The 68,471-nt window shown below is 35.3% G+C and overlaps 12 protein-coding genes, 1 long non-coding RNA gene and 1 pseudogene across 16 annotated transcripts; 10 read left to right on the top strand and 4 right to left on the bottom strand.

Annotated features, from left to right (window-relative positions):
• Positions 1–3,513: 3,513 nt before the first annotated feature.
• On the top strand, positions 3,514–6,776 carry LOC104706810 (cytochrome P450 714A1). Of its 2 annotated transcripts, none has more exons than XM_010423038.3 (4): positions 3,514–4,392; positions 5,195–5,675; positions 5,759–6,149; positions 6,237–6,776. In XM_010423038.3, the coding sequence occupies exons 1-4, from the start codon at positions 4,089–4,091 to the stop codon at positions 6,660–6,662; spliced, it is 1,602 nt and encodes a 533-aa protein (XP_010421340.2). In that variant the 5' UTR covers positions 3,514–4,088; the 3' UTR covers positions 6,663–6,776. The 2 variants fall into 2 exon arrangements, with proteins under 2 accessions (XP_010421340.2, XP_019084714.2); XM_019229169.2 differs by lacking the exon at positions 3,514–4,392 and adding an exon at positions 4,905–5,028.
• Positions 6,777–8,340: 1,564 nt separating this feature from the next.
• LOC104706809 (cytochrome P450 714A2) lies at positions 8,341–11,046 on the top strand. The gene is made up of 5 exons (XM_010423036.3): positions 8,341–8,688; positions 9,349–9,575; positions 9,666–9,916; positions 10,007–10,394; positions 10,506–11,046. Exons 1-5 carry the CDS (start codon positions 8,397–8,399, stop codon positions 10,923–10,925), a joined length of 1,578 nt encoding a protein of 525 aa, XP_010421338.1. The 5' UTR covers positions 8,341–8,396; the 3' UTR covers positions 10,926–11,046.
• Positions 11,047–11,421: 375 nt separating this feature from the next.
• On the top strand, positions 11,422–15,286 carry LOC104709362 (putative E3 ubiquitin ligase SUD1). Its single transcript, XM_087463306.1, has 9 exons — positions 11,422–11,837; positions 11,948–12,490; positions 12,604–13,137; positions 13,222–13,409; positions 13,510–13,821; positions 13,905–14,053; positions 14,173–14,324; positions 14,439–14,585; positions 14,676–15,286. Exons 1-8 carry the CDS (start codon positions 11,598–11,600, stop codon positions 14,526–14,528), a joined length of 2,208 nt encoding a protein of 735 aa, XP_087319432.1. The 5' UTR covers positions 11,422–11,597; the 3' UTR covers positions 14,529–14,585; positions 14,676–15,286.
• A 2,442-nt stretch (positions 15,287–17,728) lies between these two features.
• Positions 17,729–20,962, top strand: LOC147939818 (uncharacterized). The gene is made up of 7 exons (XM_087461044.1): positions 17,729–18,619; positions 18,698–19,208; positions 19,335–19,387; positions 19,481–19,612; positions 19,696–20,114; positions 20,196–20,280; positions 20,370–20,962. The coding sequence occupies exons 1-7, from the start codon at positions 17,735–17,737 to the stop codon at positions 20,895–20,897; spliced, it is 2,613 nt and encodes an 870-aa protein (XP_087317170.1). The 5' UTR covers positions 17,729–17,734; the 3' UTR covers positions 20,898–20,962.
• Positions 20,963–22,361: 1,399 nt separating this feature from the next.
• On the bottom strand, positions 22,362–23,353 carry LOC104709360 (uncharacterized; annotated as a pseudogene).
• Positions 23,354–23,643: 290 nt separating this feature from the next.
• On the bottom strand, positions 23,644–24,613 carry LOC147939817 (uncharacterized). Its single transcript, XM_087461043.1, has 2 exons — positions 24,502–24,613; positions 23,644–24,392 (listed from the first exon to the last, which is right to left on the bottom strand). The coding sequence occupies exons 1-2, from the start codon at positions 24,611–24,613 to the stop codon at positions 23,644–23,646; spliced, it is 861 nt and encodes a 286-aa protein (XP_087317169.1).
• Positions 24,614–34,431: 9,818 nt separating this feature from the next.
• LOC104706807 (protein OXIDATIVE STRESS 3 LIKE 4) lies at positions 34,432–35,799 on the top strand. Its single transcript, XM_010423035.3, has 2 exons — positions 34,432–35,135; positions 35,222–35,799. Exons 1-2 carry the CDS (start codon positions 34,789–34,791, stop codon positions 35,631–35,633), a joined length of 759 nt encoding a protein of 252 aa, XP_010421337.1. The 5' UTR covers positions 34,432–34,788; the 3' UTR covers positions 35,634–35,799.
• Positions 35,800–39,076: 3,277 nt separating this feature from the next.
• LOC104706806 (uncharacterized) lies at positions 39,077–40,844 on the bottom strand. The gene has a single exon (XM_010423034.2). The coding sequence runs from the start codon at positions 40,596–40,598 to the stop codon at positions 39,306–39,308; it is 1,293 nt and encodes a 430-aa protein (XP_010421336.1). The 5' UTR covers positions 40,599–40,844; the 3' UTR covers positions 39,077–39,305.
• A 3,058-nt stretch (positions 40,845–43,902) lies between these two features.
• LOC104706805 (uncharacterized) lies at positions 43,903–47,037 on the top strand. The gene is made up of 6 exons (XM_087463309.1): positions 43,903–44,242; positions 44,833–45,991; positions 46,070–46,120; positions 46,221–46,322; positions 46,417–46,575; positions 46,660–47,037. Exons 2-6 carry the CDS (start codon positions 44,843–44,845, stop codon positions 46,807–46,809), a joined length of 1,611 nt encoding a protein of 536 aa, XP_087319435.1. The 5' UTR covers positions 43,903–44,242; positions 44,833–44,842; the 3' UTR covers positions 46,810–47,037.
• A 3,620-nt stretch (positions 47,038–50,657) lies between these two features.
• Positions 50,658–51,425, bottom strand: LOC104706804 (flowering-promoting factor 1). The gene has a single exon (XM_010423032.2). It carries the CDS (start codon positions 51,337–51,339, stop codon positions 51,007–51,009), a length of 333 nt encoding a protein of 110 aa, XP_010421334.1. The 5' UTR covers positions 51,340–51,425; the 3' UTR covers positions 50,658–51,006.
• A 2,879-nt stretch (positions 51,426–54,304) lies between these two features.
• LOC104706803 (uncharacterized) lies at positions 54,305–56,493 on the top strand. 2 transcript variants are annotated; one of them, XM_010423031.3, is made up of 6 exons: positions 54,305–54,491; positions 54,634–54,777; positions 55,155–55,333; positions 55,462–55,714; positions 55,806–55,969; positions 56,084–56,493. In XM_010423031.3, the coding sequence occupies exons 2-6, from the start codon at positions 54,635–54,637 to the stop codon at positions 56,233–56,235; spliced, it is 891 nt and encodes a 296-aa protein (XP_010421333.1). In that variant the 5' UTR covers positions 54,305–54,491; position 54,634; the 3' UTR covers positions 56,236–56,493. The 2 variants fall into 2 exon arrangements, with proteins under 2 accessions (XP_010421333.1, XP_087319446.1); XM_087463320.1 differs by having other exon boundaries at positions 54,402–54,545.
• Positions 56,494–56,695: 202 nt separating this feature from the next.
• Positions 56,696–61,210, top strand: LOC104706802 (cryptochrome DASH, chloroplastic/mitochondrial). The gene is made up of 13 exons (XM_010423030.3): positions 56,696–57,131; positions 57,209–57,348; positions 57,452–57,634; positions 58,006–58,131; positions 58,224–58,298; positions 58,396–58,512; positions 58,595–58,641; positions 58,725–58,801; positions 58,877–58,952; positions 59,053–59,246; positions 59,334–59,383; positions 59,474–60,058; positions 60,365–61,210. Exons 1-12 carry the CDS (start codon positions 56,741–56,743, stop codon positions 59,693–59,695), a joined length of 1,698 nt encoding a protein of 565 aa, XP_010421332.2. The 5' UTR covers positions 56,696–56,740; the 3' UTR covers positions 59,696–60,058; positions 60,365–61,210.
• On the top strand, positions 60,370–61,210 carry LOC104706801 (tRNA (guanine-N(7)-)-methyltransferase). The gene has a single exon (XM_087463322.1). It carries the CDS (start codon positions 60,370–60,372, stop codon positions 61,123–61,125), a length of 756 nt encoding a protein of 251 aa, XP_087319448.1. The 3' UTR covers positions 61,126–61,210.
• Positions 61,211–63,484: 2,274 nt separating this feature from the next.
• LOC104706800 (uncharacterized) lies at positions 63,485–65,101 on the top strand. 2 transcript variants are annotated; one of them, XR_754492.2, is made up of 5 exons: positions 63,485–63,655; positions 64,001–64,242; positions 64,351–64,434; positions 64,685–64,769; positions 64,854–65,101. It is a non-coding gene; the product is annotated as an uncharacterized LOC104706800 (long non-coding RNA). The 2 variants fall into 2 exon arrangements; XR_015564634.1 differs by having other exon boundaries at positions 63,500–63,667.
• Positions 65,102–68,471: the final 3,370 nt, after the last annotated feature.

The raw sequence follows: 68,471 nt of genomic DNA, 5'->3' as shown, positions 1-68,471 counted from the left end.
TTTTCTAAGTAATGTCCTAGTCCTCGTCAAATTGGATCACCAATGCTTTATCATGTGTTTTTTTTTCTTTTTTTTTTCACAGAAATAATCGTTGACTACAAAATGTCACAAAAAGTCAACATCCCTTGGCTCCTCCTCGTAATAAACTAAAGTATTCACTCATGCAACTTCGTAGGAAAAGGCATCTTATATGTTATAATTTGGACATAAGTTTTCTTTTTATTGATCAGATCTTAGATCGAAATCTATATATAAACTAAACATACATATATTATATATATATAGGTTCTAAATAATTGAAGATTTTGTGTTATTCTTTAACCTCGACCATAAGTATTTTAATTAGGTTGACTATCAAAAGAATTTTAGTCAAACTGTATTATGTGGATTTTGAATATGGGTATACTGTATACATACGAATGAATAACACTAATGGTATTGACTGGTATATCAATTGCAATTACGACCACGTTCGATCGAGATCCAAGAGAGTTTGTCATAAATTCGAGTTTGTACTTTCCGATATTTACATAAAGTTCCAAATACGTGACGCTGGACTGTCCCTAGGTGATGATATCTTCAACTAGTGTAATCTGTATCTAGTCGCACCACGCACGTTATATATAATTCCATAATTATTCGTCAGACCCCAAATAATATACTTCAAATTGCGATTAAAGAAGCATTATCATGTACGTATACATATTATTTTCCAAAGTCTTACATTTAAAACTATTTGTAAACATTTACTGATTACTTAAAGAGCGTAGCTAAGAATTAGATATCTCTCGAAAGAAAATCATATTTTCAGTTATTATCTTATATATGGTTGTGTCTAAGCTAAGAAAATAATTTGTATAAGTAATTTATAACATCTCTACTTTTGTGCACATGTAACTAATTATAGTTGTAAGTTCTAACCATAGCTGCATCACAATTGACCAAAAATATGTGATTCTCTTAGTTACAAATATAGTGTTGATGAAAGAACTTAATAGTTAATACAAATCATACTCTTCACTTAGAAATATATTAGGCACAAGATAAACAAAAAATAAAGTGATCTGATTTTTCTCGAGAGATACCCAAATCTACAAGTTAAAACATTATCCCAACTTCTTTTTTTCATTTTTAGAAAAAACAATTGTACCCCTCCGGCATTAAACAGAACAGACACACAATAAGAGGGACCGAAAGATAGAAATACAGTACATACACGAGATTCCATATTTTTTCATGTTTTTATTACGTACGTAACTGTATATATATGTGTAGTACCATATATAGATAAGGGACCATTAATTATTTGAACATTTACCTCAAAAAGCAAAGTACTCTCTACTTCATTCCAACTCTATGCGTATGTATGTTAGTGTATGGACCGATACGCAAATTAAATGTATAGGTAGACACATGGCCTACAATTATGAATATTACAATTATTTCTATCAAAAGAAAAGTACTCTCCATCTTAACATACAATAAAAAGAGATATTTTGACCCTTTTTCTATGTTATTTTTTAAAAATACTATTTTACGTATAAAAATAATAAATTTTACCTGTCCAAATCGAATCAGTATAAAAATTGACAAAAATTGATAATATAATAAAATATTTTTTAAAAAAATATTCAATATAAAATATGGTCTAATGATATCATAAATTAATAATTATATAAATTTATATGTCTATATATATATAAGTTGATATACAAGAATTATTTTTAGTTTCTTTTTTAATGGAACTTTGTTAGACCTTATTTCTATAAAACAATTGTTACGTTTTGTTTTTTTAAAATATAGTGTTGTAATATAATTTATAACTATATCATAAAAATATCTTAAAATTTCTGTAAGTTTTCAATTTTTAAATAGGCATCATTTTTATTTTGATACTATTGTAGTTGTTAATTAATGTAACTGAAGTCATTAATCATAAATTTGAATATATATATATATATATATATATATATAAGTGTATAAGTGTATGTATTTGTAGTCATTGTAATTTATTTTCTAAATTATTGTTGAATCCATTTTCTATATATTAAAATTTCAAGTCTAAAACTTTACAATATATAACATCCAAATCACTATTTTTTTTAAAAAAATAAAATTGTATCATTTCATATCTTCTAAAGTTTTAACAATTAAAAAAAATCTCTCTATAAACTAATAATTAATTTATACTATAAAATAATAAATATTAATTTATTTATAAATTAATATCACTATAGCTTAATAATTTTCATGGTCTCAACCTTATTAATTTATAGAGGTTTTACTATATGCATAAATACATTTTTATTATTTAAAAACCTCTTTGGTCAAAAAGGAAATGGTCGACTATATATATAGCCAAAGAAGAGCAAGAGAATCAAAGTCGTGAGTTCAGAACTATAACCAATTTTTTTCTTAAAGAAAAAATAAGAAAATGGAGAGTTTTTTTTTTTTTTTTTTTTTTTTTTTTTTTTTTTTTAATAATAATACCTTTATTCATCTTCTTTCTCCAAGGAACAACATTTAAAATACAATATCGATCTAAAAGATGAACTGAAGAGAAAAAAAACCCAGTAGGTGAAAGAGTTAAAGTAGAAATTGAAGAGAAGACAGAGCAAGTTACGGCTAAAAACCAAACCCAAACCCAAGAAGAAGGACAAGCTTCATGCTAAGGTTGTATGAACTGAAACCATGCGGAGAGATAAGTATCATGAAGTTGCTGAGGTGGTGCTGCCACTGAAGAATGCAAAAACACATTTTTTCGATCCAGACCAAGTAACTTAGCACGAATGATGAGCTGTATCTCTTTGACCAAAATAGCTGCCGATTTTGCATTGCTAGTGTGAAGTCTTGAATTTCTCTCTTTCCAAATGAAGTAAATAGCGGCTTGGAAAATCAGTTTATAGATTACATTGAGCCTGGCATTAGACGTAGGAGATCTAACCCATGGCACAATATCATCAAAAAGAGACGGGGGAGAGAGATTATGATGCACGAAGAAAGCAGTCCACACTTCCTTGCTAAAAACACAGTCAAAGAAAAGGTGTTGTTTCGATTCCATAGCTGAGGAACAAAGGAGACACTGACCCGGCACACTTAGACCCCAACTCCTAAGTCGATCCCTTGTTGTTAGTCTATCCCGAAGAATCACCCAGAGAATAAATGTGTGCTTAGGAATTCTTTGGCTAAACCAAACAGACTTAAACCACGGAACTTGAACTGTTGAACGAGGATGCAGGCTGGCCCAAGTTTTAGAAGATGAGAAAAATCCTGGCGTATCATTATGTGAGTTACGCCACAAAAAATAATCTGAATCTGTTGGAGAAAGTTCTGGTGGAGTTGGTGGTAAACAAGCCCGCAAAAGAAGTAAAAGTGGATGTCTTCCACGAGGCAAAAGCCAAGAGCCATTTGAAATGGCCTGAGAGACAGAATTTGTTGAAGGAATTCCAGTAACCATGGGACCATTTACACCTGTTAAATCAATTAAAGGGCCAAGACCAGTCCAATCATCATGCCAGAACAATGCTAAAGAACCTGATTGCACATGACAAGAAATGTGAGGTCTAGCTAGAGAGCGTAGCTTGACCAACCTCTTCCAAATCCAGCTTCCTGAATTCTGAAAATCTGTATCCCAGAATAGTCTTCCTCTAATTATGACCTTGTGAATCCATGAAACCCAAAGAGAACCTCCACCAGCAAACAATAACCATATCAACTTTAGACCAAACACAACATTAGAATCTTGCAGCTTTCGAAGACCCAAGCCTCCTTCTCTCTTTGGAGTGCAGACTGAATCCCAAGAAACTTTGGCACCTCTAGCAGAGTTAGGAGCACCTGTCCACAAAAAAGCACTGCAGATTTGCTCAAGTTTATCCAAGCAACCTTTGGGAAGTGGAAAAACCGCAGCCCAAAAATTGATGATGCTGTACAAAACTGATTGTATTAACTGGAGTCTTCCAGCAAAAGATAGATGCCTGACTTTCCATGAGAAAATTCTAGCTTTGATCCTGTCAATAAGAGGCTGATAATCAAGCGGTTTCAGTTTGTGTGGTAATAGAGGTAGACCGAGATACCTTACTGGAAAGAAAATGGAGAGTTTGATAGTAGAGATTGCCAAAACCATTTGGTGGATACTAGTTATTGGAGTGTTAGGTTTAGGGATTCAGGTGTACGGTAAAGCGATGGCCGAGCAATGGAGGGTGCGGAGGAAGCTGACGATGCAGGGCGTGAAAGGTCCATCGCCGTCGCTTTTTCGTGGAAACGTGCCGGAGATGCAAAAAATCCAATCACAAACGGTGATTAACTCTAAACACTACTCTGGCCATAATATCATCGCCCATGACTACACTTCTTCTCTCTTTCCTTATCTCGACCTTTGGCGAAAACAATACGGTATGCTCTCTAGTCTCATAATTTCAACAATTTCTAGGAATCCGAAATCTACATATAATTTTGGTATGTGAGGAGTTTTTTTTTATTTCTTCTTGTTAACTAAGTAGATAGGCATATCTGATTTTGAAGAATGATAACATACGAGGCGGATGAGTCCGTTTTGGTCGTTTTGAATTAGACGATTCCATATTTTGGAGGATGATAGCAGATAAAACAAGCTCATGTCTCTTCATAAAATCTTGTAAATCTTGTAAATCTTGTAAATCTTGTAAATAGATAGTGATTGAAAGGGCCATATATATTAGCCACAATTTTTACATGCATACGTGAATCTTTATTCATACATTTGTTCATACTGATTGACAGCTAAGGCTTATATAATAATATATGTGTGTATTATGTGTATGTAACGTATGCATGGATTGACATGACAACTAACTCCGCAGAATTTAAATATTATCAAACGCTGTCTTATCGATTAGTTTATATAGCCAATAAGGTCTTGTACGATCGGGTCTACTTGATCAAAAAGTTAGCAGTTCTATTATTTTGATTCCCTTTTTTCTAGTAATAATAGTAAGATAAAAATATTAAAAATACCAAAGTAGTTGTCGCTTCGCTAGCACGCGTGGAGCGGTAATAGTTAATCATCAGTCTTTTGTTTTCTTTTGTACAAAGTATATCATCAGTTATGTTGATTAAGATTAAGAGGAACTAAATTTTGATTCTCACCGCTTTCTAAGTTGGTTTTGAGCATTTATTTTATCTGAGTAATTTATTGGAATAAAAATTTGATGTTTAGGGAGGGTGTACATGTACTCGACGGGGGTGAAGCAACACTTGTACATGAACCACCCGGAGTTGGTGAAAGAACTTAACCAAGCCAACACTCTTAACCTTGGTAAAGTCTCTTACGTCATCAAGCGCCTTAAATCCATACTTGGCCGTGGTGTCATCACCTCTAATGGGCCTCATTGGGCTCATCAACGTCGTATCATCGCCCCCGAGTTCTTCCTCGACAAAGTCAAGGGAATGGTGGGATTGGTGGTGGAATCGGCGATGCCAATGCTCAGAAAATGGGAAGAGATGGTCAAAAGTGGAAAAGGAGAAATTGTGTGTGACATAAGAGTGGACGAAGACCTAAGAGCTGTCTCTGCTGATGTCATCTCTAGAGCTTGCTTTGGGAGCTCTTTCTCCAAAGGAAAAGAGATCTTCTCTAAGCTTAGATGTCTTCAAAAGGCCATCACTCACAACAACATCCTCTTCAGCCTCAATGGCTTCACGTAAGTGGAATTCAAAATCATTTCTGTCTATGTGTATTAGTTAAGGGAATGTAATGTTGATAAATATATATTATGGTTGCAAGTGATGTTTTGTTCGGTACCAAGAAGCATGGGAACGGTAAGATTGATGAGTTGGAGAGGCATGTTGAGTCTTTGATATGGGAAACCGTTAAGGAGAGGGAAAGAGAATGTGTGGGAGATCACAAGAAGGATCTAATGCAGTTGATACTAGAAGGGGCTATGAGTAGTTGTGATGGTAGCTTGAAGGACAAGACACAATCTTACAAAAGTTTCGTGGTGGACAATTGCAAGAGCATATACTTTGCCGGCCATGAGACCAGCGCGGTTGCTGTCTCTTGGTGTCTTATGCTCCTCGCTCTCAACACTTCCTGGCAAACTCGGATCCGCGATGAAGTCTTTCGTTTCTGCAAGAATGGTATTCCTGACGCTGACTCTCTTCCCAACCTCAAAACGGTAATTTTACAACCTTGCCTATCAATAAATATTTCTTGAACTCCAAGTATGTCAATTTTCAGAAACCTAACATCACTATATATATAGGTGACAATGGTTATCCAAGAAACGTTGAGGCTATACCCACCAGCGGCATTCGTGTCAAGAGAAGCCCTTGCGGACACAAAACTCGGAAGCCTCGTGGTGCCAAAAGGAGTGTACATCTGGACGTTGATCCCTACATTGCACAGAGACCCTGAGATATGGGGAGCTGACGCGAATGAATTCAAGCCAGAAAGATTTAGCGAAGGAGTCTCTAAAGCCTGCAAACACCCTCAGTCCTTCGTCCCTTTTGGCTTAGGGACAAGGTTGTGTTTAGGGAAAAACTTTGGGATGATGGAGCTCAAGGTTCTCGTGTCACTTCTTGTGTCAAGGTTTAGTTTTACCCTCTCTCCCACATATCAACACTCTCCAGTGTTCAGAATGCTTGTAGAGCCTCAGCATGGTGTTATCATTAGAGTTCTAAGACAATAATATCTTATAGCTCATCATAATATCGTATAACACTATAGACTCTACTAGTGTATTATATTATCTGATATCTTTTTTTTCGCAAATAAAGGTTTACCAATATTTATCGAAAGAAAATAATGATGAGCACTTGTGAAAAAATACTATCATAGTAACTAGCATGTAACAAAGACAAATAAGTAAAATTGACAAATCGTTGTAATTTCTTTTCCAACAATCAAACATATTGATATCAATATATACGAGTTAACAAGTATAAACATTTCAAAACAAACGTTATTCGATAATACAAGAAATTGAAATAATTTCGATGAGGAATATAATCTAGGTATCCGTACATTAAACTCACATATCATTTTTGTAATTTACTAGTAATGGTACAAAATATAAACTGTGTACAATTATAGTGTTTTATGGGTGTTTTTTACTCCTTCCTCAATAATTGTAGTGATGAGTTCCTATGTGTTAACACTTAATATATAGATTATAGTGTGTATTTTTTAGTACACATTGAAAAAAAAAAAAAATGTGTTCGCTTTACACTATTAGAGATTTCGAGTGAATAACTTGGATTTACATAAATCCTACAGTATGTGTTAATATATAGTAGTTATGTTTCTTGAATCTACTTAGATTATAGTGTTTTTTTTAACTACATAATACTACATATTATTTTTATTTAAATGTTACATGTGTTCGCTTTACACTATTGAAAGATTTCGAGTGATTGGATTTGCTTAAATCATATTTGATTGATGAATGTTTGATTTACACTATAATGTTGTTTTTTGAAAACGGAGATGATTCTATAGCTTTGTTTGGGTCGTGTTTTTCAAATATAATAAGCCCAAAAATAATTTGGACATGCTAAAACTATATGGACCGGGCGTCCCTAGATTGTTCCCTACTGTGATATACTTATTTGTTCAAAGTAGAAATGATTTAATAAAAGGCTGACTGTATTAGGCCGGGTTTCAACTCGTGTACCTTGTACTTTTAGACTCTACATATTTCTCTCTAAACAACATTTGTTCTTTTCAATTGCACCTAGATTAATTGATTTCTATTTAATTAATCAAAATAAATTAAGCTCATAAAAATCAACTTTTTGCGTTTTAAAATCGATAATTCGCGATTACTGTACCAAATCGAATTGATTCTACTTCGTTGTTTGCTTTATCAAGAAAATCGAGAGCAAGCAATTGGAGAAGAAGAAGAAGAAATTAAATCGAGAAAACAGAACTCGATTTTCTTGCTCTCAAGGAAGAAGAAGAAGAGAATAGGAGAAGAAGAACGAACAAACCCTAATTTTTGTTTTTCCCCAATTCGATTTGGTTTTATTAGATAGCATAACGAATATAAAAAAAATTGTCGAATCTGGTATTTTTAGTCAGATTAAGGCAATCGTGCTACAGTAATCGCGAATTATCGATTTTAAAACGCAAAAAGTTGATTTTTATGAGCTTAATTTATTTTGGTTAATTACATAGAACTCAATTAATTTATGTGAAATTGAAAAGAACAAATGTTGTTTAGGGAGAAATATGTAGAGCATAAAAGTACAAGGGTACACAAGTTGAAACCCTATATGGCCGCCCTTTAATAAAATAAGAATTTGTACTTATATGTTCAAAAGGAATCTGGTTTGACTATATATGGGTCAAGAAGAGAAGAGTAAAGCATATATAAAACACAAAAGTAAAAAAAAAAAAATCTTGAATAGACAAAAGAGTGAAAATGGAGAGTTTGGCTGTTCCTTCGGTAAATGCAATCTGGTTCATAGTTATTGTCGGAATCGTCAGCGTATGTTATCATGTGTATGGAAGAGCGGTAGTGGAGCTGTGGAGGATGCGGAGGAGTCTAAAGATGCAAGGCGTGAAAGGTCCTCCACCGTCGATCTTTAACGGCAATGTGTCGGAGATGCAACGAATCCAGTCGGAGGCTAAACACTGTTCCGGCGGTAACATCATTTCTCATGACTATTCCTCTTCTCTCTTTCCTCATTTTGCTCACTGGCGAAAACAATACGGTTTGTTTTTTTTTTCTCGAATCTCGTATCTCGTATCTCGTAAACTTTGTTTTATACAAATACATAGTATCTAGATAGTCTTTGGTAAAAGGATAGTTTTACCACTTTGCATTTGGGTCTATTGAACATTTTTTTTGTAACATTGTCAAAAACAAATAATTCAACAATTGGTGAAAAATAAAAAAATGTCGGGATTAAAATTTGCAAGAACTATTTCTAACATGTTTCCATTAAAATAACTTATGTTGTTAGAACAAGAATCAGTGGTTTTTAATAGTTTCGTCCATTCCAATGAAAAGGCATACACAAAAAGACAGCTTTGCACGTTTTTTCTCAGTTAACGTTACAGGAAGAAAATCCATAACCAGATAGAAATAAATACCCCATAAAAGACACCAGATAGAATCCAAAAAAAGAATTACGTCTTTGCAATATCTAAATAAATTAGAGAAATCTGTAAAAAAAAAAAAAGAAATAAGAGAAATACACGTACATACTTAGTTTATTTAATTTATAATAACCCAAAAAAAATGATTGTGATTTGGGTAGCTAAAGCTGAACTAAGTTTAATACTATTGGTTTGGGTTATTAGTTAATAATTATTTATTTATCTTTATTTCTGTGTAATTTTTTGTTTTTATATACAAAACGGTAATGAAGGGAGGATTTACACATACTCAACGGGGTTAAAACAACACCTTTACATAAACGACCCGGAAATGGTGAAGGAGCTTAGCCAAACCAATACACTTAACCTTGGAAGAATCACTCACGTCACCAAACGCCTTAATCCCATTCTTGGCAGTGGCATCATCACCTCTAACGGGTCTCATTGGGCTCATCAACGACGTATCATTGCCCATGAGTTTACCCATGACAAAATCAAGGTTTTAGTCTTATGTCTTTTAGATTTAGCACCATATATATAGCCGGATTGTTAGTTTTGTCTTCATCGATTGATTATTGGAAATGTGAAGGGAATGGTTGGTTTAATGGCGGAATCGGCTATGCCAATGTTGAACAAATGGGAAGAGATGGTGAAAAGAGGAGGAGAAATGGGGTGTGACATAAGAGTAGACGAAGACCTTAAGGATGTCTCGGCTGATGTTATCGCTAGGGCTTGCTTTGGGAGCTCTTTTTCAAAAGGCAAAGCAATATTCTCTATGATTAGAGATCTTTTAACGGCCATTACTAAACAGAGCGTCCTCTTCAGATTCAATGGCTTCACGTAAGTCGTCACGGTATCGTTAAAACGTTTTATTCTTCTTCATTCCATGCAAAACATATAATTAATTAAGTATATATATATGGTGGCAAGTGATATGGTGTTTGGGAGTAAGAAGCAAGGTGATGTAAATATTGATGCGCTTAAGAGGGAACTGGAATCTTCGATATGGGAAACGGTGAAGGAGAGGGAGACTGAATGTGTCGAACCTCACAAGAAGGATCTAATGCAGTTGATACTCGAGGGAGCAATGCGTAGCTGCGATGGTAACTTGTGGGACAAGTCAGCTTATAGACGTTTTGTGGTGGACAATTGCAAGAGCATCTATTTTGCTGGCCATGACTCAACGGCAGTCTCCGTGTCTTGGTGCCTTATGCTCCTTGCTCTCAATCCTAGTTGGCAGATTCGAATTCGTGATGAAATCTTGAGTTCTTGCAAGAATGGCATTCCCGACGCAGAATCCATTCACAACCTTAAAACGGTAATCTCTTATATACGAATATTACATTGAGAAATAAGTTGTGACATAATAGACTATGTACAAGAAACGTAACAATATTTTTTTTTTTTTGTATATATAAATAAAAAATAGGTGACAATGGTAATACAAGAAACAATGAGACTATATCCACCAGCACCAATCGTGGGAAGAGAAGCATTCACAGAGATAAGACTCGGAGACCTTGTAGTACCAAAAGGAATGTGCATCTGGACACTCATTTCTGCTTTACACCGAGACCCCGAGATCTGGGGACCAGACGCAAACGACTTCAAGCCAGAGAGGTTCAGTGAAGGGATCTCTAAAGCTTGCAAATACCCTCAGTCATACATCCCATTTGGCCTCGGACCAAGAATATGCTTAGGCAAAAACTTTGCTATGATGGAAGTCAAAGTGCTCGTTTCACTTATTGTCTCTAAGTTTAGTTTTACTCTGTCTCCGACTTATCAACACTCTCCAGGCCATAAACTCCTAGTAGAGCCTCAACATGGTGTTGTGATTAGGGTTGTTTGACAATGAGATGTATCATTATGTGATGAGTAGATCTTTAATTTCTTTTACTCTCTCTTTTGTAACTGAAACTATAAAAATGCGGGAATTTGGAATCTACACTTAATTGGTCTACACACTTATTTTTTCTTGGGAAACAAGTAATTGCTCTCTTCTTCTCGTAGACTATGCTCACATCGCGACTTTGGCGTGGCTAGAGTAGCTTCAAAGACTCAGAAGCGTCGCGTCGGGATCAATCGGCTTTCCCTTTAAGTGGCTCGACCATAAACACGCTTTTAGTCAATATTTGAGACTTGAGTACCAATTTAGTCGTAAAAAATATTACCAAAGGTTTAAGATTTGAATCAAATTTAAGTACGAATTAACAAATAAATAAATAAAAATAAGGTTAGCTAGCTCCACTGGATAATGCCAAAAGTTAAAAAAGATAAAGTGTGATTTATTAATTTACTGTGGTATAGTAGTAAATAAGAAGCAACAAAAAACAAAAAAAAAAGGTGACTTTCTCTATTTTTCTTCAAGGGGTCTTCTAGTCAAAGTCTAAGGCTGTCAACAATAACAAACAAAATACAGTACAAGTCTGTCACAACGGCAAAGTGAAGAAGACGACACCACACCAGAGAGAGAAGCGAGAGAGAGAGAGAAGAGAAGAGAAGCGAGTGAAACTCTCTGAATATGGACGCGTTTCCTGCAGAGAACCAAGTGATCGGTGGCAACGACGAAGCTTTTCCGACGACGGGAGACGAAACTGATGACAAAGACGACGACGGAGTCGATTTGTGCCGGATTTGCCGATCGCCGGAGCTACCAGACAACCCTTTGAGGTATCTATGTGCGTGTAGAGGCTCCATCAAGTATGTTCATCAGCAATGTCTCCTTCTCTGGCTCACCGGCCGTGGACACAAGCACTGCGAGGTGACTCAAACTTCGTTTTCTTGCTTTAGGGTTTCAGTGTTCAATAACGTTTAAAATCGATTTCGATTTTCTTGACCTTGATTTTTATGAATCTGTACGGATGTTGTTAGGTTTGTGGGCGTAGCTACTCATTTGTCCCTGTTTACTCTGAGAACGCACCAAAGAGGCTCTCATGGCATGAGTTTCTCATCAGAGGACTGTTTCTCAGAGCATTACGCGTCGTTTCTTGGGTTTTTGTGTTTCTCTTCAACGCCTATTGCTATTCTTTGCATCCTTGGGGGAGAGACGCTGCGATTGAAACCCAGAGATTTTTCCCTGTGTCAGATATAGTTGCTTCTCTCTGGGCTAGCAAGAACTACAATGGTTTCATCGCTTTTAGTTTGACAAAAATGGTACTTGTCAAGTTTATGGTTGAAGTTGTCCATGGGCGGCGTCACGTCGTAGTGAATGAACATGGAGCTGTAGGTCTTGTTTTGCTTAAATATTTGTTGATTGTGTGTGACTGGTGGCATGACCTTCTCGGACGTGTTCCAATCTTCCACGGTCTCATGGTTGAACCTCATGGAGGAGCGTTTCTTTTTGGAAACGCACAGCTTCATGAGTTCGGAGCAATCAGAACGTTTCTCTTCTTTCTTGATGACAACTCATTTGCTGTAAGTCCCCAATTTCTCGTTTTACGGGTTTCAAATATCCGGATTTTGAAATGTTATACTACGTGAAACATGTTAACAGTATTTGTTTTTCCTTTGTTTTAAACTCTGTCCAGGTTCTTACCGTCAGCTTATCTGTCTCATTCTTCTTTGTTCTTCTTCCATTGTTCATGGGGAAACTTGTCTTTGCGCTCCTACCTACGGAGGTAGCTACGCAGCTTCTTTCAGGATACTCACTTAGCCAGGAACCTGTCATTGTTGGATATATGAGTATTCTCTCGCTTTCTTTAGCTTATCTTGGAAGTTGTGTTACTCTGAGTCGAGACTCCATTAAAGCCATTGCCAGAAACGTATTATTGTGGATCCTCTTCGTAGCATTGGCACCCCCATTCTTGCTGTGGATATTTTCGGTCAAATTATGGAAAAATCTATATGTAGTTAAGGATGGTTTCATCTTTTGTTTGAAATTTGGTGTTTTACCTTTAGCACTTGGCTGCTGGTTAGATTTTTGCACCCTCCCTATAATCGGAACGCCAATTTCCCGGAGGCTTGAGATGATTTCAAACTATCCCATAGTCATGATCGTACATTGGTTCTTCGGACAAATTTGCTTGCTATTGGCTCTCAATTCCATGGAGCTTATCCAGAGGGTAAAACATTTATTTTGTTTTATCATTAGCACGACATGACCATATTTTCATTAGACTTGCTGCATTTTTTTTTTTTTTTGACAGATCTTTCACAAACGACCCTTTTGGTTTCTTCTAGATGTTACTGATCCCAACTACAAGGTCACTAAACTACACATTGGCCAATTTCTATTTGCGTTGGCTTTCCACGGGTCAATGATGGTGACTGTGATTCACTTACCAATAATGACCATCTCCCTCGTCAGCCCCTCATTTTTCCCACTCCAATTCTGGTAATTAAGCTCCTCTATCTTACCTTGTATCATTTGTAGTTTCATGCTGTTTGATATTTTTCTAATCTAACAAAAAACAAACGCCTTGAATATGATGCAGGATCTATGACGAAAGGGTTATGTTTGGCTCAATGGCTGCTTATTCGTTCTTAATGAGTCTGGGATCCCCCGAGTGGTTAGCCGAGCTTATTAAACAGGCTGTAGAACCCATAGTTCGCAAGTGGATAATCACTGTCAGTTCTTGGCTTGAGTTGAGCGAGTTCTTGCTTGAAAACCATGCAGATCAGAATGTGAGACCATTTCAGAACCTTGATGAATGGTCTCTAGTGTATATACTAGCTGAGGGCTCTGTAGTCAGGTTATACGGATCTCAGAGTGATACCACTTTTGAAGAGGATATTGGCGACGATAGGTAAGAGATAGCTTGAGTTTTGACTTTTGAATAAAAACTTATTCATGTATAAAATTTTGAATCCTGATATGTTGAAGTTGCAGGATTATACTAAAGATCGGACTGATGTTTGTTCTAGCTGCTTTGAGCATGTTTCTCATTGGCACAATCTCCATGGTTTTGCCACTTCTGATAGGAAGGGTGTTCTTCCACTCTTTCTCTTTCATCATACCTTCCGGACTCAAACACGATGGTATGTAACTTTCATCATCTTGCTTCATAACTTTTCTACTTATGGTTTCATTGCAAATGACGGTTTTATTTTTAAGCTTCTAATCTTAAAGTGTGACATTTCAAATTTTATCATTATAGATCTGTGTGGTTTCTGGATTGGATGTTATACCCTGCGAGAAACCTACAAGGGAACTTGCTTCGTATATTATCATATCATGACTGGAAGAACTGATTTGCTTCTCAACCACTTTGTCTTCTCGATACGGAATACTTTACTGTTCTCCATCTGGGTAAGCAAACTCAAAACTTCAGGTCCCATTCTTCCAACTTAAGTGAAAAAATGCCTGAAACTTTTCTCTTTTGCTGCGGAAATGTTTGAATAACTTGCAAAATCCAATAAACAGATCTCTGGCATACCAGCAATGGTTGGTCGCCTTATCAACCTTATGATCATCATCCCATTACAAGTGCCGCTAAACGAATCACCGGTTTAATCATCGCTCCAAGAATGGTTGATTGGATTATTCGTCCTTAACATCTGGACCTATCTGGTAAGAAATTCCATCTCAAGTGTCTTTCTAAAATAAAAAACTTGCTTTCTTGGGCAACAAGTCATCTCTTTCTTTCTTTCTTTCTCGCAGACTATGTTTACGCGTATCACCTGTTTCGCAACAGTGGCTTGGCGGGAGAAATTAGTGAGACTCAGAAATGTCCGAATCAACTGTCTTCCCACTTCGTGGCTGCTTCTAGATATCATTTATACCATCATGTTCACTCTTATAGCCACTCTCGTCTTTCCTTTCTTGGTGGCCTACTCTCTATTCCCATGTCTTGGATTTTCTGGTGAAGTCAACATAGCCGTGCAGAGGTTCATATGGCCGGTGCTATTAGCCATCATCATCTTAGGGTTCGTAGCCAAGCTCATCCTTGATCTCTTCGTTTATATTCACCCGAGTGGAATACAATGATCGATATCTGGTGGGAGACAGAGTGGCTGATTTCAGTGAAGATCTTAAGTAAGGGATCAACTCAGGACGGATATTGCATAGAAACTTTTCTCAGATTTCTTTTTTTTCAATCTTTTAATCTCTTGAATCGTGTTTAAAGGTCATCCATCTTTAGCAATGATCAGGTTAAAAAAAACTCAGTTTGATTTTAGGATTACAAAACTCAGTCAACGATCTTTGAAACATATTTTGACGAGTTTTTTTTTATGAATTGTGTCTTGGGGCAACATAAGTTGCATTGATATATTAATGGATCTTGTACTAGTGAAGGTTGCTTGTTATAAGGTCGATTCGTATCAATATGTGGTCTGATTTTGTTTTAGGCTCGACTACACAATGTATTTACAACAGAGGTAGTTCTCCAGATTCCAGAATAAATGTAGAACTTGAAACTGGAATTGGAGTACTCTAGTTTGGTGCTAATGAGGAATGGAGCTTTAGAATCTAACAATAAAAACTTGATTGTAAGTAAAATTCTACATTTTATGGTGCTCATTGCTAATTCTGCAGACACACTTGCCTCACCTCTGTTTTTGCTTTTTCTCAACATGAGCTCTTAAAGAAAGAATGGTCAAGAGGTTCTTCGTCAGCTGTGACACGCTTGGACGAATTATATTTTTCAGCAAACCATACAACAGATCTGCAAATCCAGATCATGTGTTATCTAAATGTTTTGATACCATTATCCTGTAAGATATTGTGAGAAAGTTTCTACTTCAGATTATATGGCATATCAAACGAAACATATCACTAGACACAAACAAAGAAGAATCTATGGACGCTTAACCTTGAGACGATCAAGTCTTTTTTTACATCCATAATACTATCTCTAGAGTTGGCTCCTACATTCCAATTCAGCCTGTTTCCCTCTCCTGTAATGCAACAAGCGCTGAGCATTTAATTATATATATTTGTATGAAGAAGTTTTGTGTATCCAAAAGTTTAAACAGAAAAAGTGACCTGGCTTTACGGGTCATATGGTCAGGCAAAGGTCCCAATGCCCTCTCCATCATAGTCGATGTTCATGGTTATCATGCGTCTGAAATAGAGCCTCACCCTACTAGTATACAGTATTAAAAATAGTTGAAAATAGTAGTAAGCAAAACAACTCAAAATGCAGAGATATTTAGAGTTAATATAACAAGATAAGGAGAAAAACTATACCGTGCATGTCAAATAGTATACAACCTACACTCCATAAGTCACATTTGTAAAAGTCTAAAAAAAAGCCCTACATAATTTCTAAAAAAAAAGGGAAACTAGTTAAAACATCAAGCCCCCCTCCTCAAAAGTCTAAAAAACCTATATAGTTTCCAAAAGAAATATATAACTAAATATTTTTCTTTGCATAAGGCCCCAAAGAAAGTATATTGTTTTTTGGGAATTTGGCAAAAATAACATAAAAAAAATCAATATTTAACTAAGTAACTATTCTAATCATTTATGGGTTTGAATGGTAACTATGGTCAGGACGGCCAAATCCGTCTGCGGTCTGTACCACTCTACTTTTGGGGCGGACTACAGACCGATGCGGACAAACTCTATTTATATGTAAAAGCGGTCCGCAGTTGGTCCGCAGCGGTTTTATTTCTGCTTTATTTGGACCGCACCACTGCGGATTACATTTGTTGAATGGTAAATAAAAAGCGGTCCAGTTCGCAGATGGATTTGTCCGCCCAAACCGCTGCAACCATTCACACTCTATATATTATATACCATGTATTATGTATAATAATGACAAATTTGTCCTCTATGCCATGAGAATATATAGACATCCTTCTCCCTCGCTCCTCTCTATACACACGTCACCTACATCACATACTCACATGTGTTTTTTTTTCTTTATTTTATTATCTTTTTAGGGAATTTGGCAGCAATGACGCAAAAAAAACTATATTTAACTTAATAGCTACTATGACCACAGGAAGATGATATTCCCTATATTTTCTATATTATTTACCTTTATAGCTTTCGTGCATGACCAACAATTGCCTACCTGTCCCTATCTGAAGTCGAAAGGTTGCTATCCCCACAACACACTTTACAATCCCGCCCAACAAAAAAACATAACTGCTAGGTTACGAAGAAAAATAGATTAATCATCTTCTCTGACTCTTCCTCTCACCGGCGATTACAAGCTATATTCTCCGATACGATCTCATCCAGTAAGGAGAACAAAGCGAATTAGGGGGTTTCTATAATACAATCGGCAATCATTTAACTGGTTTGGGTGTTTGTTGTCGTCTACAAGTCGCTTCCAGGGATTCATGTTCGAATTAGAGTCAGTATTTCTGGGTTTCTCGATCTACAAATTCTTCTTCTTCACCCCCGCTAATCTTAGCCAATTATAGGTCTACTTAGCCGCTTATTATTACTCTACGTTGTTAGCTCGGCTGCTATAAATGGTGTGGATGCGGTGATAGTGTCCCATAGAAATTAACGGCAGATGAATTTTTGCGACATAGTTGAATTTTATGATTTGTATTGCCTAGTTAACATGTAGACAATTTTTAGACAGGAGTGAATATTGAACTTATTTCTGTTTTTAGATTTGTGAGAACATCTGATAACAAAATCATATCTATTTAACTGGTATTGGCAAGGCTCACAACACAGTTAGCCACTCTTGCCTGGATGGATTTGTTTACGCACCAACTAACCCTAGGTTGACTGTTTTCCAGGGGCTGACCGAAATGGAAGAATGTCGCCTGCCTCAGCGTCTGTTCTGCAGTGGTTTTGAGCCGGCTGGAAGAAACCGCGTAAACAACTACTTCAATTTGCGGTGGATTGAAAACATAAAAAAGGCATTAGACGCTGATCATCTAGAACAGCTGGCTTCTTCACAGTTTGGTCGTTTACTTGGAATGGGCAAGCACACTTTCTATGTCATGTTTGTGCATTACCTCTTGTCAAGGCAGCTTGTTACGAAGAGAAAGTATGAATTGTGGTGGGTGTTGGCGGGGAAACCAATAAGGTATGCAATTGAAGATTTCTCACTTGTAACGGGTTTGAAATGTTCGAAGGATGGATTCAAGTTGGACAAAAGGAAAGGAAAAGTTGTGAAGAAAGGATGCAGTTCTGCTTCACCAATGTGGAAATCTTTGTTTGGCAGCGAGCCTAAACCAACTGTCACATGGATTTTGCAGAAACTGCTGCTGGGGAAGAAATACAAAGATGCGGATACTCGCTTCCGACTTGCTCTGCTGCTGCTGGTAGATGGTATCTTATGTCCTACGTGTGGGAATACCAACATAAGTCCAATACATGTTGAAACGGTTGGGGATACCGACACGTTCCTGAAGTATCCTTGGGGTCGAGACTCGTTCTTGAAAACTGTTATGAGTGCAAAAGCGAGGACCGTCAAACAGTTAGCGAAAGACACATGTGCAATTCAAGGGTTCTCACACGCACTAGTTCTAGTTAAAGTTGCGAGTTGTCCATCGATCATTCAAGGACCTCCTGTTGGAATTAACGTTCACGACCCAACCACTACAATCGAAGATATTGTGCAGACTGTTGTTGAGAGGAGTTTAACTATCAACGTCCAATCGGCCCGTCTACTTGACCAAACAGGCCAGGTTAGATCCTTCTATGTACCTAACAACACCTCTCAACCTCTGTTTTAATATATCTAACCAAAGCATCTCTTTTCGTAGGCGTCCGTTTGTTCGATGCTGAGTAACTCTATGTCAGACAATGTTGGCCTCTCTTTCTCTGACGAAGAGGATGATGAAGAAGTTTCCTGTCTTGTGGAACTTGTATTAGATGATCATCCATTCGAACACAACAGCTGGAGTGGTGGTGTAGATGTTGCTGCTGTCATTGATGTTGGAGATGAGTCAGCATCAAAAGATGATGATAGCGATGGAGACAATGTCTGCACAGTTGAAGTGCCAAGCAAAGAGGCTGGCATCAAAACTAAAGGGTGCACCGAGCTTTGTAGATGTCATTCTGGTGATGTGGCTAAACTGATCGAGGTTGCAGCAGGCGCGTTTGAAGCACGCATTCTGCGGCTACATGAGGCAAACAATGTAGAACTGAAGACATACATTGCTGCTGAAATATCAAAGCTTGAGAAAAGGTTCCCCTCCATCAGCAAAGAAAGGACCGAATGGGCACCTAGTGCAGCTAATTTATCAGGTGGAGCGGGTGAGGAGAAAAATATAAGTATATTGACACCAAAATGTTGTTGTTGTCTTCAATGCTCTAGTTTTCATTGAATCCTGTCTATGTACTTATGAAATACACTTATGGTCTAAGTTACTAGTGTGAAGTGTAAATGTACGTGTATAGGAAACTACCTAACCAATAGGCGGTTCAAGCTACGTGAATGCTACAGAGAATGGGTCACGATATGTATGTTTCCTAACACTTAGCAACATCATCGTTTTCGCGTATATACCGATAGAGTTCTAATCTCATTAGCCATTTTGTCTCAGGCTGAAAACGAAAGTGAGGATCAGTCCACACCTCCGAAGGTGCCTGCAACCACCATCTCCGACGTTGAACCTCCCACATTCTCCATAAGACTAACTCAACTAGAGAACGAATTACGGTTGCCTGCTTCCAATGTAAGCACCTAACTTTGTGTAGGTGGTTTTTTTAGTTTCACTCACCGTTAATTACAGTGGTAATCTGGGCCAACGTCATGTAGGAACCTAGTACAACGAAGTCCTGCGACGCAGTGGAAAGAAATGCTCCAATCTTCATTGTTGATCTAACGCAGGAAGGCTTCACAGTTGGTCGCAGAAGGTCGGCGAGGAAGGGTAAAAATGCTGTTAAAAATTTGAGACGACCAACCCGGATAGGATTGCATTCCCGTAGTAGTGTTCCCATTGCCCCTGTCGGGGAGACGAAGCCTAAAAATCATGAAAGTGACTCCCCTGAAGTACCAGCCTACAGTAAAAAAAATGGCAGGAAACGGACGAGGAGTTCACAACAGTCATCAAATGATATGCCTTCAAAGGTATCGAAGTTGTCATCACCCATGCTTTTAGTAGGTGGTTTTGATGCTTTCACCCCACCGAATGAGCAAAAGGATCAGGGATTTTTAAAAATAATGGAGAGGGCCAGGTAAAACATCAGTGTGTTTTCCGTGAATTGCCATTTGAAGGTGTCTTCTTCTCTGAGATATCTTGGTTTAAACTCCCACAGGTCATATGAACTATCGTGTGGGATATTGGTGAACAACACCGAGTTTCTTAACATATATGACTCCTCGGCGTTCCTTGATGAGTTGGTGAGTAATTTGCTCTATCATATTTGACAATATAGTTGGTTTCTTCCCTATCTGACGTTTTAACAAAGTCCTCATCGTTTGACAAACAGGGAGCAGATTTGTTGATTAGGTTCATCCAATCCCTTCGCGATGTTTCTCCTAATCAGCATTGTGATTTTTTACCAGCTTCGTTTCTGTCTACGCTATACCGGCAGTACAGTCGTTTTGTAATAGCGCCAAACAAAGTAAACTTTAGCTTCTCAAGCTACTCGGCAGAACCTTTCTTAATGCGGCCTAAATGGCTTAAGGATGTGGATATCCTATACAGCCCCATGCAGATAGAGCGACAACATTGGATAGGTCTGGTTATTGATTTGAAAGCATGGCAGGTTCTAGTCCTCAACTGCAATAGATCTTGTTTGAGTGACCAGCAAATCAATACCTATGTGGAACACATTGCTGTCATGCTCCCTTATCTAATCCGGAAATTTGTGGTGAATGCGGAGGCATCAAATTTAGGACTGGATCGCATGGCTGTTCTACGGCCTTCATTACCATTCCAGTGTTCCTCCAAGGGTAATGCTATTTTCCAAGCCCCACAATCTTGCAAAGTATTACTTTGTGCACACTTACCATAACAACGGTTTGTTTTTTTTTCCAGCGTTAGTTGGGATTGCATTGTTGCTTCTACTCGAGCTGCACATTGTATCTTCCCTAGCCACCTACTACAGGCAACTTGATGTCGAGAAGGTTCAAATAGCTGCGAAGCAATATGCTCTTGGCGCCTTTGAAGCTTTTTCGCCATCGCTTGTACACCTTTAGTAAATTACGCGTTTAAACCACGCATTGTTGTTTTCCTCTATGGTTGAACTAAAATTGATTTGTTGAAATTGTCGGAGTATTTACAATTGATATACTTGGTTGCAGACGATGTACCTCTTACATCATTGGTGTCCTTTTTTAGGTCCACTTGTAATGTTTCTATTTTCCAACTTCTAATTTCTATTCTATTTACATTAATTCCATTCCTTTTAGTTGTCCTTCTACCATTTGTATTTGGCACTAACAAAGGGGATGTGTTCGATCTGAAAATCCTTCCGTTCATGTGGCTTCTGCGGCCATGTCCTGGTTCATGTACAACATTATCTGTTATCCACATCGTTTTGTTGTAAGGAAACCCTCTCGTCCTTGTTGGATAAGTCAAATGTCACTTCTGTTTGGGTTCGCAAAATGTTATCTAGGGTATAGCTATCAACAGTTGCAACACGCAAATAAGGACCCCTGTACATTATCCACATTGTACCGTTATAAAGAGACCCTCTATTTTTTTTGGTTGCCTCGTTTGTCAACTTTGTTTGGGTTCCCTATTTTTTATCTAGTGTATAGTTACAATCAGACAAAATACGCAATCAATATCGGGCGTACTTTGACTTTGGATGACGATATCACCCAATACATCATATACGATCATTTTAATAGAATTGGCCTATAAGTGGTGTGCTACACAACTCTATTTGAGCCATTATTATATGTCCTTGTAACATGTCTGAACTAGCTAACACAACATGTTTTCCCTGCTTGCCTAGTAACTGAATATGGAACTTGTATTGGTAGATCTTTTTTATCCATATTTGAGCCTTATATAAGGTTCATAATGAAACTTAGATATACAAAAAAATACAGTTCATTAAAACACCCTGGGGATTTCATTTATATTACAAAGGGAACATACATTGGTGTTCTTGGGCATGCCATCACTATCTACACCTTCACAACTTCATAACCACAGACAGTACTATTAAACGTACGTTGGGGTCTATATACTTCATAATACAATGGTATAAACAAGACTTGGATATACCATGATATTATGAGTGAAAAAATAGCCACCAGTCACCGATACAATACTAGGTTGGGGTGCATATAATTCAAAATACTAGGGTATACCCTAGAGTTGGATATACCATGGTATTTTGAGCCAAAAGTAGTCCCAGTCACCGTTACTATATACATTCCCTGCATTACTTTATTCCCTTATATATTTGCCCACTCCAAAACACAGTCCATCAAACACCTTATTCGACCCCCAAGGCTTAACTGAGTTACTTAGATGGCGTTCTTGCAAGAGGCCTTGTTGTGCCCTGTACGATAACAACGTGAGCATCGCCTAGTAGACTTCGGACATGGACGCTGGGAAACAAAGAGAAGAAGCTTACATTAGTGGTGACATAGAAAAATTTTGGCTTCTGAATTAAAACAGAGCCTTCCGTTCTTACCTTGAACTCCCCACGAGATAATATCCTGATTTTTTTAGGCCTTCCTGGTGGACGACGTGTAAAAGGTGGGTTCATGTCACCTTTTGTCCCGGCAGCGGTTCCCACAGTAGAATTCCCCCTACTGATGGAATAGGATAAATCTTCTCATCATAAGCATGCCGTATTGTCTCCTCAAAATAGGCGACGTCAACAAATGTATCAACGGATACACCAAGACGATTGGCTGCGGCGATGACATGCGGACACGGTATGCTTAAACACTGAAACTGGTTACACGAACAAGTTCCCTCAACCAATTTCACAGTAAAACATTCCCCACTCCTTATCTGAACTTGGAACTCAAAGTCGCTAATCGGCCTCACCGCCATTGCCATGGTACTCTCAAAGTTCTCCTCCACAATTTTCCGAACAGTTGGAGCAATCACAGAAGCTGAACTAGCAGCCCTGGTTCTTCTTACAGCAAACCATTCCATCACCGTCGTCCTAATATACTCTAACATGCATATAAATGGATACTCTCTTGCTTCCTTCAGGACTTGGTTCCATGATTCAGCAATGTTGTTGTCCATTATATTGTACCTCTTGCCCGCCGAGTGAACTCTTGTCCAGTGAGAGAAACCTGTAACAAAGTGTAGAGGTGAACCAAAATCAGAATGTGATTAGCTCTATAAGGTAATAGGGACGCCATGTGCCTTTCACTACTCTGTTCACTTACCAACGTCAACTAGATATGCTGCACACCCAGGGTTAACTCTTTGTATTTCCAGAAACTTTTTGTTGAAATCGTCAAGCACAAACGCTCTAGCTGCTGCAGACATCAATCCAGCCAGTGTTTGCGGTTTGTACAGATGACGAACATTTCGCCATAAAATGAACAGTGCAGGTGGAGTGATGCGCCTCAACATAAACCTGATAACAGGGGATATACAATACCGTAATTAGACCCCCATATATATATTGCATCTACCACAATCAGAACTACCAAAAAGGCGATTGTATATCCATTTACCTTCCGCAGGCCTGTATATATGCTCGAGTGTCAATCAGATATGAACACTAACTCAGTGGTGTCCTGAACAAATGTAGAGAGGCGTCGGAAAAACCATTCTCAAGCAGCATCGTTCTCGCTGTCAACAATAGCAAAGGCAAGTGGAAATATTTGGAAATTTTCGTCTTGGCAAATGGCCGTTAGAAGGCATCCACCATAACGAGCCTTCATCGAAGTACCGTCAACAACAACCACCTTCCTCATGTATTGGTACCCTTTCACGTAAGCTCCATATGCAATGAATTGGTATTTGAACCACATGGCACCATCAGGATCGTCATCATGTTCTGTGAAACAGAGCGAACCAACATAAGCTGGAAGAAGTGCGTAGCTACAAGCCATAGAACCCAAAGACAGTTCCATTGCCACCTCCCTTGCCTGCCACGCTTTCCAGTACAATATATTGATATGGTACTCATCAAGTAGTATTTTCCTAATGCCAGCTGGATTTGGACCGCGTTTGATACCAACAAAATTGCTCTCAATAATCTCGCCTATAACTTGTGTTGTCGTCAATCGATGGTAACACCTCCGCTCATCAACTGTGCACGTATGCTTTTGCTTTGCCTGCCTAATCTGAAAGTTTTCAGAGGCGTCGAGTTTCACCGCATAAACACGCCAGGGACACGTTTTGCCAACACACTTCAACACCATGAACTTGGGGGTTGAACGACTGGTACGAAAATGAAACTTCCTATTGATTGCGTGGATGGCAAGTTTGATCTTACAGTAAGATTTTGACTTGAACACACGCCCAACAAACAACTTGTCGCCTTCGTACTGTATGTCAGACAAAGCTGTGTCAACCCCTGTAACAGAATGATATTGGAAATGGAGAGTGAGTACCACATCTAAATTGAATACCATACTATAATATGGTGTCCACTTTTGCCTTTAAAAACATAAAATGATATTTACCTTCACCTTTTCCATCGTTGAATACTGGTGGAGCATCACGACAAAACAAGGCCGGATCATCACTCATGTCAGTAAGCATTGTGTGCAATGCTTCTTCCACACGCCCCCACATAGAAACATAATTAACCTCCACGTCACCTTCGAAACCATTGGTGCTCCCAGTTGATGTTGGTTCTGAGGGAGGTCTGCCGAGCGCATCCTGTGATCCAACATCTTTCTCTCTTGTCCGAGCTTGAATACATTCAACGAGCAGTGGGTTGTCAGGTTGGGTAAATGGAACAATTTGAAAGTCATCCTCGTCGCCGTCGCTTGATGTTTCGTCTTTGGTTGCGTCATCCACAACTTTCCCTTTCTCCCTTTCACCCACGGTTCTTCTTTTCTTAGTTGTTGAAGCGCCTCCTTCCGTTATGACTTCTCCACGTTCTATTGTCGTAGGGACTGAGGCCATGACTATATCTTCCGTTTCAGTCACTGCTTGTCCTGTTGGCTTCGTCTTCTCTGTTCGCAGCGGTGCGTCTAGTGCAAACTCATGCCAGTAAATGTCTTATGAGTCGGTATCTGACTCCCCATCGCTGTTTGTGAATTATAATGCATCCAATGGCTTTCAGACCTAGGTGGGCTAGGCTCTTGTGGCAGCGTCTTCTTCACAACGGTCACGCAGAGGTCCACTTCTTCTATATAACGCCGCATTCGGATGAAGACCCCAACCTCCTCGTCGTCTGTTATATATTGTGGTGGTGATCCATTTCCATCATCTAGATCAAACCACCTTGGGAACTGATACGACATCTTGATGACAACTTCGTGGGCACGCAGAACAAGCTTCTCTTTCACTTTGGCAACCAGTGCTTTGTATGTCAGACCATCGCGCAAACGAACATAGTTGTTTCTAGGTGGCGATTCAGGTTCGAAGTTCCACACCATGTTATCAACCCTTACCCACTCACCCAGCACAACACGAACTTGATCCTTCGCTGGCATCTGCCATAGAGACAAAAGGAAATACGATTTTGAGTCAGGTCTACTCAGACTAAACATGGTTTGAAGAAATAGCCATATTATTGCATATGGTACAAGCACTTAATTAGCATAGACCACGACTAAATATCTGCTTGCGTGGAGTGGAGAATAGTATTTAATTAACTGACTGCTGTTATAGGACTACATAAAAATGGAAAAGTATATGAGACCTGATCTGGACAAAGAGACAAGATTCCACCTTCAGAAAAAGACACTGCAATTAATAGACAGAGCTACAGAAAAGCTCTTTACCTTAACTCCTCGATTAGATGCCTTCACTGTCCAGCTATTATTACTGTCACACATAACCCTCGCAGGTGTAGGTGAACTTGTGGAGATGGAAAGAGATAGTATTACTCTATTTATTGACACCCACACCCTCTATGTTATGTTAACAAACTTAACTTTCAAATGCTGTAAAAAATTAGTCTCATGTTATGTTACTGATTAGACAATTTTTAGGTCACTATGTCGCCTAAATTCCTAGGCTGCCACGTCTCCCCCCTTTGTGCCACCTTCCCAGCGCGTGCACGCAACTTCGGCCGGTGCCGGTAATTTCAACAAGCCCATTGGTTAGTGCCTTAATTTATCACGTGATCCTGCTATATTCTTAATAACATTCACCAAATTGGCTACTGGGCTAATTCGCCCATTTTTTTTTAACTATTTCCCTATTTCTATCATATTTGCTTTAAAATCAAATTATTTGTAAAAATATTTTTATACTATTTAGTTCAATAAAGTTAGGTTAATAATTTGATTAGAGTTTGATTAAAGTTTATCACAAATCATATATTTTTGTGTGTTTAATTTTACTATTTGGATTGTCTATATTGCATTTTTTAAAATGTACGTTTTTTGTATGTTTAAATCGTATAAATCATTTAAATCGTTTTACTGATCGTATGTTTAAATCGTATGTTTGGGTTCTTTATATTGTATCCCTTAGGGTATAGCATCTTCTTTTCAACGTATCTTTTAGTTGTAATATAGTGTTAAATGTTTAAATAGTATGTAATGTAGTGTACTATTCTATTTGATTTGTTTCTATATAGAATTTTATTTTTTAATTATTAATACTATCATCATTTTAAAATTTTCATATCCAATTTTGATTATTAAACCTATGTCAAATGCAGAAAAAAAATATATTTTGTTTATATAAACTTTGAATTTTATATTAATTTTGTTGAAAAGATATATTTATAACAAAAATAAAGGGGTAAAATGATTTATTCAAATAATAAATTTAAAAAAAAAACAAAAAAACAAACTAACCTTCTCTTTCTTCCTTCCATCCACGCGTGTGTTGTTTCTTAAGGTCACTCGCGTGCTGTTTCTCAAGGTTAGTTTCATTATTTTGTATGAGTTATAGGTTAGTTTCTTTATTTTTCATTTTAAGGTGCTATATTCTTAATTTTATTATCAAAATTGGTTATTGAACTAAATTACCCTTGTTTTTATATCTTTACCAAAAAAATATATATGTATATATATTCTAACTTGTCGTACTAATTTCTTGTTTTTGGTTTATTTTGGTTTGATTTATCATCCTTGTTGACAAAACAAAACGATAACCATAGTAAATGAATAAGAGGTGGATGTTCTTAGGTTTAATAATCTATAGGATTAATCTCGGCATTTTCATAGATTTGACCTTTCAATCAAAACTCAAGATCCTTCGTATAAAGAAGTTGATTCATAATTATTTAACAGATAATATATATGGAAGATGCCAAGAAACTTTGTATCTGAATGATTTGTTTTGTATTTGTTTAAAACATGAGATTGTGGGTGGTGGAAGCATGATAAGTTAACCTTTCTATAAAGTTTAGCCAACCAAACCAATACACCTTCTCTATTTTTTTTTTCTCACGTTCATAATCAACTTTTTTTTTTAAAACATATTTGATTCCTAAAACAAAAAGTTCACATTTCTTTTTAAAAACAACAATTAAATTGAAAGGAAACGATATTAAGAGAGGGAGAGGTGTGTGGACATCTAAGAGTGATCCACCCGAAGATAAAATGTTAAACTTTAGAAAAAATATAAGATTAGGTGCTTTGACCTTATATAGACAGTATTAAGTATTAACTAATACTTTAACCACGTTTTTTTTTCGCGGTAACCTTTAAATTAATCTATCATTTATCCTTTCTACTACACTAAATTCGATAAATATTTTGCACAATGTCATTCTCATTAAATTTTTCTTCATGAATTTTTCTAAATTTTTCTTTTTTTTTTTGAAAATTAGAGTTAAGAAATGTACCATTTTTACCAAATTTATGGTTAAAATACGATTTTAAAACATAAATATATGATGGTCAAACAGAAGTATTCCATGCAGTACCAAAAAAATGTATATATATGTCACTTGAACGTTTATCAAAAATATTTTAACCATTATTTTCTATTAACATTGCCTGCATCTAAAAAGAAACTTTAACATCTATTCACGAAAAAATCTTTGAATATTCAACGATGGCACGAAACTGATAATGCCTCATATTGGCATTATACCATAAATAGATCTAAAACTTGTGTAGGGTCAGTGTTAAGTATAGATTTTGACATTTATATAAAAAAGATTCTATAACCTTTTGTTGTAAGCGAGAATATACTATCTGGACATTGGAGTAATAAAATTGCAAGTAAGATTTATATAAATGTGTCGGCCTTTCCGTCAATTTTGTGATATTTATGGAAAGCGCGTAAAACAAAAACTTTTGAAAACAACATTGAACGGTCAAAAGAGGTTATTCGGGTAGCCGAACGTGAGACATTGTCCTAGCAGCAAGCACAAGAGGAGGGTGAAGATGCAGACTCCACAGTTCAGCCACCGGTAACCGAATCTTGGTTATGAGGGCCTATCATTTTCCTTCCCATGTTCTTTTCGGACTATCAGTAACATCCGCGAACCAAATTGTGAGTTTTGAAGGTGGGTGTCGATCGACACCAAGGGGAGTGTCGATCAACACCATCAATATTGGTTCGACTGGGTTGTTTTAAATTATCGTTTTGATTGGTTTGGTTTATTTGGGAATCTCTAACCAACGTATATAAGGGGAAACTTGACCTAGGTCGTGGAAAAATGAGTTGTTATGTCGTTCTAAAGAGAGAAAAGAGAAGAGAGAGTGCTATGGAGGGATTTTGGAGATTCTAAGCTAGTTTGGTGAGATCTGTTCATGTGGAGCGGAGATCTGGTGCTAGGAACAAAGGAGAAGCCTTCCAAGGTGTTGGATTCGTCAGTTTGGGTCAGAAACTTCCTGCAAAAGAGGTGAGTGCATGAACATGGCTGATCTAAGCCTAAGATCTCTTTTGTTTTGCTTGTTCTATGTTGTTTGTGGTGTTTTCTTGCTTGTGGTGGTTGTGTTATGGTTCTCATAGATTCTTGAAACTTTTGGATGAGTTTGGGACGGATTGGAGATGGTTAGAAACGGAGATTCGATGATCGGCTTCGAGTAGAACGCGTCTGCGGAGTGTGTCGGTCGACACCAAGTAGGTATCAGTGTCGATTGACACAATTTTGGTGTCGGTTGACACCAACTTGTCTAACGCTTGGTTTCCTGGTTTATTGTGTTCTTTGTGTTGCTTAACATTGGAATCTCATTTGCTTGTGTGTATAGCCCAGTAGATGGGAGGATTGCCTCACTAAGTATTTGTGATAATAGTTATGCATCTCAATTGTTGTTTGTGGTGTGCAGGTATGTGACGTGGAATCATGGCGATGAGGAGGAGGATGATCTAGGGTCTCGTTTGTGTGTTGATGGTTATGGATGGTTATGTTATTGGAACCTTGGATATAATTATTCTAGGTTGTTGGATAGATTGGTTAATAAAGTTATTGTATTGATGTTGTGTATTTGAGTTGATTAATGTTATATGTTTCCGCTGTGCTTGATATTGGTTGTGGCTGGTTTAATGATGAATTATGGTTTGGTTGGTTTAGTTAAGTAGTATGGGATGTTTAATTATATATTGTTATTATTTTAAAAAAAAACGGGTCGAGTTGTTTCAGTTTGGTAGCAAAGCCCTCATGGTTCTAGGGCGGGTTAATGTATGGTGTTAGCGGTTTAAGGGAATTTAATTGGTGGAATTATTTTCCTGTTGCTTGGTGCATGATGTGGTGAATGGTTGTTGTGTGATGGAAATTGATTATGAGTAGTTAGTCAACTTAAGTGAGCATGGAGCCTAGAATCATCCTCTTTGAGTTTTCGATGAGATTCCACGGTAAGTTGTTTTGTGTGTTGTTAGTTGTATAGTGTTTTTAGTTTATGTGCGGGAAGTGCAGTTGGCTATTGACAAGTTGTTGGAAAGTGGGGGATCATGCCGGTATCGGGAAATACCGTTGACGGTGATTTGTGAAAGTGGATGTGTTGGAAATAGATTTCTGAGAAGTTAAGATCGAGATTTGTTATGGATTTTTCTATTGGGAGTTGTGTGTCATTTGGAAAAGGAAATAGGACAAGAATTCTATAAATGGAAAGTTTCCATAAATAGAAAGTTTCTAAAAATGGAAAGTTTCTAAAACTGGAAAGTTTTATTCGAGTTAGCACTTGTCTATTTTTGGAAAGGGCGTGTGTAAACACCCGAGTGGTTAGGGGTGTTCTAGAGTTGGCCTGAAGAGTGGTCATGATGGTGGTGATATTCTGGGAGGGAATATGGTGGTTGGTATGACATTGCGATGTTTTACGCGGACCACGGAAGATAATTTGTGTCGAGAAGTCCTTAAAGACGTCGAGACTTGTTTGCCTTAGGGACGGTGGGTTTCGAACAACTCATAAGGAGATGGTGGTTCTCCTGAGGGGATGGTGGTTCCCCTGTATACTGATAGCTTGAGGGGTGGTGGGCCCTGAGAGCGGCAGAGGAGATGGTGGTTCTCCGGAAAGGATGGTGGTTCCCCTGGTACCAAGATCTTGAGGGTGACGACCCAAGAGTGAGACGGTATGGCTCGAGGATGGTGGTCTGAAAGTGAGATCGGTATAACTTAAAGGTTTTGACTTGAGAGTGGATGAGTTAAGAGCAAATAAAGTCTAAGACGTGTGAATAAGCATAATGATAGGATATGGATGACGAGGTTGATGGTGGTTCAATCCCGGAGTTTAGTGTTGACCAGTGGGGTCATGACTTTGTTTGACCGGTGGGGTCAGGATTGTGTTGACCAGTGGGGTCAGGACTTTGTTTGATTTGTGGGTTCAGGATTGTGTGGACCGGTGGGGTTAGGATTGTGTGGACCAGTGGGGTCGGGATTTTGCAGACCAGTGGGGTCAGGATGGTGTGGACCGGTGGGGTCGGGATGGTGTGGACCGGTGGGGTCGGACTGGTATTGACTGGTGGGGTCGGGATGGTGTTGACCAGTGGGGTCAGGATGGAATGACCAGTGGGGTCAGGGTGGTTTGGACCAGTGGTGTCCTGTTTGCGGCTGACCGGATGGTTGGGTGGTGCGAACCGTTGCGACGGTGGTTGAATGAGTTTTGCGGTCGAGTGCCGGTATTTTGCAGATTCGAGAACGAATCTTTTGTTAGAGGAAGAGAATTGTAACATCCGCGAACCAAATTGTGAGTTTTGAGAGTGGGTGTCGATCGACACCAAGGGGAGTGTCAATCGACACCATCAATTTTGGTTTGAACGGGTTGTTTTAAATTGTCTTTTTGATTGGTTTGGTTTATTTGGGAATCCCTAACCAACGTATATAAGGGGAAACTCAACCTAGGTCGTGGAAAAAGGAGTTGTTATGTCGTTCTAAAGAGAGAAGAGAGAAGAGAGAGCGCTCTTGAGGGATTTTGGAGATTCTAAGCTAATTTGGTGAGATCTGTTCCTGTGGAGCAGAGATCTGGTGCTAGGAACAAAGCAGAAGCCTTCCAAGGTGTTGGATTCGTCAGTTTGGGTCAGAAACTTCCTGCAAAAGAGGTGAGTGCATGACCATGGCTGATCTAAGCCTGAGATCTTTTTTGTTTTGCTTGTTTTATGTTGTTTGTGATGTTTTCTTGCTTGTGGTGGTTGTGTTATGGTTCTCATAGATTCCTGAAGCTTTTGGATGAGTTTGGGACGGATTGGAGATGGTTAGAAACGGAGATTCGATGATTGGCTTCGAGCAGAACGCGTCTGCGGAATCGGTGTCGATCGACACCAACTTGTCTAACACTTGGTTTCATGGTTTGTTGTGTTCTTTGTGTTGATTAACATTGAAATCTCAGTTTCTTGTGTGTATAGTCCAGTAGATGGGAGGATTTTCTCACTAAGTATTTGTTGTTTGTGGTGTGCAGGTATGCGACGTGGAATCATGACGATGAGGAGGAGGATGATCTAGGGTCTCTTTTGTGGGTTGATGGTTATGGATGGTTATGTTATTGGAACCTTGGATAGAATTATGCTAGGTTGTTGGATAGATTGGTTAATAAAGTTATTGTATTGATGTTGTGTATTTGAGTTGATTAATGTTATATGTTTCCACTGTGCATGATATTGGTTGTTGCTGATTTAATGATGAATTGTGCTTTGGTTGGTTTAGTTAAGTAGTATGAGATGTTTAATTATATACAATTATTATTATAAAAAAAAATAGGTCGGGTTGTTTCAGTTTGGTAGCAGAGCACTCACGATTCTTTTAATAGGTTAAAAAATAAATATGGAAGAATAACTCAATTTTGCTAACTAATATATTATTATATTAGAACTAATTTTGTACTTTGTTTTCAAAAAAAAAAATTATATGATTTTAGTATTTCTTTATTAAAATAGGGGCATTTGCAAAAATAACATTTTTCTTATACATTTTTGCAAAAATACCCTCATTTGTTTTTCATCTTCAATAATATCTTTTCTATATATATAAAATACCTAAATTCTAAATCCTAAACTCCAAATACTAAACATTACCCATTCAAAATTATACCTTAAATGCAAAATAGATAACTCAAAACTAAAAACAAAAATTCTAAAAAATAATTTAACATTTTGTAATTGTGTAGAAGAGAGTAAAAATGAAAATGACAAAAAAAAATATTTTTGAAAAAGAGTATCTGCAAAACGGTATTTCTAACAATTTCTCGTTAAAATAAGAGTCGATGAGACCATAAAATTATTTTATCTATTTTTAAGATATTTTTTTAGTTATTCTATTTACATTCATAATTTCTCACGATATTTGTTAGTTAAAGTTTTGATTATTTTGCTAGACTATGCCAAAGTCATAGAAAATTCAACTAAATTCACTTGTTACCATTTAAAAATTGTAAAAGTTCAACAAAAATTTAGCTTAAAATCACCAAAAGTGCAAATAGATTCTCAAATTCTTTGATTACATTTTATGAACATGTCAAGATATACTAATAAGATGACAAAAGATAAGTATTTTACATTATTTCTTTTATCTCTTAAGTTTTATTTGAAATGTTTTGTTCACAAGCATTTAATGGTAATATATGCATTCCAAATATCAATTTAGACAAGTATATGAATACTATACCATGCTAACTAAATCAAAACTAGTATGGGGAAGTCTGAAGCCTTTCAACCTAAACAATGATAGTCAAGTGACCATAGTAACGGTCTTTACTCTCTATATCATTTACATTCATCTAGATTCAGTAATGGATAATCATTATGATATATAGTTAGTCCAAAAAAAAAATTTGTTTTTTTGTTCTGTTTTTTCTCTGTCCACCTTTTAACTAATTTTCTTTTTTCAATTATTTCCTAAAACACATTGGCTAAAGGATGCATTTGATATATTATAGAATTGTTTGTGAATAAATTTTGCCTTCATACAAGAAAAAGGATGTTCACAAATTTTTTAAATTTATTTAGGCAATCCTCTTTTTTAAGCTATGATATTGTTTTTTATTTTTTAAAAACATGCATGTCGACTTATATATATATATATATATATATATAAGTCGGTATATAATATATGATTAAAATTACCAAAGAATACGTAACAAATCAAATATTTTCTGAAATATTGTAAAAAAATACTATAACTAACAATGATTAAAAATTATTTATGTATATCTTATTTACTTACTTTACTTACATGTAAAAAAACACTCTACATGTACAGTAAAACTTCTATAAATTAATACACACTATAAATTAATAAATTTTACTGGTCCCGAATCGGACTAGAGTAAAAATAATAATATTCGATAAAATAATAAGATAATTAGATAATAACTTTTTTGAAACCCTATGTAAAATATGGTTCCAATAATATTATAAATTAATGATCATGTAAATTTATATATATATATATACATATATATTGATATAGTAATGTATGTTTTTCCTAAAGCTCGTATATATTTATAAAATAATTATTATGCTGTATTTTCCCACTATAACGATATAAAATACTCTATAACATATCATAAAAAATAGCAAAAAAATTTAAGTTTCCAGTTTCTATAGTTCAATAGTCTATTAAAATATGAAAAAATTGATATTATTATTCGAAATTTAAATTTATGTATGTCATGTGTATAATAATTTATTGTCAATAATGTTTTCTAAATATTATAAATTCAATTTCAAAACTATTAAATTTACAACATTCAAAAGTCTAATATTATTTTGCTAAAATTATTTCAATTCATAATTTAAAAAAAAAAAGAAAACAATTAAAATATATCTATAATTAATTTATAATTTACACTATAAATTCCAACATTATCAATTTATAGAGGTTTTATTGTATACTAGTACTTTTGAGTATTGACTTTGTCAAAGTGTATATTTACATCGGCTAAGTTAAATATTTTTGTATCTATTTTTACAACCCTAAAGAGATACTTCTTTCCATTATGATACAAATTGTTTCCTATTTTTAATCTTGTCAAATAAAAAATATCAAAAAAATACAGAAGTGAGAAGCAAAAACTAGAAGAAGAAGCCTTTAAGTTTTACAGTTGTTTAATTTACCAAAATCACGCATACTCATACACATACACAGATACTATTATATAATACAAATTTCCCAAAAGCCAAGAGGATATATATTTTATCCAATTATATCGTCCTTATCGTCTTCTTCCTTCAATTTTAATTTTTTTTTATAAAAAAAAAACCTTATCCCTTCTCTCTCATCTCTTCTCTCTTATTGTCCCTGCTATGGCGATTTCTACTATTCTCTGAGTCCTGATCTTTAAAATTGATGAGACAGAAACTTCAGAAAGAAAAAAAGAGTAAAAAGAAACACAAAACACCGTGTATAGATTCCGACCAACTCTGTCTGATTTTTGCTGATCTGAACAAAGTACGGTTTGATGGAGTTGATGGCTAAACCAACGTTCTCCATCGAAGTCTCTCAATACGGAACCGATCTACCGACCTCGGCGACGACGAGGGAGAAAGCTTCGTCTTCTTCATCTTCTTTCGAGACAGCAAACGAAGAAGAATCTGGTCCTCTAAGCCGTCCCGGAAGTGGAATCTGGTCAGGACAAACCGCTGATTACTCATCTGATAGTTCATCAATCGGAACACCTGGAGATAGCGAAGACGACGACGACGACGAAGATGATGAACAAAGCGAAAACGATGACGTTTCTTCTAATGAACTAGGGCTTCGTGGGTTAGCTTCTATGAGCTCTCTTGAAGATTCTCTCCCCTCAAAGTATTAACACTTTCTATTCATTCCTCTGTTTTCTTGAAAATCGTATCTTTTTTTTAGGGTTCTTGATTTGGTTGTGTAACTTGCAGGAGAGGGTTATCGAATCATTACAAAGGGAAATCAAAATCATTCGGGAATTTAGGAGAGATCGGGAGTAGTAGTGTGAAAGAAGTAGCTAAACAAGAGAATCCATTGAATAAAAGAAGAAGATTACAGATCTGTAATAAATTAGCAAGGAGATCGTTTTATTCTTGGCAAAACCCTAAATCTATGCCTCTGTTACCAGTTAACGAAGATGAAGATGATGATGATGATGAGGAAGATCTGGCATCTGGGTTTGATGAGAATAATAAATCATCGAGTGATGATGATGAACAAGGAGGAGTTGGTAAAGTGAAGAAGGCTGTTGCGAGGAAAGGATCTTTCAAGAACAGAGCTTACATGTCTCGGAGTTGTTTTGCACTTTCAGATCTGATTGAGGAAGAAGATGATGATCAATAATATAATTTAATTGCAAAATGCAATGATGAATTTTTTTTTCTTTGTTCATAAGTTTTTTTTTTGTTCGTTCTGAAAATTATTATTAATTTTAATTTTCGTCGAGCGAATTAATGTTTTCGTTTTAATTTGGATAAAATTAAAGTTAATGATAAAAATTAATTTTGAATCGACGGGAGAAAAAGTAATCAGACTAATTAAATGAGTGTTTTTGTTCCTTTCTTTTAGCTTATCTGTTTGTTGTCCTTTTTCTAATCTTCTCATCATCGATTCTCTTGTTTTTTTGTTTTTTTAATTTTTTATTGTGAAAGGTCAAGTCAATATTTGTTTGTGGTGGGAGCAATAATATCCCAAGTCCAAATATAGTGCCCTTTAAATTAATTGATTTAGATGGAAAAATATGTACTGTTATCTTATAATAATGTGGAAAGTTTAAGCATAAGTATCTATTTGGTTTGGTAGATGATGTCCAAAATATTTGGATGACATTAGCAAAATGAAGTTGGTCAAAACTTCTTTTGGTAAATATTGTTATTTTTTTACATATAGGTAAGTGACATAGTTATTTTGGTGTAAGATTTTTTTGTTGTTGCGGTAAGAGATGCGGAGTTTTCGAGTAATTCTTTTTTGACCAAAATCAATATAGTAACAATAGGATGCACTTTGGAGAATTTTGTAGAATTTTTAGCTGTTAACACTTCAATATTTTAGAGAATCTTTAGCTGACAACTCTTTTCATTGTTGACACTTTAACATTTTAAAAAATCTTAAGCTGACACCTTAGTTAAAACATACAGTCAATCAAATTAGAAAAATTAATACAGTTCAACTTTGATATCTAATAATATTTATATCTCCTTCCATGTCAAATTTTTAGTTAATTTACTGTATTTTTGAAAAATAGCTCAAGCCTAATAGACTAATAGCAAAATATCATTACATAGAAATCTAATTATACTTATAATTAAAAGCCAAGTAAATAGCCTAAGTCGTAGAAAAATAAATAGGTGAAAAAATGGTTGTCGTTCAATTACTCAGCAAACCCGGATTATGAGATCGAAATGTAAAGATCCTATTTTTAACTGTTGACCTGATGATTATGGAGATCGAATCCGAAAAATTGTGAGAACTACGGTGAAGTTTGTTGTTTTTTTCCCTCCACATCACTTTCTATTTTCTACTCCAAAATACTTTAACTTAACGGATATAGTAGGAAATATTGGAATATTGGATGTTCATTAGAGATAACAAAGTAATCAACCAAAATGACGATGCTGATTTGTATTTCTTTGGAGAAGCACTTTGAATTTGGTAAGAGGTACGATAAACCACAAAGCTTCACAGATCGGAATTATCTCTGGCAATAGAAAGATAATGAAAGGTAAGAGTATAAACGCTGTCGGAAAGCTACAATGAGATGATATAGTTAAAGTATGTGGTAAGAGTCAACACAGGTTTTGGCGTGAGTTGGTTGAAGAGAGACGAAGAGGATGAAATTATGTATTTCTGGTTTCAATTTCTACATGAAATATTCACGAAAGATATACTCACAACATTTTCGTATAAACTCTCTAATAGAACTACTAATCCTCTTGCTTCTCTCAAAATAAGAGCATGTAATAGACCATGATTCTAGACTACATAACATTAGTTTGTTAAGTGTTAGAGATTTAAAGACCAATATATTGTTTACTTTATTAGTTTTAAACACATCTTATAAAAATATATTGCACATACCCTAAGTATTTACTCATTTTCTTAAGATGAATGTTAGTTTGTTTTTGTTGCATTTTCTGATTTGCATATAGGATTTATTCCAAGTATAGTTTCTTTTTAACAATAATTTGTGCTCATTATCTATATAAGGAGAGGCTGTTAAACTTTATGCCTATACATGTTGCTACATTTGGAAATTTAATATTGATAATAATAGTTCATAATTTTTATGAGTTGTAATGAGAAAGCTAACACTAATAATGGTGCTCTAATACATCATAATACAAGAAAAAAACAAAATTAATTTTAGTCTATAATTTTATTACAATAATAAAATAAAAATAACCAGAAACAAATAATAACAAAAACCTAAAAACAAAATATTATTAATGAAAATTGTCAATATAAATAATGGTTTTTAGTTACAAACACCATACAAAAATTATCCTCTAAATAATTAAAATAAAACAATAGAAAAACAATCTTGCAGCATAGGGTGGACACAATCATAGTTATTATAAAAATGTAATGTAATTTTCTTAGACAAATTTTATTTAAAAAACTTGCTTTTACAATTTTTGACCCAAATCGAAATTTATCAAAATTTATGGAATGTCATCTGAATTACTATATCTGAAGTTGAATATTAGTTTGTACCTATTATAAAGAATTTTCTCCCTAGGTCCATGAAATTTTTTCACCAAAACCTGATTCCATAACTAGAGAAAGTATAAAACAAACAAAATCAGAAGTTTCAAAATTGTGAATAAAAAACAAAAAACAAAATTGGGGAAAATTTTTGTTGTTGAGGAAACAAGACGTGTTGTAGCCTCTTCTTTTTGTTCTTCTTTTGTTATTTTATTTTTGGTCACACAACAAGCGATTGTCAATTTGATATCTTCTCTTTCTGACGACCACGTGTCATTCAATTTCACTAAATTTGTGTCGTGCCATTTATGTTTGCTTTGCTTTGCTTTGTTACAATCAAATGTCAAAGTTGATATGAACTTTCTCTTTCTCTTTCTCTTTCTCTTTCTCTTTCTCTCTCATGTGCGTGTGACAAACTTCCACATTGGAAAGGAACAAAACACTTGTAATCCTTCTAGTCTTCTACTATCTCATCTCATAATGTCATTAATTCATTTGGGTTAATAAATCAGTCCATGAATAAGATATTATCAATTATCTAGTAGATTAACTAAATTATTCAGAATACTTTATATGTATAAGAAATAACAACAAGATAATTTTTTTTCTTTTTATATTTTTTCAAGTCACTTCAAGTTGGAGACAAATTAGATTTTGATATTATATAGTCGTACTAAACCATGAGCCCACTCGGCAACTAATGATGACCTCTCTTCCACGTGGGATTATTCTGTACCACACCAAAAGCTTCTCTAGTGGATGTATGTAAGTTGTAACGATTAATTTAATTACCTCTTTTCTATTTTTATTATATTTTCGGATCGGTAACACACAAAAGATTATGAATCTTTTTGCAGTACTAGAAAAGATAAAAATATAGAAATAACTAAAAATGGTAAAAGATAATGGTATATAATCGCATAAGAAACCAATATAAAAAGTTGAAAGTTTTATAATATCTTTTACCACTTTTATAATTGATTACAATGAAAAATATAGTACATTCAATATTGCAATGATTAGTAATCAAAACCTCTGTAAACAAATAGATTTTGCTGCATATAGTAAATAATAGGAGTATCTTGGAGTTAAAAGACATGACATATATTCACCAATGAATCCAATCCATTCAAACATATGATTAGGTGACTTTGTTCACTCCAAAAAAGCATACAATTTCACAAGAGAGAAAACTATAACAATGGAAAAAATGATGATTAGTACAGAAAGACAAAAAAAAAAGATAACATTAAAAAGCTAAAGATGATATTGTTTTTGTTGTTGTTGTTGTTGTGTGATATATCATATATATTACTTAGATGCAGCAGTTTCGTAGTCAATAACGGTTTGGAAAGCTCCAGCAAGAGCCAAAACTTTGTTCTTCCTCGGGTTCTCTTGCATCTTACTTGCTATTACATCGTTGTAAGCTGATGAAGATTCCTTCTTCCCTTTCACTACTTCCCTCTTCTTTCCTTCTCCTGACTCTTCTTCTTTCACCTTCTCCTTCTCCTTCTCTTCTCCCTTCTCCTCTTCTTTCACTTTTTCTTCTTCTTCTTTAACCTCTTCCCTTTCCTCTTCTTTCACTTCATTTTCTTCTTCTTTTTCTTCTGTAGTCTCTTCGACATTTTCATCTTCTTTCATGTCAATATCAACCTTCTCCAGAGTCTCATTCTCATCAATCTTTTCACTAACCTCTTCCCCGTCTTCACCCTTGTTGTCTTGTTCTTTTGTTTCCTCCACTTTCTCTTCCACTTCGGTTTTAACTTCATTGCTCAATTTATCTTCTAATTCTTTGATGACAACAGTGCAATCTTTCCCAACAGGAGGAACAACCGTTGTTGATCCACCACTTTCATTCTTCTCTTCACCGGATTCATCGGCTTGAACAACCTGATCTACTTGCACTTCTTTGTTTTCTTTTTCATCTTTTGGTTCTTCTATAACTTCAACAACTTTTACATGATCATCACCCTCAACCTTGAGAATCTCCTCTTGATGATCCTCCTGAGCGGACGATAGAGAAGCAGAATCCAAGGCAATCTCTTTATCAGATTCTTTCTTCACTTTAACATTTTCAGAACCTTCCTTTTTGCTCTTGGAAGAATTGCTACTACTGCTCAACCCGCTCTTCTTTGGGACCACAGGAGGCGATTTCGCTGTAGTACTGCCTCCTCTTGGAACGTTTCTGCTTCCATGGAAAGACGCAGAGCGTAGAGCTGTGGCAGGCTTCTCTCTAGGAACCGCTGGTCTATCTAGCGGGCGAGAAGGAGATACGTTGAGGGATTTTTGGATACGCGGAGTAGCAGAAGAACTAGAAGGAGAAGTCAAAGAAGAAGGAGGTCGATCAAAGGATCTTCTACGGAGAAGCTTCTGGTTATCATCAAGACTACTATTGTTCTTCTTCGAGAACTTGACTGGATCAGGTCTCGAACTGATTGTTGGTTTCAGATAGTTTGGTAAAGGCTTCTCCGGTTTCTGATCAGAACCATCTTCTGATGACACCGTCGACGACGAAGGTGGCTTTGGTTTTCTGCCGAGAGATCTGCTTCTGGTTAGGTTTGGGTTGTCCGGTTTTGCTTTTGTCGTGGTTGACGTCGTTGCCATTACCTCAAGTTGGATCAAAGAGAAGAAAGAACAATAGAAAGAGAAACGTGTATATCAAGGAAACAAATCTCTTTGGGTAAAAAATTAGGGTTTTCTATAAAATGAGATTCGATTACTTATGTGTTTGTAAAACGGAGCTTAAATCTCGCAATTTCTTGGGTGGTGGAGGCCATCAAACTCCTAACAAATTACTAAATCAAAAAAAAACTAAATTATAACATTATAAAACGATTCCGGTCGTTATGGAGAACCGTTGACTTTAGTTTAAGCCGTTTCTATTTATACAAAGAACACCACCAACTGTATTTTGTTTCTTTTGTCTATCTTTTTGGTTTTGGACCGTTTCAATGTCTAGTACTAATAAGATAATTGTCCCCACGTCATTAGCATATATGATAAGATAACACCACGTAATTGCGACTTACGAGTTAACTAAATCGCCAAAAATAGGAATTAAACTAATTCAAAACAAATTATATATGTAAAGAAAGAAGAATGGGCTTGCTTAACTCTGATGGAACCCATTGTAGGAACGGTTCCACCAATGTTCTACATGCTATCCACTCCACTCATCCCAATTCCTTTTCAATCATTTGTTTTTCTTGTCGACATAAACTTTTCAATCATTTTGATTGAAGAAAAGAAATTATAGATTCTATGTTAAATCTCTTGCCAAATGGCGATGGTTGATACGACAAAGTTTGTGGCATGTCAAGAGTCACGATTAAAGATTACGATTTCTATGTGATAAAGATGTAGCAATAATAGATATGGATACAAACAAAAATCGTAGTTACTTTATAACAGGTTTTCTTGTAGTCGAAAGGTTTAATTTGTGGTGGGGTGGTGTGATGGTTCTTCTTCTTATTTAGACACGAAAATTAAAGAGACCAAATGTGTCTGGCTTCTGTTGCCACGCCTCATCCCTTATGCATTTTACCTAAAATATACTACTAAACCACACTTGCTATGGGAACTAATGTGCACTGATGTAATGGGCCCAATTTGAACATAAAGGCTAAAACCAACTCTATTTCGGTGGTAAAGTTAAAAGCCAACTCAACTAAAAAAACCTACATGTTGATGGGTACAACAATACAAACCGTATATGTCATATCACATCAATAATCATATTACTTGTTGTACCCCTCAATTTCGTGCAATCACCAATCATAACATTCTTTCTTCCATGTGACATGGTGATTGGTGCGAGAAGTAAAAGATTGTTGATATTTGAGGTTATGTGATAACTGTTGTAAAGTAATTAAACTAAATAAGGCAGAAAAAAAAAACTGCATGTTTTATAGTGGTATATGATGTGTTGATGTGATCGCTGCCGCTATAGTGGAGACATTGGCATGACAATAACTCATAGGCATAACATTTCAAAGCTTCCATTTTTTTGTTAGAAAACGAGCTTCTGGCAATTGAGTGAGAGGGATCCGATGATAGCCATGTATAACATTCGATTTTCATGCTTCCACAGAGTTTGATTTGGGTTAGGTTACATAAAATCGTTTGTAGTGATTTTCTCAAGTGTTTGGTCTGTTTCATTCAACGGCTTAGTGAAGCTCATGCATTTTTAAGAACATGTAGAAACTTGAACACACCATGTTTAAAACTATTGGGAGTGAGTTAGGCAGTCTAGCTAATTATGTAAATCGAGATAAAAGCATTTTGTTTGGATCAAGAGCCATCTCGTCTCGAATGTTCAATTTATGCTTGGAATATTATTTTTCTTATCCATGTATATGAGACATAGTTTCTAATGAATTATATGTATATATAATTTATTGCTCTTGGTCACCAAATAGCGATATTTTGGTAGTGGATATTTTCCAGATGATTTTTTTATAAAGAAATGTATATAATTTATGCGTGCTAAGTTGACAAACACTAGAGAATGCAATTGCATTTTCATACTAAATTAAAAAAAATAGTAATATATTTAACATATATAACTCTTCAAGAAAAAAAAAATTCCCTTCCATTGTATGACTTCAATAAATACAAAATAGTTAAAAGTGCATTCAAAGTAACATACGAATATGATTTATTTATCCAAAAAGAAACATATGAATATGATTAGATAACTAGATTGATAGAGTTCGTGGGAAACATTTCTTCACATGCAGTTCGAAATTATATTAAATTTATATCAAAATATGACCCCATGGAATTGTTCGTACGTATCTTTACAAAATCAAACTATATTGTTTCTATAGTGTTACCCTTACTCAACATTTTTATATGCAATTAATCAATTTTTGTATGATTATATAGTGTTATGTGTTGTGTTGCGTGCTTGCATGCTTTCTCTCGGAGTTAGGTACGAGACTACGAGAGAAGAAGAGAATAAGTACCTATAATATACTATAAATTATGTATCAATGTATGCAAATGCAACAACACATACAGATAGAAAAAGACGTATGACGTAGAAAAGCAGCTTTAGGATGATTCCAAAAATTTGTTTCTTCAAGTTGACATTTTTACAGATAAGTGTATGTATTCACGTCTGGTCGTGATGCTGCGTGGTCCTTTCACGCTCCCCACCCCTTAATCTCCTGTATATGTGTGTTCAGGAAATGGTGGGCTCTCGTTCTGAATTTTGGCTTTTGACTTGGGTCCATTTTGATTTAACCCTCTCCTCATCTTTCATCTTCCAATGAACAGATTTGATTTAGAAAATAATAAACCAATGACTTTTATGCCTACAATTATTATTTTATTAACGTTTTGAAGTTGTTTATAATTATAAAATGGTTTCGTTTTCTATCATGGATGTGGGATCTTATAATTAGTTTCTTCTCATCACGTCGCCTTTACAGAATGGACCAAATAGATATTATATTTGATTATTATTATAATCATCTCTCAACAAAAATATTGTCAATTTTTATGGTTGAGTATGACGTTTTTATAATTTTATCCAAAAAAAAAAAAAAAAAGGTTTGTTCACATTACACTCTTCTTATCATCTTTCTTCTTCGTATTTTTTCTCATACAAATATTCTATATATTTTTTTAGGATTATATTTTTAGTTTCAACAAAACCTACTTCATATTCAAATTTACAGAAGTTTCCTTACTACATGCTTTAAGAAAAACGTATGTATTCATCATCTTTACCGTTTTACATGTTAAAACTCTGAAATTTCATGAACAGTAGAATTAATTAACAATTATGTTAAGAGTCCCATTATGTAATCAAATATTTTCCACCCAGCTATTTTTGATCAATTAATCTTTATGTTTCCTTAAACTCCCTTTATAACTTTTCGGAAATGGAACCAAAAAAGAAATATATAATTAAATTAAAACATATCATTCCGTGTTTTAACGAGACGCTAATCAAACACGGCGCCGTTTTACAAACCTCGCAAGTCCTTCCGTAGTTATATATTATCTAAACCGTTCATCTCAGGAGCTTCACACAACAAAAACCCAAAATCAACGGTTGAGATCACTCCGACTTCTGTTTCGCCTTTGCTACGCCACTTCTTCTTCTTCTTCTTCTTCTCCGGTTTTAAAAATTTATAAAATCACTTAAAAATTCAAAATATATTACTTCTCCTTCTTCTTCATCGCATCTCTCTCACTCCACGTTTCTTCGCTAAACCATACATAGCCGCCGTGTTAAGGTATCGCCGGAAATTTTTTTTTCTTTTTTTTTTTCGGTCTCTTACGTTTCGTTGCTTCGTTGTCTGTTACAAGAAAATGAAAAACCTTTGTGTTTTTTTTTTTTTTCAATTCGCTGATTGAATTTGATGATTCTGCCTTCTGATACAATTTCCAAAACTTTATTTAATTTTTTGTTGATTAATTATGTAAATTCGATGAAATTTGATTGGTGTGGTTCTTTCTGGTGCTTGAATTTTTTTTAATTCTTTTGGTTTAGAGTAGTTGTTGTTATGTTTTAATGGAGAAGCTTGAATCACGGAGAAACTAATCGTGTTCTATGGAAACTCCGTGTAAATCGTTATTTTTAACATGGATGGTTCATCTTCTTCTCTCTAAGTTTCCTTTAATAAATCACTTAAATTAATCTGTTGAAGCCTTGATGGGTTAGTCATGGTTCATCATGTTCTTCTTTCTCCTTTATATAATATATGTTTCTGAAATTTCTAAAGACTGTATTTTGAATGGTAAAAAACGAAGCTTTGATGACCCTTTTACAAAAGTCGTAGATTAGGAGGAATCTGAAATTTTCAAAGCTTTGTTTCTATTACAGTGTTTTATGTATGGATGGATTTAAGGGCAAAAGAACATCATCTAGACCGGTTATGTCCAGGAAAGCAAGTGGTCTTGTTCTTCATGAGAATATGAATATGAAGAAGAAAGATGATGATGATCATCATCATAATAAGAAGAGTGTTGTTCCTATCTGCAGCCGTATTGGTTGCAGTTCCAGGATTGGTTCCTCCACTAAGGGAGTTTTGATGATTGATCACAAAGCTAAATCTACTGTGTCTTCGTTTCGGTCTTCTTTGAATGGGAAGGAAACCGTTGGGAGTTCATCTCGAGGTATGACTGGATTTGGCGGTACGAAAAAGGCGCTTAAAGTTACTGGTGGTAGGAGACAGCTCTCTTCTCTTTTGGACATGGATTCTTCAGAGAGTAGCAGCGTTAATAATGATGAGTCTCCCAAGACTGAGCGTTCTCTTCCACGTGGAAAGACCAAAGAAAGCACTGTTAGTGTTCTTTCTGAAAATAGTGTCTCTGGAGAAGTAGTTGTGACAGAGGCAGGAAGCTCAAGTAGAGGAGCTGGTAGAAGCATTTATCAGAGACCTGATTTGGTCACCCGAGAGGCTCGTGTGGGTAACAGTGGCCAAATTGCTAGAGCTACTGTGAACAGGAATGGATTGAGAGACTTGAAGAGCAAATCTGTTTCTGATGTTGTTCCATCAAACTCAAATCCGACAAGGAAAAGTATCGTATTTAGAAAGAAAAACTCTGATGGAGAGAGCAGCTCTTCAAATAGATGGAATAAGACGGAAGGATCAGTGATTGGGGGAAAGAATTCAAGTTCCCCTCAGGGTAATGGCATCACCATATCTGAATCTAGGAGGAACAGAAATTTACAAAGTGTTAGGGACAACAGTGTTGTTTCAAGTAGTGCTAGGAGATCAACTGGTTACTATGGTAGAACAGGACGTGCTGGAGCGGTTGCAACTCTACAAACGCCTCGCCCTGCAACACGAGCTGATCTCAATCCTTCTAGATCTACAGAAGTTTCACGTAGTCCATTAAATAGTTACAGTAGGCCAATCAGTAGTGACGGCAGGTTACGTAGCCTGATGATGCCTGGTAGCCCCTCAGAAGCCGGCCTTTCTCGCTCTTTGATGAACCGTGATGGTTTCAGACGGTATAACATGAATGGAGTAGCAGAGGTAGTCATCATAATCTTTGTTGTGTGTAATGATGTTCCAGCGTCTTAGTTACTCAAACTCAAATACTCTATGTTGCAGGTATTGTTGGCGTTGGAAAGGATTGAACAAGACGAAGAGCTTACATACGAGGTGAGTTCATCATCTTGGACCTTTTGAAATGCAGAAGTTTTTTTGTCTGACTTCAGAATTTTATTTTGACACTTCTTCTGCTTATTTATTTCCCTTGCAGCAATTGGCTGTTTTAGAGACCAATCTGTTCTTAAATGGTATGAGCAGCTTCCACGATCAGCATAGAGACATGCGGCTTGACATTGATAACATGTCATATGAGGTTAGGCCTTACCTATTTGTGTATTTTTGTTGACAGTCAAAGGCAACGCTCAAGTGTTTAGGTATGAAAGCTAAACACCTTAAAATTCATGCAGGAACTATTAGCATTGGAAGAGAAAATGGGTACAGTGAGCACTGCTCTAAGCGAGGAGGCGCTACTGAAAAGCCTCAAGTCAAGCATCTATCTTCCAACAGATGAATCTGGCGACATATGCGTAAACAAAGATGATGATGTCAAATGCAGCATTTGCCAGGTATTATAACTCTTTCTTCTCTGATTCTAATCTCAATGGTCTCTACAAAAAGCTCAAAAGAGCGTCCTATGTTAAAATATGCAGGAAGAGTATGTTGATGGAGATGAAGTAGGGACTCTGCCTTGCCAACATAAGTACCACGTGAGCTGCGCGCAACAATGGCTTCGCATGAAGAATTGGTGTCCTATCTGTAAAACCTCAGCAGAAGAATCTCAGCCACAGCCATTTTCATGATGATTGGATTTGCAGAGACATCATCACCAAAGTGTTTGTCTCTCTGCTTTCCACCATATATCTTGCTCTCTATTATTTGTACATAAAAGGGTTTTTTTTTTTTTTTTTTTTTCCTTTTTTACTTACACACAATTTGGGAACAAATAGAAATTAAGATCAGGTGGACAAATTCCTATTTCACCTGTATAAAGTCTAAACATTTCAGTTCAACCAAATATTTTGGTTTAATTTCATATTGCACTTTTTTTTTTTACTGTTATTGCACTTTTTCATTTTGCTTCTAAATGAAAATATTGGCTCTAGAGAACGGTGAAAGGGAAAATAAAGAATTAGCCATTGTTCGATAACTTTGCTTTCTAACAAACTAGTAACCCATAAATTTGTCATAGGCCCAAAGCCGAAGCCATTGTTTGTGATTTTTTTTTTTTTTTTTTTTTGTCGATCAAGCCCAATACAGTAGCTTATTGGAAGTTGTTTTCTACGAGAGAGAGAGTCAATTAGGTACGGATGAACTTATATGGAAAAACAAAACCCTCGTATTCTTGCACATTTTGCAAGCTTATCATCCCAGATATTTTCTTTCCGAGGAATATATCTAATACTAAAATCTATAAAACCATCTTTAAAGAATCTAAAATTCGTCAACTTGGAAGTAAAAGTAGGCCAATCCTCTTCTGATGTCGTCATTGCGATTAGATCCATGCAATCTGTGATAAACAAAGCTTTCTTCATATCCAAGGCTAGCAAACACTCTGTTGCCCAAGTGAGAGTATCCAACTTTGCATGTAGTGGGGAGAGCCTTCTACGCGATCTCTTGAATCCCAAATGGATCAACTTGTTCCCGGCAAATACAATCCAACCATGTCCGCTTAAACTTTGTTCGTGGATCTTAAACTTCTGAACATAGGAAATATGCATGGGGTGGGGATAGGTCATCTAAATACTATAGAACGATACTACAATTGACTTCTTGTGAACCCAAGGGAATCATCCGGAGATCTCAATGCTCCATGAAGAACTTAACCACTCTAATTTGATTGCGTCGTCATGCATAATTACATGAAAATTTAACTAGTAACTGTAAAATACTAAAATGGGATTCATACCAAAAAAAAAAATCCATTGCTCGGAAGACACGTAGTATGAGTATTGTCTCTCGTTTTTAAGCATTTCTCTTAATCACAACATTCTGTTACCCAAATTGGTTACTGGTTAGTTATGGTCCTTATGGAAGCTAATGCTTCTCTGGATTTGGTAATAAGCCCACAAAACCAATTGTAACCTTGTTTTAATTCATTTTCTCAAGATTACTCTTCTTTAAAGCAGTGTTTCAAACTGAGGCTGCCTATATTTGTTTTTAATAAAAAAAATAAACACCACATACATTATATATATATATATAATTAAGTATATATTATAACCAAAATTATGAATCACAATCTATGGTGCTAATTAGATAATACATGAGTTTTAGACCCTGAAGATGTTTAGGGTTGGGTGGATTAGGGTGCAGAGCGGGCAGACTAATATCAAAAATCGAGCCGGTCTCACACATTTCCTTACAGATATCAAAGTAACCATATTCTTCATACCCAACAAAAAAAAGGTTATTTACATTCGATCAATTAGAATGGATGCTTTAGTTTTAGTGAATAACCAAGAGAATACATGTATGACATTTAGATATCATCAGTAGGTGTGAAATATTCATTTTGGTATGTATATTACATGTGTTTACACAGATATTCATATGTACTTCTGTAGTATTGATAGAGGTTTAAAATGTATAAATGAAAGGGGAAGTTAATTGAATAATGTTTTAGTATTGACAAGTCCAATCGTCGTCAATCAGTACATGCAGTAGCAAGGCAGAATTAGATGTGATGTCTCCTAAACCCCTATGTAATAGCCCCTAGCCCTACCTTCGCCGAGATGCTGACAATGCTTTGTTCACGTGATGCACTGTGGTCTATATTGCTTTGCTTTATGTGTATGTTTTTTTTTTTTTTTTTTTTTTTTGACAAGCCTCGTCAATCATGAGTTTGACTATGGGATTGCAAATCATATTGAAGTATAGTTTGGTTAAACCAATACGGCACATTAATCATCTCGATGTTACGATTTAGGGATACAAAGTATGGACCACAATATATTGATATTCTTTGTCAATGTTTTGGACAAAAATCTCCTTCGATTCACAAACTCAAACACATGCATATGATATACTGTATAGTGGAAATGTGGGATACGTATATTGCAATATTATACATCGCTAGTACACAGTAACCACAATTACTTTAGTATCATATTTATTTCTTATATCCCAATGATTAAAAAAAAACATGGTTGGTTAAATTCACACTTTACACACTTATATATAAACCTTATTATTCTACATGTGCATACGAATGCATGTATATTTATATGTATTAGATTGGTATCACATTTATAGAGAAGACTAATTAACAAGTAAAAATGTAAAATGGACTTTTAAATTTACAAAAGTTCAAACATTGGCCAACGAAACTATTTTGTAAATTTCATGAAAACAATTGGAGTATTTAGTATTACTTTGAAATGATGTATCACTGTTTTTTAACCTATTATTTTCATCAAAGTAATTATACACAAATTAACATTCAGTTTTTTCATAAACATATTACTATTTAGAGCCTAGAAGGTAAAAAAAAGTGCAAGGAAAACCCTAATGATAGATGTATCGCTAGTCGGTGTTTACTGAAAGACTGACACAACCAATGTGCCTGCAAAAGCTATATGTAATGTCCCTTTCGACTCTCTAGCACGAGGGCCAAATAGATCTAGTTTTTTTTCTTTCTTTTATATAAAAGTTTGATAAAAAGCGTTATATATAGGTCTTAATTAACTATTTTAATTTCAGAATGGGAAAACATATACGGAGACTAATTATAACTTAAGACCTTTTCTAATCAAGAAAGTGGCAGGCCAAGCAACAATCTATTATATCTGAAACAAAGTAACACGATCAAGGGAAAGAAGACATAGGTAGCGATGGCCGAAGATAATATTGTTTCTTTGGATTCGGTAATAATCTCACAAAACCCTTTGTAAAAAACTATAATTTAGTTTTTAATTATTTTTTCTCAAGCATACTCTTCTTTAAGTAGTGTTCAATGTAATCCATCAACATTTCATATTAATGATATTTAATTATTTACACTCTTAGCGCAAAAAACAAGAACTCATTAGTACAACACTGACAAAACTAAACACCACCAGCCTCTTCGATACCTTTCATTAGCTTTCATAAGAATGATGGAATCAAAATACATTAACCAAAACAACTTCCTTAAGCCTCATGGGGTCCCCAAAATATTCCATCTTTATATATAAATATATATTCTTATTTATATGTATATATATATATATCTACTTTGAGATATTTAAAATAGATTACTCGATCACCTGATAATGTAACTTTATGATTAATTCTTGGGATTATTACAGATTTTGCCACTTCTCACTCGAATTCTTTTGAATCAGCCATTTTTCATATTTTAGATTTATTCTTGTGTTACTTTAAAATTTATAAATTCGTTAACTGTTTTTGCTAAAATACATACTTTATAACAATAAGAAAAAATAGAACAAAAAAAATGTATAAAATTATATTTTAAAACCTTGAAATATGGCAAATCTATAAAATGGTAAAATCCACAAATGCCACTAGGAAAAGTGGTTTTTCATAATTGATTCTGAATTCTTCCATTGGCTATTTACTTTGAATTTGAAATGTCCTCACGACATATCTATGGAAGTATATCAAATATACGTCACCAATTCTTAAGTAAAGGTGTAAAATACTAGAATAGAAAAAAACCATCACTATATTTGGCTTTTATATTAAAATAGAAAAGCATTTGAGATCCACTGAGCCAAAGAGAATATGATCTCTCAGTTACAAAATTACAACCAGTCATCATCGAATCGAATTATTACTAAGGAAGAGAACAATTAATGTTGAGATTGAGTTCTCCCTAATCCATGTCCCTTCTTAATCTCAACTTGCATCAAACCACAGTTACGTAACACAACTTTCAACGTCCACAACAAATAAAACATGCACATGCAACTTAAAACAAAACCCGACAAACTCTAAATTATAAAATACCAAACAACACATGTGTACACACACAAAACACAAAAAAGAAAGACGATTTAATGGGAGTCTCGGACGTGGAAGTAATTAGGGTTCTTGACGACGATATCGTACATGTAAACGGAGTTGAACTTGGTGAAATCTCTAGGAAGAGAAATGAGATCAATAGAGGACCGTTTGTGGAACTGGAGGAGATCTGTGTCGCCGCCGCCAAAGTACCTCTCCCATCCAAGACTCTGGAGGATCTGCTCCAGCGTAGAGTAGGATGAGACCACTTCTCCTGTCGGTAGATAGACCATCACTTTCCTTCGGCTCTGTGTGTCGGATCCTGACTGGTTAGGGTTTTCCACAAGTCTTATCACTCCGTTCTTGAACACCCACACGCCTGACATGATCTTTTTCTTCCTCTTTAGTTTTTGTTTTCTTGAGAGAGAGAAAGAACATGGAATGGTTTTGGTGTTTATTTTGAGAAGAGAGTTGTGTGTGGAACTGTTTTTATATAGCCGTAAGTAAGATGAGAGGGTCTACCACATCAAGACAAAAAGTATCCCTTTGACGTGACAAGTAGAATCTGTTTAAAATTTATAGCTATCAATGATTTTTTTTGGGTCCATTGGTGAAATAACTAAAAGATGAAATAAAAACTAGTGGAATAACCTGTTGAATACATAAATTATATATGGTATTGTGGTGAATGAAGTGTCCGAAAATATGTTTGTAAGCTGTTGACTGCACATAACTGATATCATAGTTTGTTGTTTTGATATTAAAACGATTAATAAAGCTACTTTTACTCAAAATGTTTCATGGAAATATAAAAATTGCTTGTTATTTTTTTCCTAAGTTACTTCATCAATAGGTGGTTTGACGAAAAAAAAAAAAAGGTTCATCAATAGGTTATAGAAACCATTTTTTTTGGGGTACGTTCAATATGTACTACAAAATTGATTTTAATTTCGTCAAACTAAGTATTGTAAAAATAAATAGATTATTTTCGCATATTTCATTGTTTACATTTTTAGAAACAAACAAAACTTAGCCAAGAAATGGATATGTAGTTTTAAATAAGAATGGTTTATGAAGAAAACATTGAATAAATTGTCATGTAGATGATCATATTGACATAAATTGTTATGTGTGTCCGCATTGAATAAATTGTTATGTGTGTCCGCATGCATATTTTGTTTGGTGAAGGTTGTATCTCGCCAGCCTGATGAAGAACTTATACTATTTGGTTAATCTACTTTCACTACTTTAAAAAATTTGGAATACCTTCTAACATTCCTCAATCTTTTTCCTAAACACAAACACTAGTATTTTTTTTCATGTTTGGTAAGAATTTGTTCGGATAAATTCTGATTTTGGTTTCTATGTATTTTTAAAGATTTTAAGCACTAATACTAGATCTTATGGTAGGTATTGTTTTATTCTATTATTCGATAGAAGATTAATATAATCTAAGGGATACAATATTTTCTTCAAATGTTTTCATGAAGTGATATTTTGAGTTTTGGTTCAGCGCCAAATGTTGTATTTTGTTCTTCGATAATGAACTAAAACATAAGAAATGATTCATCTGATCCGTACGATATATATTAGAAAATAAGATCACCCCTGGCTAAGTAGCTAGCTCTCCAGTTGATTTTCTCAACCAAGTAAACTATATTTATCTAGATATTACAATCGAACAATTCATTATTTAAAATATATAACGTGTTATTCCATAATGTCATCTCACATTATGCGTAAAATCTTTTTTTTTTTCTATCTTAAATTCGACGGTTGGGTCACTTTAGCATCCTTTACGATTCTAGCAATTATAAGCACACTATTTTTGTGATTAAACATTGTCATCCTTCACAGTTCACTCTCAGCTTTTTATACGACAAATCAGTATTAAAAAAAAGACCATGGACAATGACCCTAATGGTGGAGCTACATATATAGTGACGAATCACACATGTTAGAGAATCATGCATACACACTAATGGTAGGCGAATCTCTATCTCTTAATTTGATACTTGAAAATAATAATTAAAGATTCGACATTAAGCAACTTTAACAACATTTGTAACATAGAAATATGATTCTAGCATGGCCAATCAATAATTGTATTAGTGCACGTACACAATAACCTTATGCGTCATCGGTCGAATACATTTTTTTTTTTTAAGTTACACTAGATTAATTTATTTCCTCGATGCGTAGAATTTTAATAACAATTTCGTATAAAAATGTATATATAGTCACAAGATTTAATGGAATAACTATTAAAAATATAGAGATGCGGGAACATATACAAATATGTATATCTTCTCTGTAAATTATACTAATTGTTAAATACTTTGGATTGGATGAAGGAAAAAAGCATGTATCTGTCTAGGTGCATGTGGTATAGCGGTTGATTCGGGACAAAACGTAAATTCATCCTCTGTTGAGACCATATTTGTCGATCTCTTCTTTTATTTTCTCATTTAAGATAAAAGTAAAATTTTAATGTAATAAAATTTCTCTCCAATATTTCACTCTTGTTTTACTTTATTTTTCAGAATAATAGAACAAACAATAGAGTAAAAAAATAGAATTACTTTAAATATAGATTAATTATATTTTTTAGTCTACTTTAGAGTGAGATAGACCGAGAAGATTTAACGTTATCTAACGTATAATCAATTTTAGAAGAAAGAGAATGTTGCTACGCATTCTTCTAACGTTTTCTATCAAATAAAGCATATGATTCCACTATAGAGGAAAATTCCAAAGTTATATAGACTCAGTTAAACAAATTTTTACTATACAAAAGAAAAGTCTAAAGCCTAGTTTTGACCCCTTTATCAACGCCAACAAGTTTTATGAAAGCGGCTATCTTTCATCCATTGATTTCCTCATGGAAGAGTTTGTCGACAATCTTGATCTCACATGTACCAGATTTCTTCCAAGAGTTTGGCTCAAAGCTCTCAAGAACCTATTGTCGATTAATCTTATGTTATTGTGGCATTGGAGAATGTCCTTGTTTCTTCTTCTTGTATTCTATGCTATGCTTGTACGAACCTCATCTCTATTTGAGTAATGAATGCAAGTGATTTGACAAAAAAAAAAAAAGCAAATAAATTCCCATAATAAACCATACGATTTCAACTCGATAAAAGAGTTTAACGTTCGCATATAGTCTAAGAAACAATCAATCATATGGTACAAATCATCACTTTGATACAAAAATATTGTCAAAATCATTTAGAAGGATTCTATTCTTATTCTTTTTCAAAAAATTAGTGTATCCGTATCAACCAAAATTTAAAATCATGTCACAGTCGAATCCTTTGCTATATTGAATTGTCATGTTTTGCAGGACCACAGGCCAACAATTTCAAAACGAGCTGGGCCTGTTTTGTTGCTTTAGGCCCGTTATAACATCCTTATATAAAAAGCCTATCTAACCCTAGAAGAAGACTCAAGCTTCCAGAATAGTCACTCTCTACACTCTACTCAACAAGTGTCAAAGGCTCTCTCCTTCTCAGTCTCCGTCTCGTCTCTTTGCCTCAAGGTTCGTCGGATGTTTTCTCAAGCTTTCAACTTCTTCGTCTTCTAAGAGAAAAATGTACAAAAACTAGCAGTACGTTGTTTAACATTTGCGAATTCTAAGTAAAAACCTCACCTTTTTTTTTTGTTTTTTGTAATTTTTGTAGGATGGGTTCAAGTGCACCAGATTCCACAGTTTTGAAGAGCTGGAGAGATCGTTCTCCAACTTCTTATGTTGTCAAGCTCTCTCAGGTTACTGCCATCAACAACAAATACGAGTCACTCCACTTCGAATCCGGTGGATACAACTGGTATGTGCTCGATCTTGTTCTTAAAAACTTAAAGTTCATATCTTTCCATCACTATAAACATGTACAAAGTACGGAAGCATCTTGTTCTTTAAACTAAAGTTCATATCTTTCATCACTATGAACATGTAGAAGTAAGAAATGATCTTGTTCTTAAACTAAAGTTCATATCTTTCCATCAGTATGAGCATGTAGAAGTAAGAAAGGATCTTGTTCTTAAACTATAAAGATCATATCTTTGCATCACTATGAACATGTAGAAGTAAGAAAGGATCTTGTTCTTAAACTATAAAGTTCATATCTTTCCATCAGTATGAGCATGTAGAAGTAAAAAATGTTGTCTTTTTGTAAACGATTTATCTCTAAAAATGTGAAATCAGGAGAATGGTTCTGTACCCTAAAGGGAACGAAGAGGACAACGGAAGTGGGTTTGTGTCGATGTATGTGGAACTTGACAAGAGCTGCCTCTCATCCTCCACAACATCACCCACGGAGGTCTTTGCTCATCTCTCTTTCTTTGTTTTTAACAAGAAAGAGAACAAGTACTTCTCTGTTCAAGGTTTGTGTGAACATATATAGCCTTATCTCTCTCTCTCTCTCTCTCTCGTATGACTGACTATATATATATATATATATAGATAGATATGAATGAATGAGTGATACATGTATATCCTTGTTGACGTGTAGATGTTGATGCAAAGCCGTTCAACTCTTCAAGAACGGTGTGGGGAGTGTCAAGAGTTCTTCCTCTTGACAAGTTCAATGACCCTGAACAAGGCTACATTGTGGATGAAGAATGTGAGTTTGGTGCTGATGTTTTGCTTGCTCCACCCCAGGAGAAACTCGCTTTTCCCAAATTCAATTGGCGTGTTAGGGATGTCTCGCTGCTGAAAGGGAATGATTGTGTTTCCAAGATCTTTCCAATGAAAGAAAAGAACTGGTGAGTCTGTAAAAGTTTCTCTCTAATATATTCTCTGTGTCCATTGGTAGTTTTACTGCTAACAAGTGGTCTGTCAATAACGTTTTTACAGGAGTTTAAAGCTGTTTCCAAAGGGAAAGTCTGGTGGAAATGGCGGTTTGACCATGGCTTTGCATTTAGCTGACAGTGAAGTCTTGCAGCCTGGTGAGATGGTTTCCGTGCGAGCTCAGCTGCGGATTCTCGACCCGCGTGGTTCCAATCACAAAACAGCATGGCGTAAGTTCAAAAAAAAAAAAAAACTTTTGATGTTTACTATTTTCGCAATGTCAAAATGTCAGTACTCCTTTTATAACTAATGTTGCTTTATATACTTTCTTTGTTTCTTGGTAGTTAACAAGTGGGTCATGAACAAAGCGATGGGTCTTGTTCAAACCGTGTCTTCAGCTAAACTTGGAGAGGCCTACTTGGACAATGAAGATGCTGTGAACGTGGAGATGGAATGTGAAGTCCTTAACAGCAGGAACATCCCCTTCTTTAATTAGGGTATCTCTACCTTATCAAACCATGCATGTCTCTACCTACTACTTTTGGGAGTACTCCGCATTATGCGTTGAGATTAAAATATGTTTTATGCCACTATCTTAAACTAAAAAAACTCACCGTTTTGTTTAGGGATATATCTATTTTATCTGACATGCATGTCTAGTTGTCTACCACTGTCTGAAAACTCTGTTTTTATGCCACTATCTTAAAATCTGTAATCCTGGTTATATCCTACTTACCAGTGTTAAGTTCCTAAATCTTTCTATGATTTGATTTCAGCTTTTAGTAATTTGTTTTGTTTTCCATATATATAATACCATCTTAGACAAATGAGACATCTAATTTAATACAAGGAACAAATGAAAAGAACAAATCAGATCCAGACAAAAGGCTAGACATCAGCCACGTCACACTTCCAAACCAAACACCACGTGTCACGTTCTCAACTCGTCAAAACACGAACACCAAAAAAACTAGATGACGTTAACAAAGCATCATCCGTAAATGGCGGCTTACTCGCTCTCGTTCTCATCTCATCTCTCAAAACCACTTCGCAGATTCACCTTTCACAACCTTCATCCCATTTCTTCCTCTTCTCTGTTTCTCTGCTCTGCGGCAAGTATGAACGATCATATCCATCGTGTTCCAGCTCTCAACGAGGAAGAGATTGACTCTGTGGCTATAAAAATGTTTGAGAGATACGCATTGCCTTCTTCTTCGATAAAGAGAAACGGCAAAGGAGTTTCAATCTTTTGGTTTAGAAACGATCTTAGAGTTCTTGATAATGATGCACTGTACAAAGCTTGGTCTTCCTCTGAGAACCTTTTGCCTGTTTACTGTCTTGATCCTCGTCTCTTTCACACTACGCATTTCTTCAATTTCCCTAAAACCGGAGGTAATGTTTCCAATTCTCAAAACCAATCCTTTTTCTGATCTTGATCACTTAATCTTTGTATGTGGTAATGTTTTCAGCTTTAAGAGGTGGTTTTCTTATGGAATGTTTGGTTGATTTGAGAAAGAATCTTATGAAAAGAGGGTTGAATCTTCTTATTCGAAGTGGTAAACCTGAAGATATTGTTCCTTCTCTTGCTAAAGATTTTGGAGCTCATACAGTTAAGTGTTTTTGTTACTTGTGTTGAAGAAACTTTTCAGAGTTTTTTGTGAGGGAACATGAAAATGTGATTTTTGTTTTTGGTTATGTTTTTTTTTTTTCAGGTGTTTGCTCATAAAGAAACGTGTAGTGAGGAGCTAGATGTTGAAAGACTTGTGAATCAAGGTTTGAAAAGGGTTGGGAATGGTACTAAGCTTGAGCTTATTTGGGGAAGTACTATGTATCACAAAGATGATCTTCCATTTGATGTTTATGATTTGCCTGATGTCTACACTCAGTTTCGTAAGGTATAGTTCTTGTTCACGTTGATGTGTTTTTTTTAATTCAATAGGAGTGAGTATTGGAACATTCTGAATGGTTTAGGATACTTAGTACAATACTTTGCAATACAGTAGAATGAAATTGCACACAAATCCTCACATTTTGAGGTATCAATTGTGGATGACGAGGGATTTAGTAATTGAGATCAATCATTGTCTAGTTGGACGGTTGATGACTTATATAACACATATAGAACATATACTGGTAGCTTTTGTGTTACAGCAAAAAAACTTAATTTGAATATTTGGAATGCATATCAAAACATAAATAAAGAAATGGATATTTGTTTTTTTCGTTTGATATCAATGTTTGTCTCTGGTTGAAAACTTGCTTGCAGTCGGTAGAAGGCAATTGTAGTATCAGAAGGTCCACCCGCGTTCCACTTTCTCTAGGGCCAACACCTTCTGTTGATAACTGGGGAGATGTTCCAACTCTTGAGCAAGTTGGAATTGAGCCACAAGAGGTGAGTATCCCTGAGAAGCTCTTTTGAGCAGACAAGAGAGAATAGTAAGTAAAAGCATTCTTTTTAGTCAAGTCTTATGTATGTTGATACAGGTAACCAGAGGAATGCGATTCGTGGGTGGTGAAAGTGCAGGAGTAGGCAGAGTATTTGAGTACTTTTGGAAGAAGGCAAGAGGACATTGAGCTCTCCCTGCGTCTATTATTTCGTGTCTTGTGTATGTACATAATGTTGGTATGTCTTTTTTTTTTTTGTTTTTTCATGCAGGATCTATTAAAAGTATACAAAGACACGAGAAACGGAATGTTAGGACCTGATTATTCGACAAAATTCTCTCCGTGGCTTGCCTTTGGATGTATCTCTCCTCGTTTCATATATGAAGAGGTCACAGATCTTTCAAACCTCTAGTTAGTATCTTAAAAGCATATAGCAAAGTTTCACTTATGTGGCAACTGAAAATTTTCAGGTTCAAAGATATGAAAAGGAAAGAGTAGCAAATAATTCAACATACTGGTGTGTCTTTATTTTCTGAATTTGGAATCTGTGTTGCATTCTCCTCGGCTAAACTTCCCAATTGATTTGGTAAATGTTTCCAGGGTGCTGTTTGAATTAATATGGAGGGATTACTTTAGGTTTCTTTCAATTAAGTGTGGGAACTCCCTCTTCCAACTAGGTAACGATGCTTTCGAATCAAATCTCAATGCCATGTGGTTACAGTGAACTTTTAAATAGCACATTATCCTCGTAGGTGGCCCGAGAAATGTGCAAGGGAAATGGAGTCAAGATAAGAGACTATTTGAGTCTTGGAGAGATGGCAAGACCGGGTAAAAATCTCATGTAATGAACTATTTTTCTCGAAAGCATCAATCAAAAATGCTCCAAAGCCTTAAAACCATTAGTGACTGTCTCATGAAATGGCATTAGGTATCCTCTTATAGATGCAAACATGAAGGAGTTAGCGACTACAGGTTTCATGTCAAATCGAGGCCGACAGATTGTTTGTTCGTTTCTTGTCCGGGACATGGGATTGGATTGGCGCATGGGTGCAGAATGGTTTGAGACATGTCTATTGGACTATGATCCTTGTTCTAACTACGGAAACTGGACCTATGGAGCAGGTATCACTCATGCTACAATCTGATGGTTTCTACTTTTAACATTTGAAAATAGATTAAAATGGAAACTTTGGTATTCGCTCATTGAAGGAGTTGGAAATGATCCCAGAGAAGACCGCTACTTCAGCATTCCCAAGCAAGTGAGTAACTTTTTAACAGTAGGGCGCTATTAGAAAATTAGAAATTGTGATGGTGAAGAGGTTGACAATGTGTTTGTTTGGTTTATTCAGGCACAGAATTATGATCCAGAAGGAGAATACGTTGCCTTTTGGGTGCAGCAACTGCGTCGGCTTCCGAAAGAGAAGAGACATTGGCCAGGGAGACTGATGTATATGGACACAGTTGTGCCATTAAAGCATGGTAATGGTCCAATGGCTGGAGGGTCTAAGTCTGGTGGTGGCTTCAGAGGTAGTCATAGTGGAAGACGTTCTAGACACAACAATGGTCCTTAGAGAAACAACTATTCTTTACACGCGAATTTGTATCTTCATTATGTGATTCTTGTGCACATGAATCAATGATTGTCTCAGTCCAAACTCCAATCTAAATTGACTACAGTAAAAAAAAGAAAGATTACATACTCTAAATTAGTAAATTTCAAAATCATTATGTAGTTTATCAAAAGAATATAATGGGCTGTAGCAAAGCCCATTAAGAGTAAGTTATGGGTTTGGGTCCATTGAGAGCATAGGAACCCTAATTCTTAGGTCAGGTAAGATCGTCTTCCTCTTCTCTCTGCTTCTCTCAGAAGGTTTTAGTAGCGAAGAACTAAAGAGCTCGAGATTTTGATTTCCAAGTGCAGCAGATTGAATCAGGTACTCCACTTATGACTAAATCTACTTATTGTGTTCGTAGTGTATTTACGTATCTATGAATCCATGTTTCTGGTTTCTCTTAAGCATGCTTGCTCTCGATCTTCTCATAGAACAGAGACATTAGAAAATTAGGGTGTAGGGTTTAGGGTTTAGGCATGTGACTGGGTTTTGCAGATTCGGTCTCAGTTGATTCAAAGTTCGTTTCTTTGCCATGTTCAGATCTCGAACGAACAAAACTTGCAATAAGACTATGTTTTTGGTTATGTCACTCACTGTTGTTATTTATCTTTTTGTGTGTGTGTTAAGTGATAATGGACAGTGAGACGAAACCAACCTTCAGCAAATCTACAGGGCTACCTAGGAAGCGATTCTACAGAGCAAGAGCTCATAGTAACCCTCTTAGCGATTCTCACTTCCCTATTCCGGTTTCTCCAGCTCATGAGGACTTTTCACTTCACTTCCCCAAATTCGTCGAAGCTGACAACAAAATCTCCAAGAAGGTTGAGTTTGCTGATATTGGATGCGGGTTTGGTGGCCTGCTAATTTCACTCGCGACGCTCTTCCCTGATACGTTAATGATCGGTATGGAGTTGAGAGACAAAGTGACTGAATACGTCAAGGAACGGATCTTAGCCTTGAGGAGAACAAGCTCGGAGGAGGGACAGTATGAGAACATCTCGGTTGTTAGGACAAACTCGATGAAGTACATTCCGAATTACTTTGAGAAAGGACAGCTTTCGAAGATGTTTTTCCTCTTCCCTGATCCGCATTTCAAGGAGAAGAATCACAGGAGGAGAGTGATTAGCACTCATTTGCTTGATGAGTATGCTTATGTTCTTAGAGCTGGTGGGATTATTTACACAATCACTGATGTGGAAGAGCTTGGAGAGTGGATGAAGGCTTGCCTTGAGAAACATCCCATGTTTGAATCTCTTACACAGGAGGAGCTTGATTCGGATCCTGTCGTGGAGCTTCTGTGCAGTGCTACCGAGGAAGGACAGAAAGTTGCCAGAAATGGAGGCCAGACTTTCAGAGCAATATTTAGACGCATTGCATATGTTTCTTGATTTCAGTCTCTCTTTGTAGTAATTTTATTGTTGTAACAAAAGCTTCTTTCTTAATTTGAAAATTTTGGGATAGTGTTTACAGAAAGTTCTGGTGCATTGAGGACAACAGGTTGGAGATTTATGTTAGTATCTTCTTGTCAACTATACCAATATAAAGTTGTAATGCAATTAAGCATAATACATTATTTTTGAGGTCAACTATTCCCTAACGAAGGTACCAAAGAAGTACCTCATAAATTGCTTGGCAGTGATCCCCCTTCACCACCACCTGTACGCATCTCACCTTCTCATCAATGATTTGGTTCAAGATTTATGTCTCTTTGGCCTGTGCCTACCTGACCTAGCTCTGCTACACATGTTAATCTTCGTTCTGTTCCACTTGTTGAGACTGCAAAGAAAATTCCGTTAACAAATAAACTTTTTATTGTTCTCAATCCACATGATGGAATCTTTTTAATTAATTACTTTTGGGGTTAAGAACCAATCCACTTTCTACCATATGAAATGTGAGCTCAATCTGCAGTACATGATTAGCTCTATTTGAGAATGTCTTCATACATACATCTACACATGTTAGATCATATAGCCTGGCAGATTGAGATACTAAAAACACAAAATACAACCATAAGAACATTTGACTGCTACACCGCTCACAGAGGCACTGCATTTTTTAGCAAGAACTGTATAAAAGACCAACTATGATCACTTTTATAAATTGTCAAATTGGGATAATGCATCCAAGATATGTCTAGGACAAGAAGTTACATATACTGTATTATTTTTTGGGTACTGTTTGGTGATGAATGTATACTGTTTGGCAAATATAGGTGTCAATTGCAGTAGACCACGTGCAATCAGGAAACACGGCTCTTCAAAGAGCAAAGAGCTTACAGAAGAACTCAAGGAAATAAATGTGCATTGCTATTATCATCCTCCTTATTATGGTTACAGTGATCATTTTTGGTGTTCTCAAGCCTCGGAAAAACAAGAGTGCTTGAGAAAATCAGAGAGAGTGTACAAGAAGAAAAAAAAAAGCAAATTATATCCATCCTTATGCACTGCTTTGAGTGAGAGAGTGTTTTGTTTATGATGTGTGTTCAATTTTTTTGTTTTTTTGTTTTACCAAGAAACGAAAAAACAACAAAATTCTATATCCTTTAATAACTAAATCAAACACACGAATTTTTCTCTCTTCGTTGAAAATTGATTTTCTGTTGATGATCTGTCATTGGTAAAGCTATATGTTACAGTTTCTATGTATGTGACTGCAGCAACTGTATGCTAAACCTAGTAGCGTGGTGGTAATTAAACTTGGTGGACTTGCGGGAAACCCATCAGATGTTTTCAAGAAGTTAAAGAGTATTTGCCCTTATGGTCAAAGGCTTGTCAACAAGTTTTACAAGTATTTAAACTTGCAGATATATAATTTTGTTCTAATTGTAAAATCTAAACTTTAACAACCTCATTTGTAAACTCAAACCGATATATAATTTCGTTCTAATTTCACTTTATTTATAAATCCAAATCGACATATAGTTTCGTTCTAATTGTAAAATCTAAACCTTAACGACCTTATTTTAATTATATAAAATCTAAACCCTCTAGTAAAAAATAAGAAGAATGTTTTTGCCCACCAAGTTTTATTTAGATTCTTGGAAAGTTAACACTCACCTTTCGTGGGGGCAATAACTCCTTTGTGGTTCTCGTTTCTTTATTTATTTTCTTGTGTTCAGTCTATTAGCTAATGACAGATAGGTATGGACGTTGGGGTTCAGATAATGTATTTTGGTTTTTTGGGTTTAGAGGTATAGAACCCGTTTGGATATTTCTAGATTTCGGGTTTAAGTCAACTTCAGATCGGGTATTTCGGGTTCGAATTTGGATTATCTGAAGTTCTCAAAACTCAAAATTGTAGCATCCAAATTTGTCTAAATTATTCAAAAATATCCAACCAATCTAAAAATTTAAAGTATCTTTTATTCAAATTTACTAAAAGTTAGTTTAAATACTCGAGAATATCTAAAATCTCCAAAAATCTGAATATTTTAGACACTTACATTAATAATATTATAAATATTACTAATATATTACTACTATCCTTACTATTATTTGAAAAGTCATTTATAAAATAAACATTAGTTTTGTAAAAAATTACATCCCTCTGCCATTAGAGTTATGACCATTTTAATATTTTCATTCCAGGGTAAAAACGTCATGTATGTCTCATCTGAAACGGATAAACACGCGGGTCAAAAATACCCGTTTAGATTGTTCTCGGATCCTATCATATAATCCTGACCGTTGATTTCATTTCATCGAAGGGTGTAAAATAAAGAGGCTTCGGATTTGACCCGAAAAAAAACAAAAAAATTCTAAATAGTCAAAAAAATAAAAATCACACCAACTTTTAGAAGGCGATGGAGATGGCGATATCGACTCTCGGGAGATTTGGGTTTTGCTGGTGAAGAATCAAATTTATGCGAAGGTTTGAAGGGCTTCTCCGAATCCTATTATGGATGGAACAAGAGAGGTTATTTTTTAGGTTAATTTTGGATTTGATTCCTGTTATGATTTATTGGAATTAGAATCGAGATGAGTAAACTACGCCAAATTGGTTTTCTACCATTCTTTTATGCTCGAAGATATGGGAAATCCTTACTAATGTACTACTGTATAGGCAATTTGCATATTCAAGTACATGAAAATAATACAGAACCCGTGTTTTCCCTCTTTTACTTTATGGTCTTAGATAGTGAATATTTGGTATAGAGGAGATTCACTTAGAGTTGATAGTAGTGGTGTGTTTTTTTTTTATTTGTATTCAATTTGGTGTCCCTTGGTTATAGTTTCAGACAAATTTTTAATATTTGTGAAGGTGATGAAGACGGAAACATATTGGAGAAAAGCTAGAGGCAGAACTCTGAGGGAACAATTTATCAGTCTCAGTCTCAAACTTTTTTTCTCGATAAGCTTGCTGTTTTAATGATTCATTTGTCATTTGTATCCTTATGAAAGTAGAGCAACGAGTTATAGAAGAGAAATTGTAGAAACCTTTGGAATCATGTTCCTCTAGAACAAGGGCGATGACTGGCGAGATGGAATATGGTTTTGTTTCATGTAGGTTTTTTAAGTTTCTGCATGAAAATGTGATATTTTCAGTCAATTTCAAATGGTGTCATGAAACGCGGTTTTGACATGTTTCTTTTTCGTCCCTTTGGTTTGCAGTTATTTCTTACGAACTTCTTCCATTTCTCCAGCCCAAAACACATCAATTGTTGTTAGACAACATTTCCACTCTCGAAGAAACAGGTTTGCCTTTACCAGTACTTTTGTATTTTTGTGGTTGCAAGTTCATGTATGGTGGTGTAATGTATTATTTGTAACCATGAAATATCTAAATCACTATGAAATTGTTATTAGACATATTCTTGCTTTTGGGAACACAATTAACTGGGGAACGAATTGTGTAAAATTTGCTAAATGCACGTTGATGAAACTTTGATTTGGGTGATTTATACTATTTGACTGACTTTATGTGATTTGCCTGGAAACTCTTCAGGGATGATGAGGTTGACGTTGACCTTGAAGAGTTAATGGTCGTGGAAGTAATTTGGCTCTCCATTCAAGCAAAACTGTTTGTTTAGGTTATTTGTATAACTTTTTAGTTTGTACCTCTAATGATAGTTTTCTTTTTACATTATCTTATGGCTTTTAACTTATTCTAACAGGATCACGAACACAGAGAAATTCAGGTTTTGAGGATATGACTTCTTCTAGGCAATATGTATCAGATCGGTTTCTCATCTTTTGCATGTAATATGTATTTAGACCAATTATTCGTCATTTTGTTCACGTTTCAACGACGAAACACCTTATGATATGGGTTTAGATCGGTTTCTCACCTTTTATGTGTAATATGTATGATCTAATCTTATGTATATAGCATTATAGCAATCATAACTGACTGTGGTAACAATCTCTGGGATCTTGAAGAACAATGGACTCGCAACAGAAAAGAGTATGGACTCACAAATCTCTCATCTTACCATAAATTTTGCTTTCATTTAGGATCTTGAACTATATTAAATATGAATATACTTTAAAGCTATTTTTTAACAGGATGTTTGTCACATAAATTTTGGATAACATTAATGGTACAGAATTAAAAATATGGGTTGGTAAATTTATTTCTTAAATTTTAATTAATATAGGTAAGAATTGATTATGTGATAGGTAAGGAACTACTTTGAGACGTGTATTTTGAGAATTTTAAATATTAGGGAGGTAAGCTGACCCTCCTAACTTCTTACTAGGTCCGCTGTTGGTTATACGGCAGGACGGTTTGGGTCGATATTGATAGAATTATAAAATATTATTAATTTGGTGCTATAACAAGGGTAATTATCATTTTATGATTTTGTTAACACCATCCACATTAAAATATTATACATATTTAAAATGATTAACTTATGATCATGTAACAAAACAAATTGTTGTGCCATTTCCCACGGGTTAAATACTATGCGGACTAATCACCATTTTCTATATAAACAACACAATTATCGATTGTCAAATAAATTACAAATTATTTCACAAAAAAAGAAAATTGAGTATTTTTGAAAATATTTTGAGAGTTTTTGAGAATTATATGTTTTTGCTAACCAAATGTAAATTAAATATTTAAATGTAGAATTCAAAACACAAATTTTAAATATTAGGGAGGTCAGCTGACCGTCATAACTTCTTACTAGGTCCGCTGTTGGTTATATGACAAGACGGTTCGGGTCAATATTGATACAAATTTAAAATATTATTGATTTGGTGATATTAAAGGTAATCATCATTTTATTATTTTGTTAACACTATCCACATTAAAATATTATGTATATTTAAAATTATTAACTTATGATTATGTAAAAAACCAAATTGTTGTGCCATATCCCACAGGTTAAATACTATACCGACTAGTCAGCATTTCCTATATAAAAAACACAATAATCGATTGTCAAATAAATTACAAACTATTCCACACAATTTTTTTTGAGTATTTTTGAAAATATATTGAGAGTTTTTAAGAATTATTTTTTTACTAACTAACTGTAAATTAAATATTCAAATGGAGAATTTATATATTTCGTCTAAACGTTTTAGCCAAACTTTTTATATTAAAATTGTATAACGGGTAATTATTATGGAGAATAGTTATGAGATTTTAAAAAAATTATGGGACACGAATGGATGAGACTTGACAGAACGAGATGGAACAGGACAGGATGGAATAGAAAAGAATGGAACGAGAACAAACTAAATCAAAATGCACTTAATTTATGAATTTCAAATAATAAATTCTAACTTACTTTTACTAATTTAAAATTTATACAAATGATACTAAAAAAACAAGTGGACCCATGCTTTGAGTATATGGTACGTTGGTACAGCTCAAGATTTTGTGATGGCTTTAGTACGGACTAATGCTGAATGATGCAACTTTTTATTTAATTGTCTAATTTGTGAGAAAAGATTGTTCTAACCCACGACCATGGATTACAAATATTCCTATAAAATTCTTTACACCCACAACCAAAACCACCACCGCTTTTGCCACTTCATAAAAAATGTCTACTACTATACATATAAGTGAAAGCGGTCACAGTAGCTAATGGGCATATGAATGAAACTTTGTTAGCAGTACAATAATGTCTATTATATTTTTGTGTGTTTCTATGTAAATGGATTGATGGTTACATATATATAATCCAAGAGACAAATTTTGAATTACAGCAAGTTTCACCATTCATTATTGAGAGCTTTGTCATTAGGTTCAAGTAGATTGATGGAAGAATTTGATAGTAGAGACATTAACATAAGTAGCTTATTTCTGTAACCATCTACCATCAAAATAAGTAAATAACCATTAGTTATTTGTTTTGTATTACAAAATTTGTGTGATCGATGCAATGCCATGTGTCACACTATGTTAATGAGTCACCACTAAACACACATTTGAAAAAAAAAACATTATATGAAAACTGTCAAAATTATTTTTTGGAGAATAATCACAACAATTTTTTTTTTTTTTTTTTTTTTTTTTTTTTTTTTGCGTTTGAGATGTTTTACTCTATTGTGATTATAATTCATTTATTATTTTTATACTTCTTCCAAATCACTCTATTCAATCTTGTATTTTAATGGAATATGGTGTATTTCAAAATACAGCGTTATTCAATTACGGATTCTAAAAAATACAATAAAATCTGGTGTTATTGGATTAAACATTTATGTGATGATTTTAAAGCACTTGTAAAATTGCTGTTACTATATTTCCAATAGATTTTGTTTCATTTTAGATTTTAACGTATTTTATATCCAAAACATACGAACAAACACAATCCTAACAATTTTTTGAAGTATTTCATCTCTCTCATACTTCTCATGAATATCTCTCCCGACGAGAACAATAACATCTTGTGATTTCGTCATCATCGTGTCATCATCATCGTCGTCATCGTGTCGTCGTCATCATGTCGTCTTCATCGTCATCGTGTCATCGTCGTCGTCGCGTCGTCGTTGTCGTCGTCATCGGACTCGTCGTCATCGTCGTCGTCCTCGTCGTTTGATCAAGAGACTTTCTTCAAGTTTACCTCATTCTTGTTTCATCAGTTTGTTTCTTCATGTTTTTTTAAAAAAAATTATCAGTGGACTGTGACTACAGCTAATATTTGATGTTGGATTAGCGACGGAAAAAATGTTGTTGGCTTAGGAGATGATACTGACGCCCAAACTTTTGGAGTCAAAGATAATGCGCCATGCGAATTATACTCAAGTCTCTTTGGAAATATGAGAAATTTAGATGGATCTCAAGCATCAGGGTCGAGAGATTCAAGTATGCCACAAAGCAAAGGGGGCTTTAACAAGAAGGACTAATAGATTTGTGGTTCCACAAGGTAATTCTTATATTTTATGATAAACTAATAATTTTATGTATCATATAATAAGCTAATAATTACATATTATAAATTTTCTCCCATTATAAATTTTTTCTCAGGAAAATTTTATTTAGCTGATTGTAGATTTGCGAATAGACGTAAATTTTTGGCTCCTTTTCGAGCTACTAAGTACCACCTCCAAGATTTTACTGGCCAAGGTTGCGATCCGGAAACTCCTCATGAATTGTTCAATCATCGTCATTCATCTTTACGAAACGTGATTGAGAGAATTTTTGGAGTTTTCAAATCACGGTTTGTTATATTTAAAACCGCTCCTCCGTTTTCTTATAAAACACAGATAGAATTAGTGTTGGATTGTGCAGCCTTACACAATTTTCTATGCAAGCATTGTCGGTCAGA

Source organism: Camelina sativa, chromosome 8 (genome assembly GCF_030686135.1).
Source record: "Camelina sativa cultivar CO46 ecotype springtype chromosome 8, ASM3068613v1".
NCBI classification, from domain to species: domain Eukaryota; kingdom Viridiplantae; phylum Streptophyta; class Magnoliopsida; order Brassicales; family Brassicaceae; genus Camelina; species Camelina sativa.
Note: the sequence above shows the minus strand (reverse complement) of the source record. Positions and strands in the feature narration are given on the sequence as shown.

Coding starts and splice junctions, on each gene's coding strand:
- LOC104706801 (XM_087463322.1), top strand. CDS start 60,370: ATGGACAGTGAGACGAAACCAACCTTCAGCAAATCTACAGGGCTACCT.
- LOC104706806 (XM_010423034.2), bottom strand. CDS start 40,598: ATGGCAACGACGTCAACCACGACAAAAGCAAAACCGGACAACCCAAAC.
- LOC104706810 (XM_010423038.3), top strand. CDS start 4,089: ATGGAGAGTTTGATAGTAGAGATTGCCAAAACCATTTGGTGGATACTA. Junction 5,676..5,758: donor TTCAGCCTCAATGGCTTCAC/GTAAGTGGAATT, acceptor TATGGTTGCAAG/TGATGTTTTGTTCGGTACCA. Junction 6,150..6,236: donor CTCTTCCCAACCTCAAAACG/GTAATTTTACAA, acceptor CTATATATATAG/GTGACAATGGTTATCCAAGA.
- LOC147939818 (XM_087461044.1), top strand. CDS start 17,735: ATGGAAGAATGTCGCCTGCCTCAGCGTCTGTTCTGCAGTGGTTTTGAG. Junction 19,388..19,480: donor GTGAATGCTACAGAGAATGG/GTCACGATATGT, acceptor ATTTTGTCTCAG/GCTGAAAACGAAAGTGAGGA. Junction 20,281..20,369: donor CGGCGTTCCTTGATGAGTTG/GTGAGTAATTTG, acceptor TTTGACAAACAG/GGAGCAGATTTGTTGATTAG.
- LOC147939817 (XM_087461043.1), bottom strand. CDS start 24,613: ATGTGGGGGCGTGTGGAAGAAGCATTGCACACAATGCTTACTGACATG. Junction 24,393..24,501: donor CAACGATGGAAAAGGTGAAG/GTAAATATCATT, acceptor ATTCTGTTACAG/GGGTTGACACAGCTTTGTCT.
- LOC104706805 (XM_087463309.1), top strand. CDS start 44,843: ATGGATGGATTTAAGGGCAAAAGAACATCATCTAGACCGGTTATGTCC. Junction 45,992..46,069: donor ACATGAATGGAGTAGCAGAG/GTAGTCATCATA, acceptor TCTATGTTGCAG/GTATTGTTGGCGTTGGAAAG. Junction 46,121..46,220: donor ACGAAGAGCTTACATACGAG/GTGAGTTCATCA, acceptor TTTCCCTTGCAG/CAATTGGCTGTTTTAGAGAC.
- LOC104706809 (XM_010423036.3), top strand. CDS start 8,397: ATGGAGAGTTTGGCTGTTCCTTCGGTAAATGCAATCTGGTTCATAGTT. Junction 9,576..9,665: donor TTACCCATGACAAAATCAAG/GTTTTAGTCTTA, acceptor GGAAATGTGAAG/GGAATGGTTGGTTTAATGGC. Junction 10,395..10,505: donor CCATTCACAACCTTAAAACG/GTAATCTCTTAT, acceptor AATAAAAAATAG/GTGACAATGGTAATACAAGA.
- LOC104706802 (XM_010423030.3), top strand. CDS start 56,741: ATGGCGGCTTACTCGCTCTCGTTCTCATCTCATCTCTCAAAACCACTT. Junction 57,349..57,451: donor AAGATTTTGGAGCTCATACA/GTTAAGTGTTTT, acceptor TTTTTTTTTCAG/GTGTTTGCTCATAAAGAAAC. Junction 58,642..58,724: donor GCAAATAATTCAACATACTG/GTGTGTCTTTAT, acceptor AAATGTTTCCAG/GGTGCTGTTTGAATTAATAT.
- LOC104706804 (XM_010423032.2), bottom strand. CDS start 51,339: ATGTCAGGCGTGTGGGTGTTCAAGAACGGAGTGATAAGACTTGTGGAA.
- LOC104709362 (XM_087463306.1), top strand. CDS start 11,598: ATGGACGCGTTTCCTGCAGAGAACCAAGTGATCGGTGGCAACGACGAA. Junction 12,491..12,603: donor TTGATGACAACTCATTTGCT/GTAAGTCCCCAA, acceptor AACTCTGTCCAG/GTTCTTACCGTCAGCTTATC. Junction 14,054..14,172: donor TTCCGGACTCAAACACGATG/GTATGTAACTTT, acceptor TTATCATTATAG/ATCTGTGTGGTTTCTGGATT.
- LOC104706803 (XM_087463320.1), top strand. Junction 55,715..55,805: donor CCAATGAAAGAAAAGAACTG/GTGAGTCTGTAA, acceptor ACGTTTTTACAG/GAGTTTAAAGCTGTTTCCAA. Junction 55,970..56,083: donor CAATCACAAAACAGCATGGC/GTAAGTTCAAAA, acceptor GTTTCTTGGTAG/TTAACAAGTGGGTCATGAAC.
- LOC104706807 (XM_010423035.3), top strand. CDS start 34,789: ATGGAGTTGATGGCTAAACCAACGTTCTCCATCGAAGTCTCTCAATAC. Junction 35,136..35,221: donor GAAGATTCTCTCCCCTCAAA/GTATTAACACTT, acceptor TGTAACTTGCAG/GAGAGGGTTATCGAATCATT.